Genomic DNA, 55,087 nt, shown 5'->3' on the forward strand with positions numbered 1-55,087 from the left:
AAACAGCTGAAGAGTAGTGAGCATTCCATGATGATGCTCCTCGGAGCATCTGCCAGGGTGCTCAACAACCTAAACTCCACTGGTACAGTATAGCCTACCCTTGTCATCTCAAGACCACAGTGACTGTTTTATATTCCCTAGTCCTGGACTAAAAAGCATGCACAACTAAGAATCTCTGGGTGCATCCAAAATGACACCCTATTCCCTAAATACTGGGAATATGTCTACACACCTCACAAGCTACAGACAATACTCACTCACACACAGATGCACCGCCACACTGAAAAGTGGGATTCTCATCTGAGTTCACTCCAGCTAGGAGAACATGGACGTGGATTTTTTTGCTCAGATGTTCAGCAGTGTCTGACCCCAAACAGGTGACGATTTGAGACTGAATTTCTATGTGAAATATATGTTCAAGGCCCTGCGATAGTGTCCTGTACAGGGATTGTACTTGTATATCGAGCTGCAATACGCTACAGAAGATAGGATTCATGCATTAGCCTTGGCAGAGCCTATGATGGCCCTGTATCTACAAATCTAGCTGTGTGTGTGAAATGTGGTGTATCTATCACCAAAGTTACAATCCAAAAACAGCTGCCCCACTACATGGGAATTCTATGGCTAAGCTTCTGACGTTCTAATGTCAATGTGGGCAATTCTTTAAACAATAGTTGTAGCTGGTGCTTTGAAAGTTGGTTAAATTATATACACTGCTCAAAAAATAAAGGGAACACTAAACTAACACATCCTAGATCTGAATGAATGAAATATTCTTATTAAATACTTTTTTCTTTACATAGTTGAATGTGCTGACAACAAAATCACACAAAAATTATCAATGGAAATCAAATTTATCAACCCATGGAGGTCTGGATTTGGAGTCACACTCAAAATTAAAGTGGAAAACCACACTACAGGCTGATCCAACTTTGATGTAATGTCCTTAAAACAAGTCAAAATGAGGCTCAGTAGTGTGTGTGGCCTCCACGTGCCTGTATGACCTCCCTACAACCCCTGGGCATGCTCCTGATGAGGTGGCCAACTCCTGGACAGTCTGTGGTCTGTTGGAACGAGACATGATGACACACTCCAGCCACATAGCATTGTCTTGCATTAGGAGGAACCCAGGGCCAACCGCACCAGCATATGGTCTCACAAGTGGTCTGAGGATCTCATCTCGGTACCTAATGGCAGTCAGGCTACCTCTGGCGAGCACATGGAGGGCTGTGCGGCCCCCCAAAGAAATGCCACCCCACACCATGACTGACCCACCGCCAAACCGGTCATGCTGGAGGATGTTGCAGGCAGCAGAACGTTCTCCACGGCGTCTCCAAACTGTCACGTCTGTCACATGTGCTCAGTGTGAACCTGCTTTCATCTGTGAAGAGCACAGGGCGCCAGTGGCGAATTTGCCAATCATGGTGTTCTCTGGCAAATGCCAAACGTCCTGCACGGTGTTGGGCTGTAGGCACAACCCCCACCTGTGGACGTCGGGCACTCTCTGCTCCCATACCACCCTCATGGAGTCTGTTTCTGACCGTTTGAGCAGACACATGCACATTTGTGGCCTGCTGGAGGTCATTTTGCAGGGCTCTGGCAGTGCTCCTCCTGCTCCCCCTTGCACAAAGGCAGAGGTAGCGGTTCTGCTGCTGGGTTGTTGCCCTCCTACGGCCTCCTCCACGTCTCCTGATGTAGATGTACTGGCCTGTCTCCTGGTAGCGCCTCCATGCTCTGGACACTACGCTGACAGACACAGCAAACCTTCTTGCCACAGCTCGCATTGATGTGCCATCCTGGATGAGCTGCACTACCTGAGCCATTTGTGTGGGTTGTAGACTCCATCTCATGCTACCACTAGAGTGAAAGCACCGCCAGCATTCAAAAGTGACCAAAACATCAGCCAGGAAGCATAGGAACTGAGAAGTGGTCTGTGGTTATCACCTGCAGAACCACTCCTTTATTGGGGGTGTCTTGCTAATTTCCTATAATTTCCACCTGTTGTCTATTCCATTTGCACAACAGCATGTGAAATTTATTGTCAATGGAGCGAGACATGATGTCCCTGATGTTGCTTCCTAAGTGGACAGTTTGATTTCACAGAAGTGTGATTGATTTGGAGTTACATTGTGTTGTTTAAGTGTTCCCCCTTTATTTTTTTGAGCAGTGTATAATTTCAAAGGTAATTTCATGATCTTTCAGAACCACTTGAAACTATTTTTGAAATGAACCAGGATTTATTTTTTAAAGCAATTTCTAGAGAGGTAATTCTGATATGTACCCTGGACTCAAGGTCAACGTTCTGTTGACCTGAACATTCTGAAAATGTGTCTGATGGATAGCTGGGAATCTAAGCTTCCAATGATATCTGATGAAAGGGGATGTGAGCAATAACTGGTATACAACCATTGTTTGTCATAGGGTACAATCTTAAATGTTTTTCAGATTTGCCACCAATCCTGTTAAAGGTCCCACAAGCACACCGATCCCTGGGTCACTCCTCTTTTCAGTTCGCTGCAGCTAGCGACTGGAATGAGCTACAAAAAAAACACTCAAACTGGACAGTTTTATCTCCATCTCTTTATTCAAAAACTCAATCATGGACACTTTCACTGAAAGTTGAGGCTGCTTCACGTGATGTATTGTTGTCTCTGCCTTCTTGCCTTTGTGCTGTTGTCTGTGCACAATAATGTTTGTACCATGTTTTGCTGCTGCAATGTTGTGTTGCTGCCATGTTGTTGTCATGTGGTGTCACTACCATGCTGTGTTGTCATGTGTTGCTGCCATGCTATGTTGTTTTAGGTCTCTCTTTATGTAGTGTTGTCGTGATGTGTGTTTTTAATCCCAGCCCCCGTCCCCGCAGAAGGCCTTTTGGTAGGCTGTCATTGTAAATTAGAATTTGTTCTTAACTGGCTTGCCTAGTTACATAAAGGTTCAATCAAATCAAATTGTCTCATCGTTTTAAAGAATGACATGAAAATATTATTTTTCATGTTTCTTTCATTAGATTTATACACAGGGAATTGTCTTAAAGTGGAGAAATGAAAGAAAAGATGGCGAGATGAAAGAGTGACAACACAGAGAAAGCTCCCATTGCTGCACTGCTGCACTGCTATCACACATTTCCATAGACCGTCAAGTAAATCACTATGAGACATCGTCACCCCAAGTGAGCCTAAAGGTCCAAATTTGGGGGTCTGGCTCATGGACTACACAACTGATTTTACTTGAAACGTCCAAATATTGCATTAGAACATTTTATATATATTTTTAAACAATGTAATGTAATCTATTTTCAGGGGGAACTGTTTTGATAAAATATTGCATCAGTTGTTTGTAAGATGAAACATGCTTTGTTTGGCAAGAACATTAAGGGAATAAAAAAAAACGAACTTAATTTATCAATAATTATTGCATTAATATTTTTCGGACCTGAATTTATTTAGCAATATTTAGCAAGCAGCTGGGGACAAGGGGGTCTAGAAATACGAATACATTCATATCGTAATTATAGATGGACATACAGTTAGAATTGAACCTCCCCATTCAGTTCCTTGTTTCAGTAGTGCACCCAAATAGAGAGCATGACCAGAGGGGAAAGAGCCCAGTGAGAACCGGTGGACATAGGATGTCAAATAAGGCTATTGGCCTGATCTTTATCAACGAGAGAGTCAATGCCACTGGATAGTATTTTTGTTGTTTTTCTTCCAGGTTAGATGGAAGTCATATCATACAATCTGTGTGTCTACCCTCTTTCAGTAGGCCTAAGCTATTGCATTCGAGACCAGGACATTTTCTATTGATCTCAGACAAGATCTGTAGCCTGTCATTTCTGTCATTTTTGTGGTTGGCTATTAAAAAGATGGATGTTTTCCTACTGCGCGCGGTCCTGTTCAGTTCCAATGGCAAACACCTGTCTGTATCCAGTGCATGCAGCCATCTGGTGGACTGTCTGGGACAGAGCACATTGGCTCTATCCGAAAACCCCTTATCTTCAATTGATTGAATCCCGTCCAGTATTGTGATTGTCTTAAAACCTTGGAAATAAACATTTGAAACACAAGTCAAGACAATAACGCTATAGACTAAAATAAACACACATGTACTGTAGGTCGCTTAACACATATGCTGACAGAGAACATGGTTGTCAGAAACAAAACTCTTGGTATCATGTGACCAGTGCCCTGAAGGCAATACACTTCCAAGCTTGAAGGGGACACACTTCTATTTCTGCCACGCAGGCCTTCCATGACAGTGACTAAATGTTACTTTGAGCCTGAGCACTGTCCCTTTGTATTGTACTGTTGTAAGAGATTAACACTGCAGCGGTCCCTTGTCACTGGTTTCCATGACCACCGTGACAGAGGAAAGAGGAAGAGGCCCTTTCATTAACTGAGATTAAAATCATTTCTCATCCTTCAAGAGAATGTCCCCAAGCGAGGGCCCCTGCATTTAAAAATACATTTTTTAAAAGTGCTGTGATGTTGGTGGGTGGCTTGACACTCTGTTTTAATGTTTTAACAGCCTGATTGGGATGTCACAGTGTATGGGACCAGGAGGGTGGAAGATGGGATACTTTTAGACGTTGCCCTTTTCCCGATTCCACACCCACCTCCTCTTCACCAGCTCACGACATGTTTCTCAAACAGCACTGCTTTGCACCCGTCATGGCACATCGCCACCACCGACAGAGTGAATATGGCAACTATGGGATTCACTGTGACAGCCCCTGACTAATGGCCGGCACAGTCTTCACACAGTAAAGAGGGATGATACAAATTCCAGTGCGAAAACAACAGCCGTACTCATCCACTATCAAGTACTTTCCTTTGGGGGGGGGGAGAAGAGAGGATTCAAACATCCAACCAAAATAAGAACATGTAAGCTGAGCCTTGTTGGTTTCCCATTTCATAAATCAGATTTATTCTCTTCGATGTATATGATTTCACATAACCCAACGGTGTACCGAGTTCCTTATTGAAATCGAATGACATTTTCAGAAGGAAAAGAACGCCTGAAGATAAACACTGTAGCCTGAGGCACCATATCTATATAGGGTTTAGTATTGTGGTAAAAACACCAAATTCTCATGGTTTTGCATATACATTTCACACAAGCTGTCTGTAAGCAAATATGTGTTCACCGTAATTATTTGTTCTTAACATGCAGAAGCGTAATAATCCTAGAGTGTAGGCACTGAGTATTTATTTGTTTTGAAAGAAATTCATCAAACCGTATCTTTACTTAAAGTAATCCTTCACTTGACCAGAATAATTTGGCAATGTCCCAACAACCGACAGATAAAATATCTCCATTTCATTCCCCCCCAAAAATATTTGCAGAACGATTAACATAAATGGTGAGACACATTTGAATCTGAAGATTGATCAACACATTCACTGCCTTTAGATCAACTACAGCAGAAAGTATGGGATAAAAAGACTAATGAAATTGTCCGGCGAGCTGGCAATCATATATGTAGTAATGTCCCTTTGTTAAACATCGCAATGTGTTTGAATACGTGTGGTGAGAGATTTAAATATGCACACCGGTGCACAAACAGAGATAGAATTGAAAAGAACAGTGCCGACCAACACAGTAATGTATTGGTCTGAAACACACTCGGATGGCCTGCCACATTACGGACCTCTCCTTTCAGGAATAGTTTGAGATCACATTCTTTTGGCACTTAAGTCTTTTGTGTATGTTTTCCATCATTTTATATTATTTCTTTTACCAAAAACTCTTTGGCAATCACCATTTAATGATAGTCACACATTCGCATGTTCTACAAAAAATACAATTCGTATTCACCACAGCAGGCTGTAAAATATAAATAACATAGCATTTTTTTTCTGTATAATTTGTGCTAATTAAACATACTATTCTGCCACTCTTTCGCTTTCTCACTCAGTCTCTTTCACCTACAGAGGTATGAGCAACTGTATGGGGACGTTCAGTAAGTGGACCGAGACTCGAAGAGTGTGGTAACCCTTCAATGCTGAGCAGTCCAGTATACATCAATGTAATGCATGTCCCTGATGGCCTACCAATCCCATCATGTAGTGCTTGCCATGTTTCATGCTCTTGGGAGTCAAAGTTTAGAGAGCGGTACACCCAAAGCAGGTCTCTCTCTTTTTTTCCCCCCTCTTCCCCGGTCTCCTGAGAGACCAACGATTGTTGGGTAGCTCCGTGCTCTGGCAATCACAGCATCTCCTCGTAGAACAGCAGGTAGGCTTGAGAGTTGAGGACCCTGGATTCTGGTACCGTCTGGACATTGGTGTCACTTACATACACCCACTGACCCTGTGTAGCACTGCTTGCTTCCCTTGGACCTGAAACACAGTAAGGGTCTGTGGTTAATGGGAAGAGATGGAGATTTTCTAGGAGCCATTACTGTGAGAAACCAATGACTGTGGCTAGCTTACCACAGAAACGGTGACAGAATGAGGAGCGGCATGGACAAAGACGTTCATAGCAACACTGGCATGTAGGTAAGACAATTCAATTAGGCCAAGCACATTTCATAATTGTAACAACACTACACTTAGTGTTTGTGCTAAGTCTTATTTTAAACTTAAACTGGACGGACATTAGGTTTTTAGCCTCATCTACAGGATCCCGGCGCATTTTTGGAAATGGGAGGAAATCGGAGCAAACTATAGTAAAAGGTAGTGCCACAGCCCATAAAGTATAAGCGCATACTCGATTTGCGGTTGATGGCTCTCAAGGGCACTTACGGTGTCCCGACAATTTTCAAATATATTGAATACATTCAACAGTAATGTATTCAGCCGTAAAATCAGCCATTATCAACAAGTGCGAGTTTTCGAAATTGTACAGCCGTTAAGGCCGCCAGGCGTACACTACGATTTGGCCTGACTGAAATGTTAAATGTCAGAGGTTCTATGATGGTTAGAGCCTGTAGACCGGACAAAAATCGCGTAGTGCATTTCAGCCGTTACCTGACGGAAGGTTAACAGCAGGGTGAGGAAAACATGCATTGAAGCGAAAGAGAAAAGGAAAAGCAGTGAGAAGAAAATGAAAGAAGAAAAAAAGAGAGTTTGTAAGAAGGGATGTGTTGACATGAGGAGATGGATGGTGGACGACAGCGGTGGTTACCGAGGTCCTTTTGACCCCTCTATGGTGGCTCACCAATGCTGCCAAGACAATGTCACCTCAAGTTCTATACTAGTTAATTACCAGCGAGGACAACTACTCACACAGACCTCTGTCACAAAGACATTTTCATTCAAGTTGAGCGTCGCTGAATGGCAGGCGCTCTCCTTGAGCAAGGACAGGAGAAAATACATCTATGTAACAGTGGACATCTATATACACTACAGCGCTTTTTCTCTCATAAATGCCGCCTTCAAGGTTACGCGGAGTGAGGCCTTCACACAAATACAGTGAGTTTGTATGTACAGGCAACACATACTTTTTACAATCATACAATTCGATGCTTTGGTCGATATATACATTTTTTTTTAAGTAAACGTATTGACATAGACTCTTAACACAAAATCGGTAAAGGAAGAGAGAGTATTTTATGGACAGACAAAGAGACCGTTTATACCTGCCAGGTTTCTGCGCTGTGGCTGCTCGGTTCTCCTCTGGGGCGAGCGGACCTTTACATACGCTGTGTAGTGGCCCCCGCGCATCGACCCGCTGTGTTCCACGATACCATACAGGCTGTAGAGCACACGCTCCCCCGCCACCAGGTTCTGCCCAAAATGAACTCAGGATGAGACAGTCAGCAGTGCCAAGAGCTCAGACAGATACAGGAGCATCTGAGCTATTGCTATCTTTTCAACTATTCATTACAAGCACAAATACTGATAAGTACTTGACCTACAGTGTCCAAGGACCCATATTTATTTCAGTTCATTTCAAGGTTTTTAGTAAAGATACTGTCCCTGTTTTCACGTGAAGAAGAGTTCGTACCTTGCAGGATGCCGAGCAGAACGGAGCCAGGTCCAGGATGAGAGGGAAGTTGACGTGACGGTTGACTTTTCGTAGGTTCATCCCTGCCTTCACACACACACACACACACACAAATCAACCCCAAAGATAAACACACAATAAGACACAGTAATAGCCTACACCATGACCACAACAACAATTTAGATAAACAGGAGAACACGACGTTATTCACATGAACATGATATATCATATACAATAACGTAAAGATGTGTACAATAATGCATGAAAAAATATGCTAACCTGATGGAAGCGTTTGAGGTGCAGAGTGACCACCGGGGGCAGCGAAGAGATCAGCATCTGTTTGCGAGCGCTGGTGTACACCTTGTCAGACTTCTTCTCTGTATGCAGTGGTGCAAAAAGTACACAATTGTCATACTTGGGTAAAACTAAAAGATACCTTAATAAGAAATTACTAAAGTAAAAGTGACTGTCAAACAGTAAAATACTACTTCAGTAAAAGTCTAAAAGTATTTGGTTTTAAACACACTTAAGTATCAAAAGTAAATATAATTGCTAAAATATACTTAAGTATCAAAAGTAAAATTATAAATCATTTCACATTCTTTATATTAACCATTTCCAGTCCTGCAAAGCATTGGAAATGTAATGAGTACTTCTGGGTGTCAGGGAAAATGTATGGAGTAAAAAATACATTATTTTCTTCAGGCATGTAGTGGAGTAAAAGTAGTCTAAAACCTAAATAGTTAAGTAAAGTTCAGATTCCCTTCTGCTTTAAAGTACTTTTCATTAATTACTTTACACCACTGTCTGTAAGCACATAGACACCACAATGTCACTTTGTGAATGAGAATTTTTCAAATACATGATTGCTCTGCCTGATACAAGTCAGTGTAGCCTAAATGTCTGCATCTGAATATCTGTGTAAATGCATGACATGGATAGGTGCCGAATAGCCACGCATTTCCATATCACCTACTGCTGTCACTATCAGGTCAGAATCTCAACAAATTGTCTTTAACAACAGTGGTTATCGAGCGCTCCTGAGTGGCACAGCGGTCTTAGGCACTGCATCTCAATGCAAGAGGCGTCACTCCAGTCCCTGGTTCAAATCCAGGCTGTATCACATCTGGCCGTGATTGGGACTCCCATAGCACAATTGGCCCATTATCGTCCAGGTTTGGCCGGGGTAGGCCGTCAATTGTAAATAAGAATTTGTTCTTAACTGACTTGCCTACTTAAATAAAAGGTCAAATATAAAAATTCAAACCAGCACAAGTTTTCTATCAAACGGTGTATGTGTTCTAACTAACCTGCTGAGGTGCTCTTCCGCAGTTGTTTCTGCCGGCGGTCCGTGCAGCTCTCGCACAACAACTTGTTGTTGCCCATCAGAAGCTCCACCGAGGTGAACTGGTGAAGGCAGGACTGAACGGAGCACTCCTTGGAGCAGGGCGTATAGCTGTGGGACAGGGCCTGGAATGCCCCCTGGTGGTGGGAGTGAGGAGACTGTTGAGGATGTTGAGGCTGGGGCTCCACCTGGTCCTCAGGACAGTGTGTAGAGGGTGAGTCCGCTGAATCAGGTCCCAGGTTAAACTTATGCACTGCACTGACCAGCTGCTCCACAGCACCACCATGCTGGGTCCTGGGGGAGAGGGCAGACTGGGTAGGGGTGGACCCTCTGCCACCATGGCTGTGGCCCGAGGAGTGCCGGGGGTTCCACTCGCTCTCCGAGGCCTCGCTATCGGCGTCATTGCTGCTGTCCTGGGGGCCCGAGTCTTTCTCACTGCCATCAGATAGGCTGCTGGTGGCGGCCATTTTGGAAACTCCTGCAGCACAGGCCATAACGGAGGGGGACTCCTCCTCGGGGTGGTCTGAGGGGCTGTCTGCCCCCTTCTCTTCCACAGAGCCAGGGGACTTATGGCCCTGCTGCTGCTTTTGAGGGAGGTAGACACACACAGTCAGCAAAACACACTCACCAACTGACTCAAACTACACTTACACACAGACACAAAGAAAACACACACACCTGTCCGCTAAGTTTCCTGCTGTTCTTATTGAGCGCTGCGGAAAGCATCTCGTCACCGTGGGAGATGTGAGCTTCTTGCTCCCGACTGCTCTTCCCAGTCCTGCCCGGGTTGGACGGCTTGGACATCTGAACAGCAACAGGACATGACACAAAGACAGAGATGAAACCAACATACTGTACACGTATCACATATGATCAACATGGCAGAAGCAGTATTCTGGACTGGACACTATTGCAAAGCTAATGCAAAGATATGCTCACCCGCTCCTCAATGATGGGCAGGGAGATGTCAATGAAGGCTTCCTTCACTGTGGAGATCTGTGGGAGACAGAGGACAGGCACCCATAACACTCACAATCAAAGTACGGCATGGCTTTCAGCTGGGAACAACTATAGTCTTACTGAAATATGAACACTGCTCATTGAGAAGTGGTTTAAAATGGTTTAACTGTGTATGACACACACAAAACATATGGCTCAGTCGAGCATGGCACTTGCAACACCAGGATTGTGCTTTCGATTCCCAGGGTCACCCGTACATAAAATGTATTTAGCATGATTGTAAGTCACTTAGGATAAACGCATCTGCTAAATTGCATATCTTATTTATATAACTGTAGTTGTATAATTAATCCTTAAGTATTAAGGAATACAGCCAAACTGTTCAGTGGTTGACCACACACACACACAGATTCCAGTAACCATAAACAGAATAGACAGGCAATGAATCACTTACATGCTCACACTCCTCACACATGATGGTGTTGGTCAACTCCCCCACAAAGATGCGATCCACAAAGTTCATCTTCACACCCTCCTTCCCGTATGCTGAGAGGAGGAAATAAAGGTGAGGCAACTAAAAACAACAAACATTCGGCTACAATCATTCAGAATAAATTTACTTTAATCAATCCTTATGTTTAATCATGAAACATGCCTCCTGTGGTTGAGGTATTTTTCCATAGTAAGCCATTGAACAGTACATAAAGCTGCCACAAGATGGCGCTATTGATTTAGGTCAAAACTACTGAGTGTCAGAATGGAACAGGAACCTTTGACTTGGCGTTTGGTCTCATCATCTGCAGTCTTCTCTGTGGGGTTGTTGAAGGATTTCAGAATGCCCGCTTTGATCCGCTGGGAATGTCAAACACTACATTGATCTCATATGAATGCAACTTAAGTAGATGGAAAAATGCAGGACTACAAAATGGTGGTTTTATACAACAAAGGGTGATTCATATAACAGCTACCATGGGAAGCCAAGGAACTGAAACCATTACAAAAATGAGTGTGTTTGTGAATACACATTAGTAAACAAATACAAACTTCTTCCAGAGCATCTGAATGTGCACTTGCATCTCGCTCTCTCTGTGTGTGTGTGTGTGTACTTCTCCTGTGTGTGTTTGTGTGTGTACACTGCGCATGTGTTGGTGTGGAGTGTGTCAGCCAGCCGTCTCTGACAGTCTCGGTGGCGTGGCCGTGGGCAGTGATTGAAGGTGACATGGTCAGTGAGTGTGTCGGCTAGTAGAAGAAGAGGCACCAACACAGTAAAGCACCAATCAATAGATAATTGGCCGTGGTCTGTGTAACCGACTAGTCGCCCCCATTGTCCCCGGACCCATGCACTGGACTGGCTATTTAGGTCAAAAGCCTGGTTAATCCCAGCTCTACAGCCCCCCCTGTCCTCCTCTCCCTAGTCAGACACTGCTGAGCCCCACACTAATTAATCCCCATCAGGATCCCCCAACGTGTAGTGTGTAGGCTCCGGGTGAGAGAAGCGGGGTGAGGAAGGGAAGGTTGGAGGGGTGTAAACTAAATTAAGATGGGCCAAGAAGCACAGGCCATGCCCTGAGTGGGAGCATTACTGTACCTAACGTCTCAGCTAATTGGTGATAATTGACTGTGTGCAATTAGCCTATTTAGACTTCTGATACTAAATGGCCAATCAAAACAAACACTTGGGCCTCCTAGGTTGGTGGTGACAGGCTATGGGAGAAATGGCCAGTCACTCAGTGTATGTGTGTGTGTTTTATTGCACGTTTGTTTGGGCTGATTCCATGCAGGTGAGGACATTTGAGTTGGTGCAAGCTAACCACGATGAGTGTATCTACAATTCTGTTTTGAGTAAATAAAATGTTTAAGTGTCATAGACCGAAAAAATGATGAGTAAACAATATTTGTTGGGTTGTGTATGCTGTGCAGGTACATTTATGGCAGATGAGTGGCAAAACTGATTAGACGCAACTGCTGCTCATCGGCAGTTCTTTACAATTTTCTTTTAATTCAAAACAGCATTTGTATCTACACACTGAAGGCTGTAAAGCCGAAACGTCTGTGTGCGCCGTCCCCGATGCAGTGAAACGTCTGTGTGCGCCGTCCCGATGCAGTGAAACGTCTGTGTGCGCCGTCCCGATGCAGTGAAACGTCTGTGCGCCGTCCCGATGCAGTGAAAGCGTCTGTGTCCCGATGCAGTGAAACGCGTCTGTGTGCGCCGTCCCGATGCAGTGAAACGTCTGTGTGCGCCGCAGTCCCGATGCAGTGAAAACGTCGTCTGTGCAGTGAAAACGCGTGTGCCGTCCCGATGCAGTGAAACGTCTGTGTGCGCCGCCCCGATGCAGTGAAAACGTCTGTGTGCGCCGCCCCCCGATGCAGTGAAAACGTCTGTGCAGTGCGCCGCCCCGATGCAGTGAAAACGTCTGTGTGCGCCGCCCCGATGCAGTGAAAACGTCTGTGTGCGCCGCCCCGATGCAGTGAAAACGTCTGTGTGCGCCGTCCCGATGCAGTGAAAACGTCTGTGTGCGCCGTCCCGATGCAGTGAAAACGTCTGTGTGCGCCGTCCCGATGCAGTGAAAACGCGTCTGTGTGCGCCGTCCCGATGCAGTGAAAACGTCTGTGTGCGCCGTCCCGATGCAGTGAAAACGTCTGTGAAACGTGCGCCGTGCCCTGTGTGCGATGCAGTGAAAACGTCTGTGTGCGCCGTCCCGATGCAGTGAAAAACGTCTGTGTGCGCCGTCCCGATGCAGTGAAAACGTCTGTGTGCGCCCCCGATGCAGTCCCGATGCAGTGAAAACGTCTGTGTGCGCCCGATGCAGTGAAACGTGCCCGATGCAGTGAAACGTCTGTGTACGCCGTCCCGATGCAGTGAAACGTCTGTGTACGCCGTCCCGATGCAGTGAAACGTCTGTGTACGCCGTCCCGATGCAGTGAAACGTCTGTGTACGCCGTCCCGATGCAGTGAAAACGTCTGTGTACGCCATCCCGATGCAGTGAAATGTCTGTGCAGTGAAACGCCATCCCCCGATGCAGTGTGAAACGTCTGTGAAATGTCTGTGTACGCCATCCATCCCCGATGCAGTGAAACGTCTGTGTACGCCATCCCCGATGCAGTGAAACGTCTGTGTACGCCATCCCCGATGCAGTGAAACGTCTGTGTACGCCATCCCTGATGCAGTGAAAATAATCTGTTTGAGTGCAAACCCATTACACATTTTTGCAGATACATTTATTGTAAATTCATCAGACAGTAGATGTCAAATGCATATAAGCGTATGTGCGTGTGTTTACGTTTCAGTGCATGTATAATGAATGCATGAATAGGGCCAGCTCCCCCCTTTACCCCTCCCTCTCGGACTCCCTGATTGGAGGGGGGGGGTGACCCTCCAGCACAATGGGGCGACCCACAGCTGCGTGTTTCCCAGATCACACAATGACGCCCGTCGTGCCACTTGCAAGTCACAACTGCAGTGGCACAACTGTCAGTGTTCACAAGTTTAAAAAGAACCAGGGGGGTGTCCCAGCCTGTACCCTTGTCCCCCTGTCCCAGGCCCCGGGCTGACCACTCCACACCCGCTACTCTCCTCTCTTTTTTGGGGCTGGCTGAGTCGCTGGTGGGGCCGAGGGGCCAACTGACTCAGCCCTGGTGGGCTCCCCCTAATTGCTGAAGGGGGGGGCAGTCTGCACTTGCCAGAAAATATGGTACCATAAGGTTAAAAGACAATGGCTGGCCGAGAAGCAAAGGCAAAGACCAAACCCTGCACACTGTCATCCACAAGCTTACAGCCTGCTCTACGTTGGCGATTAAAGTGTGCTTCTCAATTGCAATCAAAACATTGCCTGTTCTTTGCGTACTCTTACTAGCATGGTCACCACCCTACATGTAGCTTGGCTACAGCTATCATAGACACCGTTGAGAGAGACTAATGGCTTTATGTCATCATACTCATACTTTACAGGGTGTGTTTGAGAGCATACATTCTGCTCAGTCACTTGACTGATCTACATGAACATGAACATATATATATATATATATATATATATATTAGAATTATATATATATATATTTAAAAAGGCTTCCTAAATAACTACTCTTTACGATTTGTAGATCGGTCAGTCTGGATCTCAAACACAGCCACTGGCACAGAGACGGAGCCATGGTACTAGGCTGAGTGGAAGAAGGATGTGGTGTTTGTAACGTGGGTCTATAGTCTCACCTTAGTCTCCTCTACTCTCATGGAGTCCAGTAGGTAATGGAGCAGCTCCTGGCTGTCCTGCTGCTGGTAGCCCTTAAAGCGTGGAGCCCTGGTGAGACGGAGAGAACACAGTTTAGTCAGAACCCATAAACTCACATAGTAACCATGTCAAATGTGTACACATACGCACACACTCCTGTAAACGTAATTCCCTTTCTTTTTTTTAACAGAGATCTTGAGAGAGGGAGAGAGTTGAGAGGGATGAAAGTTAGCGGTGGACAGCAGACCGAAGCTGGCAGCTCTATCGCTAAGCTAGACTAGTCACATGTGCGTTGTTTATAGTTGATAAAATGAGTAAATCTAGGACAGGCAAACACAAATCATTGGTACACAAACACCCACCCACACACTCAAACAAGCATGCACAAAGCAATCAACCACATGCATAAAGCAATCAGCTGTATCAATAGTGCATACAGAGACATCAATGAGAGTGGAGAAAGGCCACATTATTTTTTTTCAAGGACTTTTCGTTGGTTCATCCATTCAATTTCCTCTCTGCAGCTTTCTGGTGCTTAAAGGAAGCTATTGTTTCATTCCCACAGCTTTCATTAAACCAGTTAGGGTCACACACACACACACACACACACACACACACACACACACAATGACCTTCTTCCAGCTTCATGTGTTAAGAAAGATTCCAAGTGAAGAAGATTTTGTTAAAGGCGTCTCTTATAACAATGACACATTGATTAATTGATGGAATTTCTTTCTTTTCGTAGCTAACTTTAAGACCTGTGCAAGTATTTGCAAATTAAATTTGACATTGCAGGTGAAAATGGCTGTAGGGCTTACCAACAGCCTACTGTGCAAGCCAATTCTGTCTTTCTTCAATAGAAAGCACTTTACTGTCTAGAGTACACACATCTCCCATCATTATCATTCCCCAGCAGTACATGTAACTACGGGAGAAAACGTATGGTGATTGTGCCAGTGGACATCCTGCATGATCATGCCCCAGCGCTCGTAGAGGGGGCTCTCCTTGAACCTGTCCCTGGCCACAGCAGGACAGATGTAGGGACAGATGTAGGGACAGATGTGCAGCCAGGGCAAGAGCCACCACCACAACCTGTTGGGCAGCGTCAGCCACAGAACAGGTTGGCCTGACAGGCTGGCAGGACAACATGCAGCTGACCTGAGAGAACCACTGACCACTCCTAACCCAATGCTCTCTGAGTGCACAGGGTCATAGAGGAGGGCAAGTACATTTGTTGCCTCTTTGATACCAGTTTAGCATCTGACCATCTATAAAAATGATCACCGTCTTGATCACTGGATAACCGGAATACTGGTACTTGTTCTAAGGGCGTCAGCCTACATTTTTGTATGTCCTATTTTATAACGCCCCTGAGCAGCTCTCCACAGAGAAATGGGTCCTCCTAAAAGCCATTGTAGGGGCTTCATTGTCCCAGGTATAGCATCCTGATCTGATGTCATATCATCTCTCATACAGGCCAATGACCCGTTCAGATTGGCGTGCAATGCAAATGAAACCAAACGATTTACCCCTTTGAACTGGTGAACCATTCTTCCTGGCGAGCTCCCAGACCCAATCAGAACAGAGGTACTCATCCTCTAACTGGCAGCAGAGTGGATGGGCCTACAGTCTGGATCATCTCTGCCATGTGCTGATGGATGTTGACGTCAAGTCCCAGAATGGGTGACTGGAGCTCGGGGAGAGACGAATGACCACCTGCCCCCAACACAGGTCATGAGCAGGAGGTCTAGAGGACCAACTCAGCCCCCCTTCTCTACCTCTGTCCCTTTGCCCTCTCTCTGCCACACGCAAGGGCGGCGGAGGGAGGGGGGGAAATCACGTGCCCCTCATTTCATTCCCTTTAAAGATGCCAAAACATAATGGAATATCTTCCTTCAAACGTGTACAAAATTAGTGTTTTAAAGCATGTTTTCTTATATGAAAAATGGAAATTACAATGGGGATTACAGTAGGAATATGGCAAATCGTGTCTTGTATTCATGCCAAACACACTCATCCCCAACTCTGCTTATCTAACAGCTCAAACACAAAGCGGGTCGGACTGGTACAGTATCTGGTCGGCACACAGTGATAGTTGGGATTAAAAGACAGACAGACAGAGGCACGCAGCAGTCTTGGGGTATTTTGTTCCGGGAACGGAACACGGAGCAGCGACGGGTGACGAGGCAGACGAGCAGCTCCAATGGGATCAGTGGGAACGGCGCCGTCTGGAAGCTCATCCCAGTGGAAGAGAGGCAGAAGGGCCCTGTAGCGCTGCTCCCAATCTGGCCCTGACCAATGCAGACAGCTGCGGTGCTAACACAATTAACAGCGGATGAGTTAGTAACAGACGCAAGGCGACCCCGGCACGTTGCACCACCTCGACAGGCAGAGGGGCGCACACACGTTCAATACAACATATAAATCATATACATTGAGTCGCTTTCACATTGACACACACATTTACAGAATAAAAGCCACTTACTGTATCTATCCAGCATAAGCATGTAAAAACACTCATTATCATGCATGTAAAAAAACAAACATCTATAACATTAAAAAATCAACACTTCAGCCACTCAGCCACTCTGACTCATAGAACACCTGCCTCATATGTAATCACATTCACAGGGTCACAGTGCCACATGCAATCAATTATGAAAGACATTCCTTTCAATAAGTGTAGGTCTATTTCTCTTCTGTCGTACCCACATTATCGAATGCAGCTCCCCCACCTCCCTACATTTATGAGCGTATTGAATCTTTTCAAATCAAATCACATTTTATTGGTCACATACACATGGATAGCAGATGTTAATGCGAGCGCAGCGAAATGCTTGTGCTTCTAGTTTCAACAGAGCAGTAATATCTAAGAAGTAATTCCCAACAACTACCTAATTCCCAACAAGTTTAGAGGTCAGTGTGGTCAGTCCCAACAACTAAACCATTCCCAACAACTACCTAATACAGACAAATCTAAAGGGGTGAATGAGAATATGTACATATAAGTATATGGATGAGCGAAGGCCGAGCGGCATAGGCAAGGTGCAGTAGACGGTATAAGATACAGTATATACATGTGATATGAGGAATGTAAGATTTGTGACCAATATTAAAATGTGTCATTACTTAAAGTGGCATTGTTTAAAGTGACTAGTGATCCATTTCTTAAAGTGTCCAGTGATTGGGTCTCAATGTAGGCAGCAGCCTCTCTGAGTTAGCGATTGCTGTTTAGCAGTCTGATGGCCTTGAGATGGAAGCCGTTTCTCATTCTCTCGATCTCAGCTTTGATGCACATATAGACTATTCCTCACAAGGACAGACAAAAGCGCGACGCGTAACATCAGAAATATAATGAATGCCTTTGCATAGGCAGCTGAAGGTCTGTGGACATGATTTATATCAGGCATTGTGAGACCAGCTGAATGTGACCTTCCTTGAGAGAATGCCTGCTCTTCAACGCTTCAACTACAGGAGATCTTCCATGCATGTTCAGACCTGTGTGGCCATGTGCCTTTGTGTGGCCGCCTGCTCATTGTTGAACCCTGCTATTTTCCTACTGCGGTTGGACTTACACACAGGTTAGTTTGAATTTTTTGGCCTACAAGTCATGAAAGAAAGTCAGTCAGTGTGTACACGCGTTCGCAGAGTGCGTTTGTGCAAGTGTGTACGTGTATTATTTCATAACTGAACACTATTGTAAGGAAAAAGGGAGGTAAAAGTGTTCCTGTGTAAGCATAGGCAAGATTCTCTAGATTAAACTTAAATGACAATTTTAAAACAATTTTTTATCAGAATAAATCGTAGGGCTTTTTCCTCTTGTGCGCCTTACACACATCCCCCACCACAGCAGCATAGGCCTAGTGGTGGGTCTGGGTACAAGCCGAGTCTCTCACTGGCACCAGAAACAGTGTGTGTGGTGTTGACCCTCCAAACCACTGGGCCTGGCGCTGGTCCGAGCCTGACCCGTCCAGCTGGCACAAGGGGGCCTGGCGTTGGGTATAGTGGGGCAGCCAGAAGAGCAGGCCAGACAGGGAGTGACTCAGCTGGTCAAGGGTGAACACAACAACACACTAGGCTCAATCTGCCTTAAATACCAATGGAAAACACACACACACACTGTGGGGTCCTACACAAGTAGCCAGTTTAACCAACCAGTGTGTTAAGCACTAGGGTGCACATTCTCAGGTCAGGGCCGGCAACACGCCACTGAGCTAGGAGACCTCGGGAAATAAAGACGAGGATTGGACACGCACACAGCCTAGTGTGTATATGGCTTTAGCCATCCCGAAGGTCAACACGCGGCAGGATAAATATCATTATCAGCATCAGGAGAATGTTCCTGTATAGATAGAGGAGCCACTCTTGACCCTGCCCCACTGACATGCAGTTACAGACAGAATGAGGAGAGAGATGTAGAGTTTGTTTGCGAAGGACGGGAGAGCGATGGCAAATCATATGTGTGCGTAGAAACACGGGATGAGGTGTGTAGCACGTGCATTTGTAGGTGTCGAGTGAATGTGTGCATGGAAGAAGGGGTTGAATAAAGGCATGGGTCTGTGTAATGCGCAAGTGAGCGTGAGGAAGGGCATGAAATGAGGTCTACTGGGTGAATGTGTGTCGTGTACGTGCATGCGTGCGTGTTGTGCCTATGTGTATGCCCGGCTGAGTGCATATGCACTGCAGGGTGAGGTGGTACCAGGTGAGGGGTGTCATTGCTCTCACACACACACACACACACCTGGGCAGATGAAAGCCCGGGTACCGGGACACACCAGAGGCACCCAGGCGGCCGACCGTCTCCGCGCTCCAGCCACCCGAAAGTTCCCCATCCCACCCAGACAGAGCCGACTGTACAGAGCTTGGTCCTACCTAACCCAACAGGCCCCACACACTACGGCCAGCCTGGGCCAAACCAGCCATTCACCATGTTCCAACAACAAGAGCCAACCAACCATTCACCACACGTTCAAAGAGAGACCTAACCAACCGTTCAGCATGTTCAAAGGTGAAACTGGGAGGGCTGGCCGGGCCAGCCACTCAGACGGTTTACTATCCTCAGGTTCAAACACGAACACAGGTGGTGCAGCGTGTTAAAGAGAACAAGGACATGCCATGCTGTTTTGATTGCAGATGGAAGCAGATTGCATCAGAGCCATTTTGTGCAGTGAGGTCTACTGTTCGTTCTGTGTGGAGTGCGTTGGTGTTAATGGTTTAGTGTTGAACAGCGTTGGGGAGCAAGGTGGACTGAAGACTGGATGGACCAGGTGCTGGTAGGGTCCAGCAGGTTGAGACAACCTCTTCTCTGAAGTGGTCGCCATGGCAGCTTGACAACAGGGCAGGTAAGAGCTGTGGCCTCTGCCTGTACCGTTTGGTTGACTGTTGTCACAGCAATGGAGAAGTGCCAGACCAGTTGGGGCACACTGACCTCTAAACTTGGGAGCAGGGCAGCTTGTCTGCATATGAGGCTGTGTGTCTAACATTGATGCATCGCCGACGCCGCAACCACAGCACAATGTTTCTACAATGTTGCGCAGTGGTGATTCCATCAATCAAGTAAGGAAGAATTGATGGTAACAAAAACTATTGATATCTCTTGGTGATAAAGTTTGTCATTAGTACACAAGGAAAGAGAATATAATTATGAAAGCTTTAGCCAACCTTTTACAGGTCTGTAGTGCCTCCTCTGGCACCCTACAGGGTATGCTCATATGCTCTTTTCATTAAAAATCTTTTAGCATGGACCAGCACAGGAAGCAGGTTAAGTCAACACCCATGCCTATACAATAGCCTATACTGGGTTCCGGCACCATCAACACTAATGCTGTAAGACGGCCAACAAATAAAATAAAGATTAATGCAAAACCTAGCTTCTTACTTCTGGCAGAGCTGGTTGAAAAGGGTCTTGGGGTTGACAGGGCCCTTCCCAGACTCCTTCATGCTGTGTAGGAAGAGAAACATGGCCGAGGTCAGGGGCTCTGGGCTGGGCAGAGTCACCATCAACGCCCCCTGAAGGACAACCCCAGGAAAGGAGAGAGTGAGCGAGAGAACACATGAGTGTTAGACAAGGCATGTATTTCATACAGAGTGTTGCACTACCATGGAAAGCCTGAAGGGGCTTGACGGCATTCTACAGATGACTGGAGACGTGGGGGGTGGGCTACAATTGGTCAAGGGATATTTATGATAGCCTATTATGCTAATATTAAAAATAACCACCCATATAGACAGTAATAATGTGTCTTCCTGTGCCATGTACAGTATAATACTATAGTGGTGGACTGGACTATACCAAGCACATGAGTGTGGAACGTACCACATTTGACTCGGCAGGGGGGCAGATCTTCAGCTTGTGTCCCTTCTCCTTCACATCCTGTATCAGATCGTTCAGCATGTGAGTCTGGGACAGATTCTGATGGACAGAAATCAGCCACTATTAATCCATTACCATTAATTTAGTCATCATAGTTTTTCACCTGCATGTACAGGACAGAATCATTTCTTATCAGTTACAAGAATCATGAATTAACATCTTACTGCACTCCTTCCTTTCTATTTTATCATCCCTTCACAAAAAATAATAAAAACATAAAAAAATTACAAATGGAACAAAAAAAATGAATGGTAAAACTGGAGAGTCTACAATTGAAAACATCTCTATCAATTCTGAGAAACTGGTGGGTGTTAGCCTAAATATCATTATGCTAAAAAAGCCCTTTCCAAAGAAACGATGAGCTGTGACTGAAACACAGAAGGGATTGCCCAGAGCCACCATTGTCCCATCATATTACTGCATCATCTCTTTCTTCCCTTTCAAACGACAGTTGTTTTGTCACATCCTGGCAATGAAGACAGTTGCTATGGAAAAGACACAATGGCATCAGCAGGGTGAGCTTTTTCTCTGACAATTATGTTGTTTCACCAGCAAAATTGCAATTTTGAAGGAGACAATGAGGATAGAAAGAGAGAGGGGGAAAAAAACATGTAAAGGAAGAATGTTCGGTCTGGTTTCAATCACGAGAGAGCTCCAGGTGATTAACAAAATGGCGGAAAAAGGGAAGGGAATGAAAGTTTCAATTCCCCAAGACCAGACAGCCAACACACACTGGAACATAGAGAACGTGTTCCATACCAGTCCTATTCTCCCGTGGATAGAGGAGTCACACATACGCATATAAAATACCCTTGTACTATATATGCATAACTTGTTCTTGCCTATACTGCTGTATTTTAAAGACATTTATACAAGCCTTTCATGTGTTGTCGAGTTTAAGAACAAATTCTTATTTCCAACGATGGCCTACACCGGCCAAACCCTTGACGACGCTGGGCCAATTGTGCGCCGCCCTATGGGACTCCCAATCACGGCCGGTTGTGATACAGCCTGGATTCGAACCAGGGTGTCTGTAGTGATGCCTCAAGCACTGAGATGCTGCGCCACTCGGGAGCCCAAGGCTGGTATGCTATGGTATTTTACTATCGGGAGGAGCAGCACCCGACATGCCAGTTTGACCAGCTGCCATGTTTACAGTACACTGTTCCCTAGACCAGGGTTGTTGAGGGAGAGAAAATGTTGCAGGTTTAAAGCTTATTTCCAGCAATTCTACACATTTTGTCATGGGGTGCAGAGAACATTTTGCAGTTTTAAAGCAAATTCTCTTGCAATTCTATACATTTTGCCATGTCTAAGGTTTATTCATGTGATATTTGAGTGACTCAAACATGACAAAAATATCTATGGGCTAACAAATTCTGCAAAAAAATGTTCGCTGACATGGGCTAGTTGATCTGGACATTACTGACAAGTTAAAAATAGTTCTCTAAGGTATGCAATGACCTTTAGTACACCTGTGGTAAAGACTCTCTTCGAACATGACCTTATCCCTACGGTTGCATTTCATAAGCAGCCTCGTCAAAGTTTACGGTATACAAACCAATCTCATAATGACCGCACCTGCATAACTGCGTTAAAGAAGCAGGTGTTTCCTAGGTTGTTGATGCCTTTGACCGGGACCAGTGTGCTGTTGTTGACCGGACTCTTCCCTCTTGACTGGTCTGCATAGTCGCTGGGCTCCTCTCTAAGCTTGATCATTTTCAATGTTGTTCCTGCAAGGCACAAAAAGGAAAAGTTATTTTACTCCTATATACAAGGTTTTTGTCATTTTCAACTGTAGATTAGAGTTGGACGCGAGCACTCGATTCATGGTTTGTATTCGATTACTAATGAGTACTTGACATTTTCAAATGCAACTATTAGGCAGGTTAAATGTACAGTGCATTCAGAAAGTATTCAGACCCCTTGACTTTTTCCACATTTTGTTACATTACAGCCTTATTCTAAAATTGATTACAGTTTTCCCCTCATCAATCTACACAATACCCCATAATGACAAATCAAAAACAGGTTTTCAGAAATGTTTGCAAATGTTACATTTACATTAGTATTCAGACCCTTTACTCAGTACTTTGTTGAAGCACCTTTGGCAGCGATTACAGCCTCAAGTCTTCTTGGGTGTGACGCTACAAGTTTGGCATACCAGTATTTGGGGAGTTTCTCCCATTCTCCTCTACCGATTCTCAGATGCTCTGTCAGGTTGGATGGGGAGCGTCGCTACACAGCTACACAGAGATGTTCAAATCGGGTTAAAGGCCGAACTCTGGCTGGGGCACTCAAGGACATTCAGAGACTTGCCCCGAAGCCACTCCTGCGTTGTCTTGGCTGTGTGGTTAGGGTCGCTGTCCAACTGGAAGGTGAACCTTCGCCCCAGTCTGAGGTCCTGAGAATTCTGGAGCAGGTTTTCATCAAGGATCTCTCTGTACTTTGTATGATGTTGCCACCACCATGCTTCACCGTAGGGATGGTGCCAGGTTTGGCATTTAGGCCAAAGAGTTCAATCTTGGTTTCATCAGACCAGAAAATCTGGTTTCTCATGGTCCTTTAGCTGCCTTTTGGCAAACTCAAAGCGTGCTGTCATGTGCCTTTTACTGAGGAGTGGCTTCCATCTGGTCACTCTACCATAAAAGGCCTGATTGGTGGATTGCTGCAGAGATGGTTGTCCTTCTGGAAAGTTCTCCCATCTCCACAGACAAACTCTGGAGCTCTGTCAGAGTGACCATCTGCTTCTTGGTCACCTCCCTGACCAAGGCCCTTCTCCCCAGATTGCTCAGTTTGGTGGAGAGGCCAGCTCTAGGAAGAGTATTGGTGGTTCCAAACTTCTTGCATTTAAGAATGATGGAGGCCACTGTGTTCTTGGGCACCTTCAATGCTGCAGACATTTTTTTTGTTACCCTTCCGCAGATCTGTTCCTTGACACAAGCCTGTCTCGGAGCTCTACGAACAATTCCTTCAACCTCATGGCTTTGTTTTTTTTATGAGGGATTTGATCAAATAAAAAAAATTAAATACGGCTGTATACGGCTGTAACAAAATGTGGAAAAAGTCAAGGGGTATGAATACTTTCCGAATGCACTGTATATGCACTGACAAACGTTTGAGCTAAGATGCACTGTTCGTTTAGTATGTCAAGTGCAGTGAAAATGTGTTACGTTTTTTTTCTTCTTCGCATGGCGTCACCTTGCAAGAGGGTTTGTCCATATCGATGTAGCTTGGTGCAGCAAAGGCATTTTGAAACTTTACGTACAAACCAAGTTCTATGAGGTCGCCAGAGAAAAAACAACACCTAAAGTGTCTCTCAATCTCCTGTGAGACCAGAGCCTAATAGTTTGTTTAGGGAGCCAGGGGTTGCATTTAACCCATTATGTGCTGGGGTAGCTTTTTAGTGGGGGCCAGTCCCGGTCCAAGCAGCACACAGACACACACACCGGAGCAAACTGCAAATATGGTCTTCTGCAGTGGAAGTGGGTTAAAGTGCGGGAGGCCAGGGCTGCAGCTGGAAGGAGAGATGGGTCATGTGGGAGAGAGCAGATGACAGCTGGAGAAGTTTCCGCTGTTTAGGGAGAGACGGCTCTCTGGTCCAGCTGTTACTCCTCCATGACCGTCCCAACTCAGCAAGGAGGGAGGCAGTCGTCAGTGCAGAGCAGGCCAGCAGGGACTGAGTGATTATAGTTGGGGAGTAGTCAGGAGGCTGACAGCTCTGTGCACTAGTCTAACACTCAAAGCATGGGGTATGGCTGGCTGAGACAAACTAAGTACATCTCTCTACAAAATTCTTATCTACAAAACAAGGGGGATGTAATGCTAAGAAACACTTTAGGAAAGTCAGAAACCTCTCTCACTGAAACACAGGGCAAATCGGGCCCCTAAGAGGCGAAAGAGTGATAAGATACTTCTTCTTGACACATCTGACATCATTAAGTATACATGGCTGTCTTGATGAAATCAAACACAAAAACACACGCAGAAGATACTTTTGGTCATGTAGTGTATGTGGATACCTGCTCGTTAAACATCTCATTCTAAAATCATGGGCGTTAATATGTAGTTGGTCTTCCCTTTGCTGATATAACACTCTTCTGGGAAGGCTTTTCACTAGATGCTGCGGGGACTTGCTTTCATTCAGCTAAAAGACCATAAGTGAGTTTGGAAACTGATGTTGGGGATTAGGCCTGGCTCGAAGTCGGCATTCCAATTCATTCCAAAGGTGTTCGATGGAGTTGAGGTCAGGGCTCTGTGCAAGTCAATCAAGTTCTTCCACGCCGATCTTGACTAACCATTTCTGTACGGACTTCGCTTTATGCATGGGGACATTGTCATGCTGAAACAGCAAAGGGCCTTCCCCAAACTGTTGCCACAAAGTTGGATGCACAGAATCATCTATAATGTAATTTTATGCTGAAGCATAAAGATTTCCCATCAATGGAACTAAGGGGCCTAGCCCAAACCATGAAGAACAGCGCCAGACCATTGTCCCCTCCACCAAACTTTACAGTTGGCACCATGCATTCGTGCAGGTAGCGTTTTCCTGGCATCCAATGGCGGCAAGCTTTACACCACTCCAGGTAACGCTTCGCATTGCGCATGGTGTGTGGCTGCTCGGCCATGGAAACTCAATTCATGAAGCTCCCAATGAACAGTTCTTGTGCGGACATTGCTTTCAGAGGGAGTTTGGAACTTGGTAGTGAGTGTTGAAACAGAGGACAGACGCACTACGCTCTTCTGCATTCGGCGGTCTCGTTCTGTCAGCTTGTGAGGCCTACAGATTCGCGGCTGAGCCGTTGCTGCTCCTGTAAGTTTCCACTTCTCAACAACAGCCCTTACAGTTGACAGCTCTAGCAGGGCAGAAATTTGCCGAATTGACTTATTGGAAAGGTGAAATCATATGACGGTGCGGCGTTGAAAGTAACTGAGCTCTTCAGGGAAGGCCGTTCTAATGTTTGTCTATGGTGATTGCATGGCTGTGTGCTTGATTTTATATACCTGTCATGCCAGGACCTAGTACAAACGTTACAGGCCACCCTTTCCTATTCTGTTGTCATCAGTGTCATTTGTGGAGGGAGAGACAAGTGTTGTTCCGTCACATTAGGCATTAATGAACAAAACAAGTGAGAGGACCCAAGGCTGTTGAGATGAGAAAGCACCCTTTGTGCCCGTTTGCCTTCCTGCCCCTCCCCCAACCCATAACTCACACCACTTACACAATTTATCCATTTTCTTTCATGCTCCGGGAGACAGCAAGCTGCTTAACAGTGAATTAACGCACACTTCTCATGTGTACCTTAATCAGTGTTACAAGACTACCAGAGACAGGAAAAGGTGGGTGGCCATGCCTTTGTCAGTCTCTCTCTGTTGATTTGACATTTTCTAAATGGGAAGACATGAGAAATGTGATCATCTTAGGTGCTCAATGTCAGTATGTGACATCATCTTTATGACCATAATTATATGACATTGTTATTATTTGGATGACAGGATACGGGGCTACCTACAGTACCTACCTATTTCACCATATAAATGGTATCAAATGGAGATTGCCATAGCTGCATGTACCATAAGTAAACCAAACCAGCATGTGCTTGGTTAGAGGAGGTTAAGCGGAGGTCTCAGGACCATGTATTCTGGTATCTGTCAGCAGACAGACGGCTCAGTTAGCAGTGGACCCCTTGCTGCTGCCCTGCTCCCCAAGCAAATGAGGCCAGTCCGCTTCCGGCTCTCACCCAGCATGACAAGGGAAAGGTGAGAGAGACATGGACGACATGACCCTTAACCCAAAGTTTTAATTGTGAAAACAACCGACCCTCCTGCCCACCATTTCTCTCCTCAAAAAAAATACCCACACAAGACTTGCACATGCTCCCTGAAGAAATTCTCCCTGCGATTCTCATGATTCTATATGTATTGTGATTTGATCCTGTGATTTTATTGCGATTTGATGCTCCAAACATATTGCTTACTATACAGAATATGTCTGCTGCAGAGGGACAAGAGAGACCATGAGAAAATTAGTTTTGATCAGTCGAGAATATAAGTACTGAAAATATGTTGGCTCACTTTAAAAAGATGAAGAACAAGCTATAGGATGAAACATTTTGGCGCAAGTACAGCTGACTAGCGATAGCTACCGCTACCAAGTATAAATATATTTTACAAATGTATATTTAGTCAAATATCAATATAATATCATTATCTCCCCCCATCACTACCATTGAGTATGACCCAGTTTGTAAACCCATAACAGAGATCAGGACAAATGTGTAACTATGGCAGTCTGAGGATGGTCCCCCCTAACCTCCCCCCTAGATCAACTCTGCCACCACAGAATCAGTTCGTGATCCAGCTAAAACGTTGACTGGGAACGTCAAACATCAAATATTGATGATAATTACTCGGATTTATGGCAGATGGATGTTCTTTGCCCTGGCACTGTGATGGTCTCGGTGACCAAGCGGGGCGGGGTTCCGCCTTGGGACCATTGAATGGAGTGTTGGTCCAACCCAGTCCAGCCAAAAGCATCTGTCCCTCCAGCCGCCACACTGGAAACATCTGGAGGTCTGTCTGTCTGGAACTAAACAGACATCAGGGAGGGGCCCATATGGTCACACTACACAACACATTGCAAACAAGTGTGGACAGGGTAGTTTCTGGTAGAATGAGAGAACAAGTTAGAGAAATACGATATGTTTTTCTCTGGAATCTGTAAGCGATGGGGAATATGTGACGAGATGGGTATGTAGCTTTGTGAGAATGTACCTGTTTATACAAGTGTGTGTGTGTGTGTGTGTGTGTGTGAGAGAGTACCGGCTCCTTGGCTAAGGAGAGAGGGGAAAACTGGACAGAATGGGAATGCCAATGGACACACTCTTCATCTGGGACTGCCACTGAAGGTAAACAATGTTCAGGGAGCCATCTGCCAGGGAAAGGGGTGCAACGAGCACAAGCATATGGAAAAGCAGATTTTTCCTCCCCCTGCAGCAGTCGGGGAAGGCAAAATGTCAGCATGCGCTGTGTCCACGCTTGACTGTGCCGCGCTCGGGAACCACCACCTGGCCCTCCTTGCTCAGCCACCGAATATGGGCAGCAGTGACACTGTGGAGCTTGTCCCCAGGGCAGACTAAACGATCACGATCCCTGTCTGCCCCCCTCCTGCTGACTCCCTCCTTGACTCCCAGCTATTTTTCACACAAGTGAGAGAGAAAAAAAATAGCTATTGTTTGCTTTCTTTATGAACAAAATATATTTTTTAAACATCTCCAAAAACCTTAAAGGAATTGGACCAGAAAGCAGGCAAGCCTGAATGTTGCATTCATATTGAGGTTTCATTTATATCGGAATTTGTGGACACAAGCTACTATCGCAATAATTCAATAGCGCAAATCTAAGTCCATCATTTAATGCACGGAATACATGAAACAACAGTTGGACACACCGTGCGCTGTGCGTCACTAGATGCCAAAAGGGCTTTTGACAGGCTCAAATGGCAGTATTGTTGGCGGATTTAAGGAAATTTGGTTTGGGAAAGCATTTTATGGATATGGTTCGTACGCTAAACTTTTTGCCATGATGTCTACAAATGACAAACAATCAAGTCCATTTCCTATTTTTCGTGGATGTATACAAGGCAACGGGTTTTCCCCGACATTCATTCTCTCGCTAGAGCCTCATGAGGCAGAATGCCATTGCTTCTCTTATACCGATTAAATCATCATCTCATACCTCTATACATGTATGATATCCTCTTAGATATGACAGATATTGAGAACTCAATATTACAAATTGATGTCAGGATATAAATCAGCATTAAATGTTAATCAATGAAACGGCCAAGAAAGTTTCACTTCACTCAACAAATCCTGTTAAATCCTGTTAAATCCCAGTCCACTTATTTGGGCATTAAAGACGCAATATGTAACTTTTTATGGCGACCCGGCCAAATTCACATAGAAATGTGTGTATTAGAGTTAGATCATGGTTCGATCAGTCTTCATCAGTCTCTTAGAGAACTATTGAGGAGGTACTCGTTTTTCCTATTAGATTACAAGATGTTATTTCATGTGTTATTTTCTGGTATAACTATCAAGAAATGCATGTTATATTATGGTCATTATTGGTTATCTCCAATACAAAATATAATTTTAGGAGGGTTGAGAAGTGAATAGGTGGTAACTGGAAGAGGCATCCCCATACTCCTCTGTGGCATAACCAGGCTGTTACTTCAGGTACTGAAGCATTTGAGTCAAGTCTGGTCTGCAAAAGGGGTCGATAATCTAAGGGGAAATACATGTATTGAAACTCAAATCAAATCTTATTAGTCACATGCGCCGAATACAACAGAAGACCTTACATTACAACAGAAGACCTTACAGTGCAATGCTTACTTACGAGCCACTAACAATGCAGTTTTATAAAAAATACAGATAAGAATAAGAAATAAAAGTAACAAGTAATTAAAGAGCAGCAGTAAAATAACAATAGCGAGACTATACACAGGGTGGTACCGGTACAGGATCAATGTACGGGGGCACCGGTTAGTTGAGGTAATATGTACATGTAGGTAGAGTTATTAAAGTGACTATGCATAGATGACAACAGAGTGGCAGTGGTGTGGAGAGGGGCAATGCAAATAGCCTGGGTAGCCATTTGATTAGGTGTTCAGGAGTCTTATGGCTTTGGGTTAGAAGCCTCTTGGTCCTAGATTTGGTGCTCCGGTACTGCTTGCCATGCAGTAGCAGAGAGAACAGTCTATGACTAGGGTGGTCTTTCTAGTCTTTCACAATTTTTAGGGCCTTCCTCTGACACCGGTATAGAGGTCCTGGATGGCAGGAAGCTTGGCCCCAGTGATGTATTGGGCAGTTCGCACTACCCTCTGTAGTGCCTTATGGTCAGAGGCCGAGCAGTTGCCATACTAGGCGGTGATGCAATTGGTCAGGATGCTCTCGATGGTGCAGCTGTAGATCCTTTTGAGGATCTGAGGACCCATGCCAAATCCTTTCAATCTCCTGAGGGGGAATAGGTTTTGTCGTGCCCTCTTCACGACTGTCTTGGTGTGCTTGGACCATGTTAGTTTGTTGGTGATGTGGACACCAAGGAACTTGAAGCTCCCACCTGCTCCACTACAGCCCCGTCGATGAGAATGGGGGCATGCTTGATCTATTTTTTCCTGTAGTCCACAATCATCTCCTTTATCTTGATCACGTTGAGGGAGAGGTTGTTGTCCTTGCACCACATGGCCAGGTCTCTGACCTCCTGCCTATATGCGGTCTCGTCATTGTCGGTGATCAGTTCTACCCCTGTTGTGTCATTGCCAAACTTATTGATGGTGTTGGAGTCATGCCTGGCCGTGCAGTCATGAGTGAACAGGGAGCACAGTAGGGGCCCCTGTGTTGAGAATCAGCGTTGCAGATGTGTTGTTACCTACCCTTGCCACCTGGGGACAGCCCATCAGGAAGTCCAGGATCCAGTTGCAGAGGGAGCTGTTTAGTCCCAGGGTCCTTAGCTTATTGATGAGCTTTGATGGCACTATGGTGTTGAACGCTAAACTGTAGTCTATGAATAGCATTCTTACATAGGTGTTCCTTTTGTCCAGGTGGGAAAGGGAAGTATGGAGTGCAATAGAGACTGCATCATCTGTTGATCTTTTGGGGCGGTATGCAAATTGGAGTGTGTCTACGGGTTCTGGGATAATGTTGTTGATGTGAGCCATTATCAGACTTTCAAAGCACTTCATGGCTACAGACGTGAGTGCTAAGGGTCAGTAGTCATTTAGGCAGGTTACTTTAGTGTTCATGGGCACAGGCACTATGGTGGTCTGCTTAAAACATGTTGGTATTACAGACTCAGACAGGGAGACGTTGAAAATATCAGTTTAGACACTTGCCAGTTGGTCACAGTACACGTCCTGGTAATCCGTCTGGACCTGCGACCTTGTGAATGTTGACCTGTTTAAAGGTCTTACTCACATCAGCTGTGGAGAGCGTGATCACACAGTCTTCCGGAACAGCTGGTCTCATGCATGTTTCAGTGTCATTTGCCTCGAAGCGAGCATAGAGGTAGTTTAGTTCGTCTGGTAGGCTCGTGTCACTGGGCAGCTCTTGGCTGTGCTTCCCCTTGTAGTCTGTAATGGTTTGCAAGCACTGCCACATCCGACGAGCGTCAGAGCCGGTGTAGTACGATTCGATCTTAGTCCTGTGTTGACGCTTTCCCTGTTTGATGGTTCATTGGAGGGCATAGAGGGATTTCTTATAAGCCTCCGGGTTAGAGTCCCGCTCCTTGAAAGCGGCAGCTCTAGCCTTTAGCTCAGTGCGGATGTTGCTTGTAATCCATGGCTTATGTACGTACGGTCACTGTGGGGACGACGTCGTCGATCCACTTATTGATGACGCCAATGACTGATGTGGTGTACTCCTCAATGCCATCTGAGGAATCCCGGAACATATTCCAGTCCGTTCTAGCAAAACAGTCATGTAGCTTAGCATCTGCTCCATGGGGTATGCGTTTGGGAAGGCAGGCTGTGATCGGACGGGAATGTAAAAATTCACTCTGATGTGTCAGTTAATTACTCTCATCTTCAATTACTAAAGCAGAAAGATCTTTCAATTGTTAAAGCGTGGGTTTTAGGATATGACTACTGATGAGGCTGTTGATTGGGAGAATGTCTAGGAGAATATATTTCACTCAAAGAACCCAAACGATCAGTTAATAAATTTGAAGCTCATTGGTCATACTTCACAACACTTGTAAGATTTCATGCAAAACAGACTCCAAAACAGACTATAAACATATGATATGGGATTGTCCTGATGAGTTCTGGAGGACGGTATTCTCTCTGACACGATTGATAAAACTGTACCCCTTGAACAAATTCCTCTGTTAATGACAGATCAGGTATGCAGCTGAATAACAAACAGTGCAAGATTTGGCTGACTGCTGCCAAAAAAAAACTTGTTCAGCACTGGTTGCCACCACATGACCTTCATATAAGGAAATGGTTGGCTTGTTTTCAGGACGTGGTTACGTTGGAGTCACATTTTTTATAGTATGCATTGCTAGGGATTAGGGTGGCGGGGTTAAAAATGAGGAAAATGCTATTTTTTTGTTGTTGTAATGCCTTTGTAATCTAAAAAAAACAATTGTTCACAAAATAAATTGCAAATCTTGTCAAGACGATAAGAGGTTATTCATATGATCAAATATGCCACCATTACACCACAAACTATTTTGAACTATAAATTGAATTTACAAGACTCACTGGATTGACGAGCTGTATGAAACATATTCGGGATGTTGACATATAAAATAATCACTACAGTAGCTATTAGTCTAGAGCAGAGTATTGTAACTATGGCTGAAAACTTGAATACACCAGCCACAGAATAGGGCTAGGCTAAAGAAAAATTGATATTCAAAACCTAACTTATCAGCAGACAAGCTAAATGACCTCTCATTTGACATACTTCCTCAAAAGCCTATGAAGCAGTGTCCTCACATTAAAACATTGACGCAGAGAGACTTGTTTGATTAATTTCACCATTTAGAATGGGACCGTAGTGGAGAGCCAAGGACAGCTCTCGTCACTCAGCAGTAAACAGGCAGTCAAGGGGAAGGCTGAGCAACACCAAATGTCTTATTAATTTGCACATTTGTTGTGACTGCAGGGCATGAAAAGCCTGCTTTCTTGCCATCTGAGGCCAAAAGAGCCCACTGCCATGTTAAACCTACACATGCAAAACACACACGCAAATACACACACACACACACACACACACTTTCCAAGCTGTTGCTGGCCACATTGCTTGCCTACATTAGTGTGCAGTGGTGGGAAAAACTACAGAAGCACCCTTGATTAGCTTCATAAAAAGGGACCACCAGGGTAAAATATTTTTTCTTATGGACATTGTCCACTGGACTGACTGTAGACCAACACTACATCACATGTAGAACAGGAACCCTGGATTTAAACAAGGTTCTTATGGGTTGACCAGGGACCCAAAAACAGAACATCTAGCCAACTTGTAACACTACAGGGTTATCCAACATGTCACATGGTAAGAGTTGAGTTGTATCCTTTGAGAGATGCCATGTATATGGGCACAGAATAAATACATTGTTTTCTCAGGGTTGAAGGTCCTAGATGAAAAGGGCTGAACACATAAAACCAAAATGTCAAAAAGAGAAAGTGTGTCTAGCTCCATTATATAAATGGAATGCATTGCACAATATGGTATTTGTCTCTTCTGGGAGGGAAATATTTCTATAGTACAAATTGTGTTTATTTGTCAAGAGAAATTAGCTTTCACCAGGTACAACTTTCTGTTCCACTGTGGCAAGCAACTTTCTAAATACAAAAAATACATAAACACCAGTAACTAGAAAGCTAAAGTTTTCGCTGAAACAATAGTAGAGTAACCAATATATTTTGTATGAATGGCAAGATTGAGGTGGGAGCAGCCATATTAAAGCCTGTACGCAGTCATTTTCATTTTATTTTTAAATCATCACTGTGTTTTTCATTAAAATAACTCAAAATGTATATTTTTATCATTTATTTCCCTGAGCCACCTTTTGCCATTTCAATGCTCAGTGCACAGGCGCACAACCATATATGGACCTTGAAACTTGGCTTGAAAAGAAGATCCAACAATTGGCAGCAGAGCAAGAACCTGGTCACCTGGACTAAAGTGACGAAGCTCAGTTCGCCGATCAAATAGTCCTTTCATTCTCTCCTGTGAAGATGATAACTTCTCTTTAGCCATTTCACAGGCGGTGTACAGGCGTCGCCGGAAATCACACACATAAGATAACAGGGACTGAGGTGGCTCGGGAGACTTCCAGTCATCCTGGAGAACAGATAGAAGTCCATGCAACCCCATGTCCAAACACAAGGTCATTTGGACTGAACCCCGTGCTCTCCTGTGAAATCTCCCTAGCGGCTAACAGCAAACAAGGCAACCCCTCCTCCAAATCCATCTCAGTACAATAAGCTCTCAACAAAGACTTAAGTGTTTGATGGAAACGTTCCAGTGCTCCTTGACTTTGCGCGTGATAGGTGCTAGACAAATTGTGTTTAATATGGAGCTGTTGGGAGAACCTGACCAAACAGATTAGAGGTGAAATTAGATCCTTGATCACTCTGAATGACCTTAGGGATTCTAAACAGTGAGAGAAACTGAGTCAAAGCTTTTAGCACAGACTTAGTTGTGATAGGCCAGAGAAGATAGGCAGCAGGAAACCTAGTGGTCTGACACATCAGTGAACAGGTAACTACTACCCTGTAAAGAACGAGGCAGAGGACCAACACAGTCAACAATCAGATACTCAAAAGGTTGGCTGAGTTCAGGAATAGGACACAGTGGTACCGGCTTAATAGCTTGATTAGGTTTACCAGTTAATTGACAGGTGTGACAAGTTTGGATGAACTTAGCAACATCCCTCTTCAACCAAGGCCCAAAAAAATGTCTTAATATGCGATTGTAGGTTTTTCTCACACCCATATGTCCAGCAACGTCATTGTGGGAAGTTGTCAAAACCAACTTAACTGGTACAACAACCTGACTAATCACCTCCCCCAGAAAACAACTACCATGAGACACCCACTTCCTCATCAGGACATCCTCTTGCAGAAAATAGCCATGGGCGACATCTCCCAACTGTTCCATAAGCACAATTTGGTCACGCAACTCTTCTAATGTGGGATCAGCCTGTTGCGCCTTGATTAGAGCAGAGCGGGGTACAGATAACGGGATAACAGGGAAAGTAGTGACAGATTTCTTTGTGGTATTCCCGTTAGCCGGAGCAGCGACCAGGACACCACGGCTCATAGAACGTGTCACTGCACACGCAGAGAACACCTCTGGGAAACTCTGCACACTCATCAGGAATCCCTACAAATGACGGCTTACTGGAAACCACTAGAGATGGATAAACGACAGGCCATATACGCTCACCAGCCAAGTTATTCCCAAGGATAACGTCGATACCCTCAATAGGCAACGAAGGACGCACCCCCACAACAACTTCCCCCTTCACCAGCCCACAATCCAACATCAGTTTAAGCAATGTGACTGACAAGAGTGTTCAAACCTACTCCCCTGATTAGAACACTATTCCCCCGAGTCAGTCTCAGCAGAGAAGGGTAACACAGGCTCCAACACAAACGATTTAGAGACACCTGTGTCTCTCAGGATCTTAACCGGCACTAGAGCCTTACTCCCTAACATAGACACAAAACCCTCCATAATGAAAGGTAAATAGTCTGGGCCAATATGGACTTTCACATCACCTTGGGCACGAGACAATATGTCAGGAGTGAACTGATGTGGAACAGGCACAGCCAACGCCGTAGGCTTAGATTTAACGTAAGCACACATACTGAATTTACCCCCAGCCCTGCGAACAGGACATCCGTTTTCCCAATGACCTGAACCTTGACAGTAGTGACACTCTTGACCAAAGTCAAATTTACCACGGGAGTCAGGCTCAACGCTAGTTGAATTAAACTCTGCCCGTGAACCGAAGTATCTCGGTGAACGAGGCCCAAATCTCCAAACGCCTCCACTCACTCCAAATACAGGGCTCTGCAAAGACACTTTTGTGAGTCAAAACATACTTGTTCACCAAAACCGCAGCGGTAGTCTTTTACTTTCCGTTCGTTAATGTACGTGGCTATATGATCAGGGATTGTGTCCTTAAATTGCTGTAGCATAATCAGATCACACAGCCCTTGGAAAGTCATAACTGCAGAGGTGGAACACCAGCGATTAAACTGTGAAGATAACTCTCGCGCAAACTCAACATGAGTCTGTTTATTATCCCTTTTTAAAGTTTGAAATCGTTGGCGGTAAGCCTCAGGGACCAATTCATAAATCTGTAACACAGCCATTTTAACCTTATCATAACTTACACTGTCAGCTACACCAAGAGCTGAATATGCTTCCTGCGCTTCACCAGTCAACACACACTGCAACATTAAAGTGGGGTCAGAATCAGGCCAACTCCTCAAATAACAAAAATAATGTCTCAGGGTCCTTCTCATTAAATTTAGGCAACAACCGTAAGTTCCCAACGATATCAAATGTGTCCGGGGCACGACCAAAATAGGAACGACCCCTCGGTAAATCTAGGTCACCTACCCAGAGCAAACTCTCCCCTGAGAGCTTACCTTCCCTAACCAGCTCTAGCCGCTCTTGTTGCAGCTTGATTTTAACACGCTCCAAATCCTGTTTAAATTCCAATTCCTTTACACATTTTTCAAGGTCATACTCTAGCTGTAACAGAAGCAGTTCTTTCTGCTGTTCAAAAAGAAGGACTAACCGATGGAGCGGCCATTGTAACGTTACGGGGAGACGGCGAGTCCTCAGCAGAGGCTGCCCCAGTGGTAACTTCAAGAATACCACTCTCCATCAAATTGGCCTTTAATATTAACCTAATAGAATCTTTTAGACATTTATCACTAATTTCAACCTTGTAGTGTTCAGCAATCTTCAACAGCTGTTCTTAAGTAGATAATTCTAACAGTTCCTCTGATGGAAAGCCATAGTCAGATGTAAAAATAAAAAATAATAATATCTATCATCTCGCTCTTCCCCTCTGCTGAACACACCAGACCACAGGAGAAGTGACAATCACACTGGGCACCACAGAAGAGAGATGAGATATATATGGAGCTTCCCCAAAACCTACAATAACTCAACCCTAGTCTTCGTGCAGATTTGCGGTGGGTAATTACGCACTATAGCCCGCTGGCAAGGAAATAAACCACCTAGCATGCTGGCAGATTCCCCGAAGCCACGGATGTGCCCCTGAGACAACTGCTCAGTCCACAGACACCACACAAAAATAAAACAAAATAACCATGCCCAACGTATTCCAAAATGAAACACGTCGCTAAGCCTAACAGGGGAAAAAGGCTACAGCTCCGGGTAGCGAGTATCACTACCCTATCCAAATCTCCCGCTGAGGTACACAGCCGATTGTACTCACCTCAGACCGATGTCCCAACAGTGAGCAGAGCAAGAGTTTCCAGGCTGGACAGGGGCCTAGAAACTAACCAATGTACTCACTCCAAAGCAGCACACAAACTATCCACCGCAGTGGCAAGCTAACCAAAAACAACCAACCAGTACTGGGCACCAAACTCAAAAACTAACAAAAGATGCAAACAAAGCACCTACAGAATTTAACATTAACTCCACGTTTTCTCCCAAACACAACACACATACTAGTAAGCCAAACAACACTAGTATTAGTCCTTCATAATGCAACAAAATGCTATATGCCAAAATGTCTAGGAACCAACCTTATTAACCTGAATGAGCCCCCACTTGTCACGAACCGGCTCAAAGTTCGTAACAAAAGGGAGACAACGTGGAGACAAGGAATAACAAAATATATTTATTAAATAAAGTAAACTAAAATACTATTAACAATAGTGTGTGTAATCAGTAATGTAAGTGAGTGTTTTGCATGCATAAATGTGATAAAGCGGGTGTTGAAAGGTGCCAAAGCAAACAACCAAAAGGCCACAAAAAAATACCACAACAAAATCTAGAAAGGTGTCTGCATGGAGAGAGTCTCCCCCAACGAATGGGGAAGAGGTGCATTTTTGCTGGGACACACCCGTGCCCAGGTGTGTCCCATTTCTCTGAGGTCCCTCCATGCTCCGCCCACCGACATCCTATTAAGGAAAACAAGAGCAAAGAGAAAGAATTCGCCAGACAGAGTGGGAGGGTCGTCACACTGATCGCGTCGGTATGTTCGATACAAATTTCAACATTTCTACATACACAGCCCTGATTGGCAGGTAGGATCAACTAGACTCTAGTCTAGAGCCTACCCCGCTTACCCCTTCAAAGTAGGAGGATACATAATGCAAATAAATGATGACTGGTTATTTGTCAGAATAATCAGATCAGATTGTGATGTCATGCTGGGGCCAAAAACTCCATCCCACCTGAACATGCTGAAATTCAAATACAAAAAGCTCTTACACTAGTAAAATGGCATTATCATAGGTTATTTCAACCTCATAGTGGTGAAATATCATTAAGAAAACAGGAAAATCATGTTATTGACTGCAATGTCCCTTTAACAAAGTTGACATGGGTTCTCTTGTTTGGTATTGAAGAATCCCCATTTCTATGTCATCAGCTTTAGAAATCGAGCTGTGGTTCTTATACTTCTAAAAATTCTATTGACCATAAAATACAGAAATATTGTGGTCATAGAGACGTTATGAGAGTGTACGCTGGTCTTAAAAATGTAATTAAAATGTATCAGCTCAAAAAGCACAACCAATCTATTAAACGTATAGCCATCGGTTTTGGTATATGTAGGAGAGGCATGTGGAAGAAAAAAATAATAGTATAATAGTAATAAGTAAAGATTCCATACAATTGTGTGTGTCCTTGCTGTTGCAAGTACACTAATAACAAAGAGAGGGGGAAACATTTCTCACTACCAGAAAATAATGGGCAAAACGCAGCGAGCACCAAGCTCTGATGCCTATTCAAAGGAAACATTTTAATTTCCTCCTACAAAGACACCCCAGCTGTGTTACAAGCCGAAGACTAGCTCCCTGAGGTCATGTCTCCTTTTAGTGGGACTCTGGTACTTGAGCTGAAGGCCTTGTTGGTGAGAGAGTACAGTTAATAGATTTTCTTTCTTCCCTGAGCTGTTGTTGTACAAAACTATTATGGATTTAGAAAAATTCTTGCTGGGGCTCTTTTGTGCCTGGGGTCTATGGTAAAAGGAGAATACAAAAACAGACTCTGCCTAAAACCTGGCCTTCAAGCAGAAATGCAATTTCACCAGCTCCCCATCTGACAGCAGCAGTCCATTTTCACCGCAACAATGGCCGCCTGTTTTCTCTCCCAGCCGGTGTGGAACAATCAGGTGGGAAGAAAGGTAACAGGTAATGTAGAGGTAAAGGGGAAGGGATGTTGGCGTCCAGCAGTGTTCACACTCTGTGACCCCTCAACACTGGACCACTGCCACCCCCACAGACTCAAAGGTCCTGATCAAAAAACAAAGGATCAGGGACATCGACATGCGCGATGCATCAGTCACAGGTTTTGTCTATTCCACTGAGTGAGTAGATGGGTGACAGGAAATTATCTAGAGAGAACACCATGTTTCTTGAAAAGGAATGCCCAGCTCTGCCATCACAACCAGAGTGAAAGTAATTTATGAGGGAACAATATGGAATTTCAGTTCTGTGTAGTCCTGTACGCTTTGTTAAGGCAAGTGAGAGGAGGACTGGAGAATCTAATTGGATACTGGTATGTTCAAACCGCAGTGCCCTTGAAGCTGGGGAAATAATACTGGAGGTACAGCACCATTCTGTGATTTCTAAGACACAGGAAGAGACTTGTAAAGCCCAACACATACTCAGATACCAAAAAAATACAAACCGATTCACACATTCTATACAATTCTAAACAAATCAAAATTGATTTGTCACATACACGTGTTTAGCAGATGTTATTGTGGGTATAGTGAAATGCTTGTCAATTGAAGGAATTTGTGTGTGTGTCTGTGTGTGTGTGTGTGTCCAGTCATTGAGTGTGTTCATCCCTGGGAATGCGCTGCAGCTGTTAATCTCCAGCACTTTGGAGTTGTCGTTGTTGGACCCTGGCTCCCACAAGCATGCCCCACAGGCCCTTCCCAGAGGTGCTGAGACATGCAGCGTTGGACAGGGGGCACAGTGAGGTGGGAGGGACTGTGGGAGAGGGGGGGCTCAGCTCAGTGGCCGGACCCCACACAGCTGCTCTCGTTCTTCAGGGAACCCAGCCGGGGAGCGTCGCTCAAGCGAATAATGACACTAATGAGTGTGGCCATGCGGCACAGGCGGGGAACTGGAGCGTCACTCCCGCAACACTACAGACTGCCTGACTGACTGTGGTGGACCAGCCTAAGCTTGGACATGAACATGGGGCAGGCGGGAGGAAGAGCAGCAGAGCTAGGAGGCTCAGGACAGGCAGGAGACATCCTTAGGGCAGCTCAGTAAGGGCAGTTGGTAGTCTTTAGGCCAGGGAACTTTAATAAACAGGGCATCACAAGGAATGTGAATCTACCATATGGGAGATGGGGGCGGGGGTCTAGGAGAATGTGGTGGGCTGGGTGAGGGTGGCTCAGCTGGCTGGGATAAGGTGGAATTGGCTTGGTCTGTACAGTTTGGGATACGCATGGCTAGGCTACAAAACCACTTTTGTGAAAGGTAGAATCACGAAACAGTCATGGCGAGTGCAGAAAAGACGGAACACAGAAATTTCCAAGGAATTGAATCCTGTACAAGCCCCTTCAGAAAAGAATTGACCAAATTGCGTATTACATATCATTTCAATAGGAGAAAAAGCTGTACAATGAATCAACTTCACAAGTTTTCAGTTGTTGCCACCTGTGTGGCCTCCAAACAGCAGCTTTTCATTTCAGTGATGTCAGCAGTTATGCCATACTGTGGCCCTGACCAACATGAATGGGGAGGTCATCACAGCTTTCGTCAACTTAAAAACACACCTCAGTGCATATTTTAATGCAGAAATGTGCTGTAACAAAGCTTTGAACATTCTTGAACCTGATGCAAGACTTATTTGCACAGTAATACCTCTGTTATTACATGCAACATTCTCACAGGATTATTGACCTACACGGAACATGATGGTTAACAATAGGGATGTAATGACTCACCAATAAACATTTGACCCGGGGACTGATGCGTAAGATATGAGTGCATCTGTTGCAGCACAAACCGATCCAAATTACGCATGTATCGGTCAGAAAACACATTCAAATGTTAAGAATCGCCTTCACTAATGATGTGTTTTACTCATATTGTTTTATAAAAATAAAAAAATCTGTTGAGTCCTCTCCTTCAGTTCAGTAGCCTATCGAACTTGTATGCATGTAAGTGCATACAACTGTCAGATAACAACTGTGCACACAGTGCTGTTTTAGTTGAGTGACAACCAATGTAAATTGTTAGAGGTCATTGTTACCAAAAGCGCTGTAGACAATTGTACTGCATGTTTTACCGGAGTTGTGTAGCCTACGGGAGTGGAAGCAGCAACTCCGATCCAACTGCTGATTGGGGTTTTCAATCATTCAGATTTGATTTAGATTGTTCAGGTTCATCATAAGAAATAGTTTTGCTTTAAAGTGTCAGTGTATATGGTCATTTTTACATGAACAGCGTAACTTCATAAAGGACAGCACTCATTTCGCATTCATTGGTCAGAGCTTAAATTCCAAACGGTCTAAACCAGGGTTCCCCAACTGGCCCCCCAAATTAATTATGAATATTTTTTTCATAATAAAAAAAAAACAATTATATATATATATATTTTTTTATCTCGCACCCGAGATGCAAAACCTCCCAAATGCAATGTCCCAAGAAGGAATTTACCCAACCTAAATAATGAAAAAGTTAAATTTGAACCGAAGTCATGAGGAGAGAATGCAGGAGACAGTCAACTAATAAAGCAGGCAGCGGAACATTTTGTTGTGCTGCTGAAACGTAAAACTGCAACCGCAGTGCAATCAATAGAAGGTGAACAGCGCCTGGTGCTGAAAATATTGCTAACTTGCATAACAAGTGTTGCACAGCAACATACAGAAAAAAACTACACCAGTCGAGTAATTCATTTAAATAATCATCTTCATTTTAATTTGACTTCACAAACAACAAGGGGGCTTAATTGGAGTCTATTTCTTCCGAGCCTATGCCTATGTAAAATAACAACTGGCTGAGGTAGGCTTAGACTATGACGCTTAACAGCATCTTTCACAACAACAACAATAATATGGCCTAACAGGACAAAAATGTAGCATAAATAAAAACAGTAATTTAAAGAAAAAAAGGCAACGTCTGAATGTCTGTATCGGGATAGCCTGTTCCCGTATCGACAGAACAAACAGAAAATACTGTCAGCTTGAGACCTAAATATCCCTGGATAAGCACTCACGATAATGTTAGTATTTACTAAATACAGTCATATAGGCCACTAAGCTACTTACTCAATCGGAAAAGTATTTTCCCTCGGTCACGATCTTGTGGATGTCGGGTGAGATGGATGTGATTTTAACCTCGATTGACTTATGTGAAAGCCGGTTCCCTGTCGTGAGTCTATATTGCGTACATAGAGGAAAATGAGTACTATTACAGGTGTAAGTCGATCCAAACATTGTTAGCACATAAAATGCAAGTTTCTTTATTGTGCGGTATTTCTCTAAGCATCCCACCCAAAACACACAAGGACTCAGCACTCCTGAGTGCATCCCTGATTTGGCTCGATGTCTGGAATTCAATCAGCTCAGTTTGAATTGAGGCCTCATCCAGCGAGAGTATGGTTTTCTTAGCAAGGGAGGAGAAGTCTCCACCTGGGCGGACTGTGAAAGGATCACGTACTAACGCAATGATATCTGTGGGCTTGCTGTAGACTTCAAATCTGGTGGAGAAGTTGTCCCTCAGGTGCTTGATGAAATCTTCCACCACCTCTGTGACAATACCAAGCAGGACTAATTTACTTTGAAGGCATACAGACTCGACTAAGGGCGTTTCATATTAGATAAGGCAAGATATTTAGAGGACAAAAAGGACATGGTGTGGATGTCGGGTGAGAGTGCAGTCGTTTCTTCAGTGTGCTGAAGTGCAGTAGCCTTCCAGATGACAAGTCCAAATCGAACAACTCAAACTTCGAAGTAAAGGCCTCAAGTTTTTCCACCATGTCCACAACAGTTTTCCAAATGTTGACATTAGAAAAAGTAGTGTAGCCTACAGTAGGCTACGTAGACCGATTTTCCCCCACCAATCAACACACAGAGAAAGACTAAAATAATCATTGAATAGCGGCATGGGGATTTTATGAGCGTGATCAGATCAAAATGATTATGTTATTGTCACTGAATTTATTATGTACTAATCAGATGTGTTAAAAATGTTGTTCAATTTGTAGTGTAGACCAACTAATTGTGCTATTATACTAATTATGTTCTGGCCCGCAGACTATTAGCTCAGGAAAGAAATTGGCCCGAGACATAACCTAGTTGACGAACCCTGTCTAAACCATTCGCTTTCGAGACAGAGTAAAATTCAAAGCCGCATAATATTAATTGGCTAAATGCCATGCTAATTTCTAAATATAAATATTGACATAGTACTAGCTCAAAACATTTTGAATCTGTAAAAATTACAAGTTAATTAGTTGGTGATTTCAGATAAAAAGTGGGGGGACAAAAAGCATACATTTCCACCACCCCTAATCTGATAGTGGGGTGGTAGATGCTCAGCTGCCTATACACACCATGGACACTCACAGAGAGACAGAGAGACAGAGAGACAGAGAGAGAGGGGGGGCCACTCAGCTTAGAGAAGTAACCTCAGACAGATCCAGTTATGGGGCTCCCTTCAGCAGCAGAAATTAATTCTAATAGAAATGTGTTAATGCAATACATTTTAGTGCATCGAATCGCTTCACATTAATTTGCACCCCTAATCAAACCGAATCGTTTCTAACTAAAACGCATCGTTCCTGTATCATATCGGAGCTCATGCAGTTAGATGCGTATCAAATCTTTCATGAAAGAAGTGATGCACTTCCTTAGTTAACAATGTCATGGGCCACAGCTGCAAAGAAAAAGGTGTCTAGATTTTGGAATCCAAAAAGCCTTGGCCACCAGGGGGAGTTGGTGTGTTGCAATCAACTCCACATCTTCAGGTGAACATCAATGGAGTTACAGGCACCAATGTAAGTTTGTAGAGGAGAAGAGTCTCCACAGAGGGTTTCTGCATTCAGTAATAACCTGTATCTCTATGTATTAGCACATATTGTAAAAACCAATAGTAATTGCACTCAAAATACATGGAAGTGAAAGGAAGCTGAAGTGGCTTCTTGGAAATCTAGGCTCTAGCCTAGAAGATCAAATGCTTTTTTTTGATAGCGGTTCTCATTTATTAAAATCTTCATTCAGTCCAGCGCCTTTGTCAAAGCCAAGAAACATCAATACTTCAATTTAAAAAGAAGTGGGAGTTGTAGCAGCACCTTGTGCGGTATAGCACTGTTCACCCACCCCTTTTCATTTCAGGTGGTAGCCTGCTGTTCTCTTCGTCTACAAATAAATATACCTAAAATTGATCACCTTTCATTGAGTGGCTGGCAACCCGTGGCCTTGTCAGGTGTGTTGAATGTGTTACCTGAGGCTGCCTTGACAGAGTGCTTTTGTAGGAAGTCCAGGGTCTGGGCCAAAGCCTTCTTATTGCAGTGAGTGGAGAGCTCTTCATTACATTCAAAACACCTGTGAACAAATTGGAGAGATAGAGAGAGCAGCAAACAAAGCCATCAGCTTACTGATACGGAATTGTCATTCCTTTGAGGTGGTGTGAATAACTACTGCTCACAACATTTACTGGAGATATTCTGAGGCAAACCGTAAATATTCAAATAACTTTTCAGTTCAAGATCCTCTGCCTACAATGAACACAAAGGGACAGGAATAGTGCTACATCAGCCTATTTGGAACGGCAGAATGGCTGTAAAAAAAATGTGTTGTCCTGTTATAATCTGTATGTTCCATGTATTGCTGTAGGGTCCTCACCAGGCCTTCCAGGTGCCGAGGCTGATGGTGATGCAATGGGACTCAGGGTGGAGGGTTTGGTGGTGCTTGGTGGAGTGCTGGCTCTCTGACTGGCTACAGCCCTGTGAAAGGGGTAAAGATCACTGGATCACCATTTCTTAGATAGGCTACCACCATCCATACACCACCATCCATACATTTGCCGGTTAGATTGTTACAAATGAAACAAACTGGGTTTCATTTCTGAATCACATGTCAAGTGCAGCAATTCATACATCAAAATACTGACAAAACCTTCATCCTCCCACCTTAGTTAAAAGCGTTCAAAGTCCAAGCTCACCTGGAAGCCGCACTTGAGGCATACGAGGATGTCGTGGCCACTGGCTGGCTCTCCATCTATCATAGTCCTTTCCCTCAGGCAATCTGAACACATCGACCACATGCTCGAGGTCACTGCCTTCTTGACTGAGTTCAGGTCTACCGCCTTGCTGACATGCTGGCAGGTCAGCCCTGAGGAGCACAAAGTCACATTGATTTTGCTCGCTAACCCAGCATCTACAAATCCCTTAATGACCATGATTTACAATAGATGTCAAATAAAGGCATAATCTGAACTACACGAATCCCCTGCCATAGAATGAATCAGACATGATTGGACTAGCCATTACTAGAGCAGAACATGCGGAAGGCTTATTGGGTCAATTAAACTTTTTTAGGCAGCCTATAAAGAAACATATGTTTTTTTTTCATCACAACAGGGAGCATGAGCTTCCCATGATCTTACCGCTAACTTCGTCCGACGACTCCTCATCTCGAGGCTTCCTCGGCTTGTTAGTCCGCTTAGTCATGTCGGCAGCTTTCAAGGAGAAGGGATCCTTTAGCCGCATCTGTAGCTGTAGATTGGAGAAACATAGGAATATCAATACTACTCTGGGTTTTAAGCAGTGCCCAAAACCGACCGGGCCAAGAGAAAACACTGAAGGCAAATCTAAGAGCTTTGCTGCATGATTTAGTATAGGGCTGGGCAACTCTAATCAATTCAGTGACCTTGTGGTTTGAGTGTCCGCCTGAGATTGGAGGGTTGGGATTTCGATCCCTGACTGAGTCATACCAAAGCCAGTAAAAATGGGACCCAGTGTGTCTCTGCTTGGCACCCCGCATTAAGTAGATAGATTGGGGGTAAGGACCTGCGATAGACTAGCGTCATGTCCAGGGGATATACTTGTTCAACAACCTGCCTCAAGCTACAGAAACAGGATATCTATTCTAACTTGTGCAAGGTTACTTACTTACTGGGCATCTCTGGCATTGATGGGCTGCTGTATGTGCAGGCTTTTGTTTCAGCCCAGCCCCAACACACCACCAGATTCAAAGAATCACATAGTCATGGTCTTGAATTGCCACCAAAATTAGAATTAGTTTAATCTAGTGTGGGTAAAAGCTGTAAAGTGGCCAGACTGATGATGCCTGGTCTCCAGCGTGACCTAACGTTAGGAGGGCACAGTCACACACAATAATCTAAACGACAATAGCTGAAATCTGTTTTGTTCTGTAAAGATGTCGACAATGGTTCATTCAACTAATTTATAAAAAGTCATCCATTTCAACATGATGTAAAAGCATATGACACAGCTCTATTTTGTAGAAGGCCATAGCTACAAAAACAGAAAACAATACGTTTAATTAGGTTTCCAAATCTATTTTAACTGGGTTACACTTAATATAACAATATAAAACCAAGTCAAGCCACGGTGACGTTTAGCTAACGCAGTGCATGACAAGTTAACTAAACGTGACAGGTAGCTACTAGTACTGTCAAATTGGTCGCCATATAGACTGTAACGTTAGCTGGCCAAGTTAACTTGGGAGTTCGTGGTTTTAAAAGCTTTTTACTACTAGCTACTTAGCTGGCATGCCACAATGCCTATGAAGATTTTAAAAATATGATGTTGCTAACATGAAACAACTCACCTCTTTGATTTTGCCCTTAAACTGGCCAATGAGCTAGCAGGTTAGCTAGCTAGCTAATATGTCAACACACTGTAGCGTCGTAGCTTATTTCAAACGATTAATAACTTTATTGTAGGTCATACACGACAAGAAACTCGAATGGAGTCCTTATAATACTTGTAGCTAGTGTCCAAAACGCAAAATACAGTTTCAGTTATAATCTTGACTTTCTAAAACTGTCGGGAACATCAAAAGCTAGCATCTGAACCCACAAAAAGTCACATGGTCAAATTGCTGAAGTCAACATGTGACGCAATACGGTGGCTCGTTCAGGTTAAACACAGCTAGCAGGAAAGGCGAAGTTGTGATGGAAGGAAAGTAAATTATAGAGCTATATTCTTAAGAAAATATGTATGATCAGCGTATGCTTGTGTAAACATACTACATATTTGATTTGAGAAGTGCGTGTTTCTGTCTTTTGCACACGTGCAATGTTGCGAAGGACGGTACTTGATTGTTTTGCAGTTGAACACTTTCTGGGATTGAACGATTTTGCATCTGAAGAGCTACATTTAGCTAAACCTAACCCTAACCATTTTCCTAACCGTATCCTCATTATCCTAACCTGCCACGTTAATTATCATAACCAGCTACGTTCATTCTCATAACCTGCTACATAATCTGTTATGTAAACATTTTTATTTAACCAGGTAGGGAGGTTGAGAACAAGTTCTCATTTACAACGGCAAGATGGCCAAGATAAAGCAAAGCAGTGCGACACAAACACATGGAATAAAAAAACGTACAGTCAATAACACAATAGAAAAGTATATATACAGTGTGTGCAAATGAAGTAAGATTGGGGAGGTAAGGCAGTAAATAGGCCACAGTGGCGAAATAATTACAATTTTAACACGAGTTATAGATGTGCAGAAGATTAATGTGCAAGTAGAGATACTGGGGTGCAAAGGAGAAGAAGAAAAAAACAATATGGGGATGAGTTAGTTGGGTGACTTCGCTGAAGTCAAGGATTGGTAGGATAGTCAGTTTTATTGAGGGTATGTTTGGCAGCATGAGTGAAGGATGCTTTGTTGCAAAATAGGAAGCTAAATGTGAGTCTGGAAGGAGAGTTTACAGTCTATCCAGACACCTAGGTATTTGTAGTTGTCCACATATTCTAAATCAGAACCGTCCATAGTAGTGATGCTAGACGGGCAGGCAGGTACAGGCAGCGATCGGTTGAAGAGCATGCATTTAGTTTTACTTGCATTTAAGAGCAGTTGGAGGCCACGGAAGGAGAGTTGTATGGCATTGAAGCTCGTCTGGAGGTTTGTTAACACAGTGTCCAAGGAGGGGCCAGAAGTATACAGAATGGTGTTGTCTGCTTAGAGGTGGATAAGAGAATCGCCAGCAGCAAGAGTTATTCCAAAATTAATTACAGTTTAAAATGTTCAACAAGTAAAAATTCAGTCCAACATTGATTCAAAATTCAAAATAATCAACAATTCAAAATATAAGTAATCAATTAAAATTAATCAAACCAAATGGTCATCCAATCAAACAAAAGTAAAGAAGGAATCATTAAATAAAAAAAGGAATGAGAAAAATCGGTCAGTCAATTCATTCAGTCAGTCATTTCAGTCCACAATGTGTCTTTGGGGAGGGGAAGGGTTGAGCTGGCAATTGCTGGATGAAGGTGACAGTTCTGGTTGGTCAGTGCTGTGTCCAGGATTGGTGCTGGGCCTGGGACCAGGAAAACCTGGGTTGGTGTTGGGGCCAGGTTAGAAATTGTGGTCGTAACAGGGCTGGAAAACCAGGGGTTGGTGCTTGGACTGTGGGCCTCTGAGAAAACAGGAACCTGGGGCTGGGTCGGGATCTGTAGAGGGGAGGAAAGACAACCTGAAGAGCAAGCAGACACAAGGGAGCCCTAGACCTGGAGGTCAATTGTGGCACTCCCCTGTGGTCCACTTGCTCCGGGTGAAGGTCGGGTGTTTGTTCCCTCCTCCGCACCTCGTGGTCTGGTGCTGGGACCGGCCAATGGGATCTGGATTGGGGTTGGGACTGGTTCTGGATCTGCAGACGGGAGGAAGAACAACTTAAGAAGCAAGCAGGCACACAAGGAGCCCTAGAACCAGGGGTAAGTGATGGCACTCCCCGGTGGTCCGCTCGCTCCGGTTGACATTAATTAAGCCACGGTGCACCTGGCTATAGCTGGTCTAACCAATAATGGAGTGCTGATGTTTCACCCATCACTGTTGATCCACCCACTGATGTTACACCCATGGCTGTTGATCCACCCACTTTTTTTTGCAACGCCCACTTTTAGACACACTCCAAGTATGCACCTACCCATACTTTCTTTGCCTGAGTAGGGTATTTTAGTTTTTGAAAGACTGAAGGGATGGGAATGTATATATGTTTGTTACTTTTTTTGTTGAAGTGCATGTGGATTTATGTACATTTTCGCTTCCCGCTTAGAGATCAAATCAAATGTATTTATATCAGCTGATATCTCAAAGTGCTGTACAAAAACCCAACCTAAAACCTCAAACAGCAAGCAATGCAGGTGTAGAAGCAAGGTGGCGAGGAAAAACTCCCTAGAAATACCAGAACCAGAAGGTTCCAGAAGGCTTCTAGGAAGAAACCTAGAGAGGAACCAGGCTCTGAGGGGTGGTCAGTCCTCTTCTGGCTGTACCGGGTGGAGATTATAACAGAACATGGCCAAGATGTTCAAATGTTCATAGATGACCAGCAGGGTCAAATAATAATAATCACAGTGGTTGTCGAGGGTGCAACAGGTCAGCACCTCAGGAGTAAATGTCAGTTGGCATTTCATAGCCGATCATTCAGTGTGTCTCTACCGCTCCTGCTGTCTCAAGAGAGTTGAAAACAGCAGGTCTGGGACAGGTAGCATGTCCGTTGAACATGTCAGGGTTCCATAGCTGCAGGCAGAACAGTTGAAACTGGAGCAGCAGCATGGCCAGGTGGACTGGGGACAGCAAGTCGTCATCAGGCCTCAGAGAGAGAGAGAGAAAGAAAGAAAGAAAGAAAGAAAGAAAGAAAGAAAGAAAGAAAGAAAGAAAGAAAGAAAGAAAGAAAGAGAGAGAGAGAAAGAGAGAATTAGAGAGAGCATACTTAATTTCACACAGAACACCGGATAAGACAGGAGAAATACTCCAGATATAACAGACTGACCCTAGCCCCCCGACACATAAACTACTGCAGCATAAATACTGGAGGCTGAGAGGAGGGGTTGAATTTTATTTTGTCAATGTTTTACCCCCGCCCAGTTGGTGGCGACAACACATCTTTTGAGTGTAGTTCGTCATAAAACCAAAAGAAGAAGAAGACGAAAACGACCATGCTGGAGCAGTGAACACGCTAAACAATACGGTAGTGCCGTTTTGAAACCTTTGATTTAGTTAATGGGTCAAAATTGACATGGCTCAGAAAGCATGTTCGAGGCTTGCTGCAGTGATTACATGGATTTTAGCAAACCGAAATGTCATTCCAGCCTCAAGAAGAGCACTGTCAAACACATCGGGTACTCATTTTAATTAACTGATAATGCCAGAGAAGCCAGTGTTTGGAGGATATATTGCCACGGGTATTATTAGCAAACCCTGCTAATATAGCCTCCAAACACCGGCTTCGAGGTCATTATCATTTGTATACAATGGGTTACCAACATGTTCAAATAAGGATTGACATATTTTCATTAAACATTATTTTGATGAATTTATTCATACTATTTAATTATTCCACGAGATATAGTCCCGACACAAATCTAGGGTTACTACCCAAGTCGGCTGGTCGTTCGTTCTTTCAGTTCGGTTGCCAGAGTATCGACCCAGTCGTTAAGTCCTTTTGTCTATGGACGTTCATTCTAAATGTTCCGTTGCCATGACTGCTGAAGAGCTCAGTGACTTTCAACATGGCACCGTCATAGAATGCCACCTTTCCAACAAGTCAGTTCGTAAAAGTTCTGAGCTGCTAGAGCTGCCCCAGTCAACTGTTGTGAAGTGGAAACGTCTAGGAGCAACAACGGTTCACCCACGAAGTGGTAGGCCACACAAGCTCACAGAACGGGACAGACGTGTGCTGAAGCACGTAGCGCGTAAAAACCGCTTGTCCCCGGTTGCAACACTCACTAATGAGTTCCAAACTGCCTCTGGAAACAACGTCAGCACAAGAACTGTTCGTTAGGCAAACTTTCTGCCCTGCAGGACACCTAGGCCACCCGATGTCACAGGTAGGCCAAAAAGATCATCAAGGACAACAACCACCCGAGCCACTGCCTGTTCACCCCGCTATCATCCAGAAAGCGAGGTCAGTACAGGTGCATCAAAGCGGGGACCGAGAGACTGAAAAACAGCTTCTATCTCAAGGCCATCAGACTGTTAAACAGCCATCACTAACATTGAGTGGCTGCTGCCAACATACTGACTCATCTTAGCCACTTTAATAATGATTTTTTTTAATGTAATAAATGTATCACTAGCAACTTTAAACAATGCCACTTTATATAATGTTTACATACCCTACATTATTCATCTCATATGTATATACTGTACTTTATACCATCTACTGCATCTTGCCTATGTCGTTCAGCCATCGCTCATTCATATATTTTTATGTACATATTCTTATTCATTCCTTTACACTTGTGAGTATAAGGTACAGTGCCTTGCGAAAGTATTCGGCCCCCTTGAACTTTGCGACCTTTTGCCACATTTCAGGCTTCAAACATAAAGATATAAAACTGTATTTTTTTGTGAAGAATCAACAACAAGTGGGACACAATCATGAAGTGGAACGACATTTATTGGATATTTCAAACTTTTTTAACAAATCAAAAACTGAAAAATTGGGCGTGCAAAATTATTCAGCCCCTTTACTTTCAGTGCAGCAAACTCTCTCCAGAAGTTCAGTGAGGATCTCTGAATGATCCAATGTTGACCTAAATGACTAATGATGATAAATACAATCCACCTGTGTGTAATCAAGTCTCAGTATAAATGCACCTGCACTGTGATAGTCTCAGAGGTCCGTTAAAAGCGCAGAGAGCATCATGAAGAACAAGGAACACACCAGGCAGGTCCAAGATACTGTTGTGAAGAAGTTTAAAGCCGGATTTGGATATAAAAAGATTTCCCAAGCTTTAAACATCCCAAGGAGCACTGTGCAAGCGATAATATTGAAATGGAAGGAGTATCAGACCACTGCAAATCTACCAAGACCTGGCCGTCCCTCTAAACTTTCAGCTCATGCAAGGAGAAGACTGATCAGAGATGCAGCCAAGAGGCCCATGATCACTCTGGATGAACTGCAGAGATCTACAGCTGAGGTGGGAGACTCTGTCCATAGGACAACAATCAGTTGTATATTACACAAATCTGGCCTTTATGGAAGAGTGGCAAGAAGAAAGCCATTTCTTAAAGATATCCATAAAAAGTGTTGTTTAAAGTTTGCCACAAGCCACCTGGGAGACACACCAAACATGTGGAAGAAGGTGCTCTGGTCAGATGAAACCAAAATTGAACATTTTGGCAACAATGCAAAATGTTATGTTTGGCGTAAAAGCAACACAGGTCATCACCCTGAACACGCCATCCCCACTGTCAAACATGGTGGTGGCAGCATCATGGTTTGGGCCTGCTTTTCTTCAGCAGGGACAGGGAAGATGGTTAAAATTGATGGGAAGATGGATGGAGCCAAATTTTTTATTTTTTTTATTTTTTATTTTTTTATTTCACCTTTATTTAACCAGGTAGGCCAGTTGAGAACAAGTTCTCATTTGCAACTGCGACCTGGCCAAGATAAAGCATAGCAGTGTGAGCAGACAACACAGATTTACACATGGAATAAACAATTAACAAGTCAATAACACAGTAGAAAACAAAGGGGGGAGTCTATATACAATGTGTGCAAAAGGCATGAGGAGGTAGGCGAATAATTACAATTTTGCAGATTAACACTGGAGTGATAAATTATCAGATGGTCATGTACAGGTAGAGATATTGGTGTGCAAAAGAGCAAGTAAATAAATAAAAACAGTATGGGGATGAGGTAGGTGAAAATGGGTGGGCTATTTACCAATAGACTATGTACAGCAGCAGCGATCGGTTAGCTGCTCAGATAGCTGATGTTTGAAGTTGGTGAGGGAGATAAAAGTCTCCAACTTCAGCGATTTTTGCAATTCGTTCCAGTCACAGGCAGCAGAGTACTGGAACGAAAGGCGGCCAAATGAGGTGTTGGCTTTAGGGATGATCAGTGAGATACACCTGCTGGAGCGCGTGCTACGGATGGGTGTTGCCATCGTGACCAGTGAACTGAGATAAGGCGGAGCTTTACCTAGCATGGACTTGTAGATGACCTGGAGCCAGTGGGTCTGGCGACGAATATGTACCGAGGGCCAGCCGACCAGAGCATACAGGTCGCAGTGGTGGGTGGTATAAGGTGCTTTAGTGACAAAACGGATGGCACTGTGATAGACTGCATCCAGTTTGCTGAGTAGAGTGTTGGAAGCCATTTTGTAGATGACATCGCCGAAGTCGAGGATCGGAAGGATAGTCAGTTTTACTAGGGTAAGCTTGGCGGCGTGAGTGAAGGAGGCTTTGTTGCGGAATAGAAAGCCGACTCTTGATTTGATTTTCGATTGGAGATGTTTGATATGAGTCTGGAAGGAGAGTTTGCAGTCTAGCCAGACACCTAGGTACTTATAGATGTCCACATATTCAAGGTCGGAACCATCCAGGGTGGTGATGCTAGTCGGGCATGCGGGTGCAGGCAGTGATCGGTTGAAAAGCATGCATTTGGTTTTACTAGCGTTTAAGAGCAGTTGGAGGCCACGGAAGGAGTGTTGTATGGCATTGAAGCTTGTTTGGAGGTTAGATAGCACAGTGTCCAATGACGGGCCGAAAGTATATAGAATGGTGTCGTCTGCGTAGAGGTGGATCAGGGAATCGCCCGCAGCAAGAGCAACGTCATTGATATATACAGAGAAAAGAGTCGGCCCGAGAATTGAACCCTGTGGCACCCCCATAGAGACTGCCAGAGGACCGGACAGCATGCCCTCCGATTTGACACACTGAACTCTGTCTGCAAAGTAATTGGTGAACCAGGCAAGGCAGTCATCCGAAAAACCGAGGCTACTGAGTCTGCCGATAAGAATATGGTGATTGACAGAGTCGAAAGCCTTGGCAAGGTCAATGAAGACGGCTGCACAGTACTGTCTTTTATCGATGGCGGTTATGATATCGTTTAGTACCTTGAGTGTTGCTGAGGTGCACCCGTGACCGGCTCGGAAACCAGATTGCACAGCGGAGAAGGTACGGTGGGATTCGAGATGGTCAGTGACCTGTTTGTTGACTTGGCTTTCGAAGACCTTAGATAGGCAGGGCAGGATGGATATAGGTCTGTAACAGTTTGGGTCCAGGGTGTCTCCCCCTTTGAAGAGGGGGATGACTGCGGCAGCTTTCAATCCTTGGGGATCTCAGACGATATGAAAGAGAGGTTGAACAGGCTGGTAATAGGGGTTGCGACAATGGCGGCGGAAAGTTTCAGAAATAGGGGGTCCAGATTGTCAAGCCCAGCTGATTTGTACGTGTCCAGGTTTTGCAGCTCTTTCAGAACATCTGCTATCTGGATTTGGGTAAAGGAGAACCTGGAGAGGCTTGGGCGAGGAGCTGCCGGGGGCAGAGCTGTTGGCCGAGGTTGGAGTAGCCAGGCGGAAGGCATGGCCAGCCGTTGAGAAATGCTTATTGAAGTTTTCGATAATCATGGATTTATCGGTGGTGACCGTGTTACCTAGCCTCAGTGCAGTGGGCAGCTGGGAGGAGGTGCTCTTGTTCTCCATGGACTTCACAGTGTCCCAGAACTTTTGGAGTTGGAGCTACAGGATGCAAACTTCTGCCTGAAGAAGCTGGCCTTAGCTTTCCTGACTGACTGCGTGTATTGGTTCCGGACTTCCCTGAACAGTTGCATATCCCGGGGACTATTGCAGTCCGCCATGTTTTTGTGCTGGTCGAGGGCAGTCAGGTCTGCAGTCCTTTGACTTAAATGAATCATTTTTGAGTATTTTACAGGATGTTTTTGTGCTGGGGAACTCGAGGTAGCACAAGGTAAGCAGTCAGGTTTTTAGGCTGGGAGTGAACCAAGGACTGTATCTGTTCTTAGTTCTGCATTTTTGAACGGAGCATGCTTATCTAAAATGGTAAGGAAGTTACTTTTAAAGAATGACCAGGCATCCTCAACTGACGGGATGAGGTCAATGTCCTTCCAGGATACCCGGGCCAGGTCGATTAGAAAGGCCTGCTCACAGAAGTGTTTTAGGGAGCGTTTGACAGTGATGAGGGGTGGTCGTTTGACTGCGGCTCCGTAGCGGATACAGGCAATGAGGCAGTGATCGCTGAGATCCTGGTTGAAGACAGCGGAGGTGTATTTGGCGGGCCAGTTGGTCAGGATGACGTCTATGAGGGTGCCCTTGTTTACAGAGTTAGGGTTGTACCTGGTGGGTTCCTTGATGATTTGTGTGAGATTGAGGGCATCTAGCTTAGATTGTAGGACTGGCGGGGTGTTAAGCATATCCCAGTTTAGGTCACCTAACAGAACAAACTCTGAGGCTAGATGGGGGGCGATCAATTCACAAATGGTGTCCAGGGCACAGCTGGGAGCTGAGGGGGGTCGGTAGCAGGCGGCAA

General features: G+C 44.5%; 1 protein-coding gene across 3 annotated transcripts; it reads right to left on the reverse strand.

Annotated features, from left to right (window-relative positions):
• Positions 1-5,188: 5,188 nt before the first annotated feature.
• LOC112223158 (ubiquitin carboxyl-terminal hydrolase 45) lies at positions 5,189-46,698 on the reverse strand. Of its 3 annotated transcripts, none has more exons than XM_024386175.2 (18): positions 46,407-46,696; positions 45,220-45,328; positions 44,776-44,945; positions 44,457-44,557; positions 44,056-44,156; positions 22,431-22,582; positions 20,793-20,888; positions 20,355-20,485; positions 14,458-14,545; positions 11,020-11,101; positions 10,704-10,795; positions 10,229-10,285; positions 9,968-10,093; positions 9,255-9,873; positions 8,224-8,321; positions 7,945-8,031; positions 7,577-7,724; positions 5,189-6,335 (listed from the first exon to the last, which is right to left on the reverse strand). In XM_024386175.2, the coding sequence occupies exons 2-18, from the start codon at positions 45,320-45,322 to the stop codon at positions 6,205-6,207; spliced, it is 2,382 nt and encodes a 793-aa protein (XP_024241943.1). In that variant the 5' UTR covers positions 45,323-45,328; positions 46,407-46,696; the 3' UTR covers positions 5,189-6,204. The 3 variants fall into 3 exon arrangements, 2 of the variants coding, with proteins under 2 accessions (XP_024241943.1, XP_024241944.1); XM_024386176.2 differs by having other exon boundaries at positions 9,255-9,870; positions 46,407-46,695; XR_002949248.2 differs by lacking the exon at positions 5,189-6,335 and having other exon boundaries at positions 7,662-7,724; positions 7,945-8,027; positions 46,407-46,698.
• Positions 46,699-55,087: the final 8,389 nt, after the last annotated feature.

This window comes from Oncorhynchus tshawytscha, linkage group LG23 (assembly GCF_018296145.1).
Source record: "Oncorhynchus tshawytscha isolate Ot180627B linkage group LG23, Otsh_v2.0, whole genome shotgun sequence".
NCBI lineage: Eukaryota > Metazoa > Chordata > Actinopteri > Salmoniformes > Salmonidae > Oncorhynchus > Oncorhynchus tshawytscha.

Bases quoted from the DNA above. Each gene is read 5' to 3' on its own strand.
- LOC112223158 (XM_024386175.2), bottom strand. From the start codon at position 45,322: ATGCGGCTAAAGGATCCCTTCTCCTTGAAAGCTGCCGACATGACTAAG. The intron at 14,546-20,354 runs GTAAGAAGCTAG...CCGTCTCACCAG, and splicing joins TTCAACCAGCTCTGCCAGAA to GGCTCCACGCTTTAAGGGCT. The intron at 9,874-9,967 runs GTGTGTGTGTTT...CTCCCTCAAAAG, and splicing joins GCAGGAAACTTAGCGGACAG to CAGCAGCAGGGCCATAAGTC.